The sequence below is a fragment of the Nicotiana sylvestris genome, chromosome 8, assembly GCF_000393655.2.
Source record: "Nicotiana sylvestris chromosome 8, ASM39365v2, whole genome shotgun sequence".
Lineage (NCBI taxonomy): Eukaryota > Viridiplantae > Streptophyta > Magnoliopsida > Solanales > Solanaceae > Nicotiana > Nicotiana sylvestris.
In genome coordinates, this window is record NC_091064.1 from 10448656 (window position 1) to 10520744 (window position 72089).

At 38.2% G+C, this 72089-nt stretch overlaps 3 protein-coding genes and 3 non-coding genes across 11 annotated transcripts; 1 reads left to right on the plus strand and 5 right to left on the minus strand.

The window, feature by feature from the left end:
- Window positions 1-5911: 5911 nt before the first annotated feature.
- On the minus strand, window positions 5912-5984 carry TRNAF-GAA (transfer RNA phenylalanine (anticodon GAA)). The gene has a single exon. It is a non-coding gene; the product is annotated as a tRNA-Phe (tRNA).
- Window positions 5985-5996: 12 nt separating this feature from the next.
- Window positions 5997-6067, minus strand: TRNAG-GCC (transfer RNA glycine (anticodon GCC)). The gene has a single exon. It is a non-coding gene; the product is annotated as a tRNA-Gly (tRNA).
- Window positions 6068-6391: 324 nt separating this feature from the next.
- On the minus strand, window positions 6392-13704 carry LOC104210065 (probable serine/threonine-protein kinase At1g09600). 5 transcript variants are annotated; one of them, XM_009758867.2, is made up of 10 exons: window positions 13204-13704; window positions 12355-12675; window positions 12137-12273; window positions 11047-11331; window positions 10603-10920; window positions 10225-10452; window positions 8801-8901; window positions 8412-8493; window positions 7446-7910; window positions 6392-6816 (listed from the first exon to the last, which is right to left on the minus strand). In XM_009758867.2, exons 2-10 carry the CDS (start codon window positions 12527-12529, stop codon window positions 6646-6648), a joined length of 1962 nt encoding a protein of 653 aa, XP_009757169.1. In that variant the 5' UTR covers window positions 12530-12675; window positions 13204-13704; the 3' UTR covers window positions 6392-6645. The 5 variants fall into 5 exon arrangements, with proteins under 5 accessions (XP_009757169.1, XP_009757167.1, XP_009757168.1 ...); XM_009758865.2 differs by having other exon boundaries at window positions 12137-12675; window positions 13426-13704; XM_009758866.2 differs by having other exon boundaries at window positions 7446-7907; window positions 12137-12675.
- Window positions 13705-16546: 2842 nt separating this feature from the next.
- On the minus strand, window positions 16547-16694 carry LOC138876707 (small nucleolar RNA snoR135). Its single transcript, XR_011402046.1, has one exon. It is a non-coding gene; the product is annotated as a small nucleolar RNA snoR135 (small nucleolar RNA).
- A 3186-nt stretch (window positions 16695-19880) lies between these two features.
- LOC104210067 (pentatricopeptide repeat-containing protein At1g11710, mitochondrial) lies at window positions 19881-24173 on the plus strand. Its single transcript, XM_009758869.2, has 3 exons — window positions 19881-22085; window positions 22183-22235; window positions 23740-24173. The coding sequence occupies exon 1, from the start codon at window positions 20036-20038 to the stop codon at window positions 22001-22003; it is 1968 nt and encodes a 655-aa protein (XP_009757171.1). The 5' UTR covers window positions 19881-20035; the 3' UTR covers window positions 22004-22085; window positions 22183-22235; window positions 23740-24173.
- Window positions 24174-24328: 155 nt separating this feature from the next.
- LOC104210068 (mannan endo-1,4-beta-mannosidase 2-like) lies at window positions 24329-29594 on the minus strand. 2 transcript variants are annotated; one of them, XM_009758872.2, is made up of 6 exons: window positions 29523-29594; window positions 28927-29339; window positions 27709-27906; window positions 25683-25805; window positions 25183-25394; window positions 24329-24922 (listed from the first exon to the last, which is right to left on the minus strand). In XM_009758872.2, exons 2-6 carry the CDS (start codon window positions 29317-29319, stop codon window positions 24514-24516), a joined length of 1335 nt encoding a protein of 444 aa, XP_009757174.1. In that variant the 5' UTR covers window positions 29320-29339; window positions 29523-29594; the 3' UTR covers window positions 24329-24513. The 2 variants fall into 2 exon arrangements, with proteins under 2 accessions (XP_009757174.1, XP_009757173.1); XM_009758871.2 differs by having other exon boundaries at window positions 29427-29575.
- Between the last annotated feature and the right edge of the window lie 42495 nt (window positions 29595-72089).

Genomic DNA, 72089 nt, shown 5'->3' on the forward strand with positions numbered 1-72089 from the left:
CTTTTTAGAGTTCTGAATCTCTCTTATAATGAATGAGAAAGGTACTATTTATAGGCATCCAAAATGCCATGTGCTTAGAAGGATAAGGGAATTATTCCATTCAACCACAAAAGGCATCTTTTAACAGAATTGGACAGCTGGTTGTCCCTCATTGGCTTCAGCATTTTGTGCAGGCCAAATAGGGCCAGCTGCCCCTATTCTAGAACCTTCTAACATGATCTTATCCTATTTCATATTTGCCCGTCCTTCAAACAACCCCCTTTAAGTTTTTCTTTTGTTCAATTGACCCCTAGAAGTTTTCACTAATTTACAAATTAGGGTAAACACAAACGAGCAGGCCAATGTAAATCAAACAACAAAACTAGACAATGTGATTGAATTTTGAACATCTGAACATTAAAAACAATAGACCTAAAATGAACTAATTTCATGGTGAATCTCTGATTTAAACAATCAGAAATCTAATTCAAACGGCTAATGACAAACTACTCAAATCACAACAAAAATATAAATCATATTGAATCTAAGGGACAAACAATGAAGGATGAACTGGCATGGAGCATTCAAATCAAACGGATAACAATAACACAAAATAACCTAAATAACCTAAAACATGCAACTAAATACCAAAGCGAGAAAGAACAAGAAGAACAAAAGCAAGAAAATAAAAACAACATACGGAATCTATCCTAAAAGTTACGATTTAATTAATGTTGTTGCTTAATTAACCAAAACAAGAGAAGACGGAGATGAATAAAACCCTAACAACACATTTTTTCATTTTCTTTTATTTTTATGGGCGTGAATCAGAACAAAACAAAAAAAATAAAATAAGATAAAAAAACAAAGAGAGGGTAGTACCTAATGACACAGAGAAGAACAAAATGGACCTCGTGTTTGGCTTCGATACAGCTTAGAACTACTTCATCAGTCACAAGATTTGTGACTGTGCAAGTCTTTGATAAGAATTCAACTTTGTTTCCTTTGTTGCAGATTTGAGTGACACTCAGTAGGCTGTATTTCAGACCATTCACATAGTACACATTCTCAATTGAGTAAGTGAGTGTCTTCCCAACTCTTCCAGCTCCCAGAATGTATCCCTTTTTTCCATTGTCAAAGGACACTCTCCCACCTTGCATGACTTTGAGTGAAAGAAAATCATCAGTGCTTCCAGTTATATGTTTAGAGCAGCCGTTATCCATATACCATCTTTGGCTGCTTCGTTTCACTACTCCCTGCACAAGGAAATAAGAGATTAGATCTAGGAACCCAAACAAGTTTGGGTCCATTGTAGTGAGGAAAAGGGCGAATTGAAATTTTTCTTATCCAAGCAGGCATTACACGTTTTTTATTGGAGAGACCAGGTTCCTTAGTAGTAGAAATTGATCTAGTATCAGAGGACCAGGTCCACTTTAGAAATTTATCTAGGTCATTTTTAACCATGCCTAGATCTTCCTGGAGTTGTCTATTTCTTTCAAGTTTAGCACACAGACTCAATTTCATCATTTTGAGCTTATTTCTGGTTTAAGATGTGCCTCACTTGCCACTTCCTCGCGTTTTAAAGTGTTTCCAGAACTGTTTTCTCTTTTTAACTTTTATTGTTTCTTTTAGATCTACAACTACTACCAACAAGTTATCTCTCTCATGCTCTACGCTTTCAATTTTCTCAGTTAGAGCATCATTTTCTTTCTTTAAATCCTCAATGTTTTTTTTGAATTAACCACTATGACTACAAATCATCTCTCTCGTGTTCTACCTCTCCTAGTTCCACAGTTAACACATTTTTATCATTGATAAAATTATGATATGCATCAATCAGAATATTAGCTAAGGATACAAGCTTCTTTTGAGAATAAGAAAATTTCTTTGAACGTCTAGAAAATTTACCTCATCTTCATCCTCGTCAGATTTTTCCATCAGGGCAAAGATGGAGTCATATTCAGCTGCTTCGTTTTCAATGGTCATCACAGAGGTGTCGCCTTGTTCATCATCTCCCTCAGTCACTAGAGGAATCTCCCCATGCACAAGAGCTTGTTTCACAACATTGTCAGCAGTATCTTTTCTCTTAAATTTTCTATCAAGAACCGGGTTTCTCTTGGCTGTTTTGTCTATGTTGTGCTTGTACTGGTCTTACTTGTGGAGAGAAATTTTTTTGATGAAATGTTCAGGCTTCCCGCATTTATGACACAAGTCATAGCCTTTTAATCTGCTGGAGCTGCCCTTTTTTGGAATGTTTCCATTTCTGCAAACCATTTTCTGAAATCTCTTTGTCAAATAGGCTATGTCAGCATCCTCACCATTTTAATCATTGTTGCTTTCTTTGAGGATCAGGTTCTTTTCCATTTTGGGTTCTTTTCTTTCATGGTCCTTCTTTTTCTTCATTTCATAGGTCTTCAGATTTCCAATGAGTTCGTCAATGGTCAGCTTTTGCAGATCGTTTGCCTCTGTGATAGTATTGACTTTACTTTCCCAAGAACAAGGAAATACACTTAGTATTTTGCTGACAAGTTTGTTCCTTATATTGATCTCTCCTAGAGAGTGGAGCTCATTGATGATGGAGGTGAATCGAGTATGCATGTCCTGAATGGACTTATCATCCTTTCTCCTGAAGAGTTCATACTCAGTAGAGAGCATGTCAATCTTTGACTTCTTGACTTGATTTATTCCTTCATGTGCAGTTTGGAGAGCCTCTCAGATCTCCTTTGGCAGATTGACAAGCAAAAATTCTATTATACTCGTCTGATCCGATACCACAGACGAGGATTTTCTTTTCTCAGAAGTTTTTCTCTATAGCTTTGCGGTCGGGATCGTTGTACTCATTTCTTGTCTTTGGAACTGTTACAGCTGGCTTGAAAATGGTCTTCATAGGGACGAAGGGTCCATCGCAGATGACATCCCAAAGCTCTGAATCTTCAGCCATGATAAAATCATGCATCCTTGTCTTTCACCATCTATAATATTGTCCATTGAATCTTGGTGGTTTGTAGGTTGATTGACCTTCTTCAAAGTTTGGTAAAGCATCCATGTGAATCCTTTCTAGGTATCCTTATAGAAAGAACATACTCTAATACCAATTGATGTAAACTTAGAGTTCACCAAATTGTATAGAGAATCTGGTTCTCTATTAGTTGCCACATAACACACACATCAGTAAGTAGATGACACATCAGTATTTTACGTGGAAAACTCTCAGCCCCGAATTAAAAATCACGACCTACACTCGTAGGATTTTAAATTCACTAATTGAGCAAACTTTAGATTACAACCTATTGTAATCTAGAAATTTACCTCTTAAACCCTCACCTACTTGCAATAACTCTATTGCAAGCTTCTTTGTAATATCTCTATTATAAAGCTCTTTTGACTAACTCTAGCCAAACACAAACACAAAGTTTATGGTTTTACAGACGATGTCCTACGGAATGCTTCTAACTAAGTTGAGTAGGAATTACAAGTAATAACACGATCAAAGATACAACAATACTAAGGACATATAGTAGACTCAGTGCTGGGATCCGGTACTTTGTTCTGTTGCTACTTTGTTCTTCAAGCTTTTGAGTCGATGAAGGCAGCAGCACACTTGAGAGGGACTTAATGATTTAGGGTTTGCAAGTGTATATTTTCCCTTGCCTCATGTTGGTAATATATAAGTGAAGTCATTGGAATGATATATGCAATTATCCGGTACAAAGGATGCTCCATAAAGTGACTGTTGCACAATTGAGTGTGCAGAGAAATAGTGCAGCAACTTTAACAGTTGTAGGGAGTTGACTTGTACTGTTATCGGAGGAACTGAGAGCCATCTGTTCCCTCTGCCGTTTCTTTGACTGATCAAGTTGGAACTTGTGCCAGACATGTGACTTGTTGTTCTTGAACACTTTGAGGATGTGTAACAGGTTCCTTATCTGGTCCTCATATGAAGTTTGTAAATCATCAAAATACAAAAGGCACATAACTTATCAATATATATTATCATTTCCGCTTATATGTACTATCCTTACCCTCTTCAATTGTTTAATTAATTCCTGCTTTTATTGCCATCGGTGATTTAATTCCAATTATTCGCAAAATAGTTTAAAATTGCTATTCTTTTTCTCGTAAAACAGGGAAAAGTTAAATAATTCCTATAGATATTCAAAGTAAAATTAATAGAGTCAAAGTGTTCTAAATCTGTGTGGTCAAGAGGAGATGTATCGGCAAATGACTTAACAATCTTACTTTGATTGTGAGAACGATTTTCTTTGTATTGTGGTTGAAAACTAGTTTCAAACCTAACCAAGCAGGGGAGAGTGCACGGTTAGCCACTAATAACACATATATTACTTTTAAGCTACTATTTAAAATGTCTTTAGTCTTTAGCCACTACTTTAATAAACTTTAACTGTCCGAATGAAAATACCCTTCTACTCATGTTCTTAATTTTTGAACTTAACTTCAGGACATCTAGACTATATGTCCTTAACTTTTGAACTTGTAACTCTAAGTTCAGAACATCAGGACTACATGTCCTTAACTTCAGGACTTTAAGACTACTTGTCCTTAACTTTTGAACTTGTAACTGTAAATTCAGGACCAAGTGTCTTTAACTTTTGAGCTTGTTAGTCTAAGTTCAAGATCTATTGTCCTTAACTTTTGGGCTTCTTAGCCTAAGTTCATGTGCTATTGTCCTTAACTTTTAAGCTTGTTACTCTAAGTTCAGGACTTCAGGACCTATTGTCCTTAACTTTTGAACTTGTAACTGTAAGTTCAGGGACCTATTGTCCTTAACTTTTGAGCTTGTACCAATAGATCCTTCTTATTTGATTGATTCACATTTTCATCATCATTGTTGTCATCCTCATCAAAAGTCTTTTCCTTGTGAAATATACAGCAAATCTTAGAGCTCTTCTTGTTGAGGAACCCATTACCCACTGTACCTGGCTTCCATGAAATGCTCTTCCTGTTCTGTTTCAGTTTCAGAGTTAGGGTGTTGTTATATGTTGCTGCTGCTGTTCGGACGACGATGAGGAGGAGGATTCCGATGAGTTGTTTAGGGTTAGGATTATTGTTGCTATTGTTGTTCCGGTGGTCGCCGGTAATGGTGATTGTCTTGCGCTTCTCGCCATTGTCGGGGCTCCAGTTCTATGGAAGAAAGGGTAAAAATGTCTTTTCATATTAATTTTAATAGAGTAATGACTATTTTTGCTCAACATTAGAATTGTTATATAAAAAATAAATATCATCTTAAATAGTGGTTATCCCACGCCATTTCTTCAACCAAGTATTGTACCAGTTTGTAATGCTTTTGTGGCTCTAAAAGCAATAAATAGGGTCAATTACTCAACTTCCTATTGTTTGTAATGCTTGTTCAAGTTGTCTTAAACAAGTCATGATATTTTCATGACTAGTAATGCATATTGTTACGGATAAAATTAAAAATTTACGGTTAAATATTTTTAACAAACTAAAGAAAGAAGAATAACACATAACCAGGGGCGGATGTATCGCTTAATTCACGGGGCAAATGAACCCATGGTCTCTTCGTCAAAGTAGGTAATTTATGTACATATTTTTTAAAATTGATTTAATATCATCTACTGGCACTCATGCTCCAAAGAGGCTAAATGATGCACTTGGTTGAATGTTAAGTTATTTACTAAAGGAGTAGCGATCAATTTCTATTTAATACTTTCGTTTTTCTCTTTTCTTTAATGGTGCACTCATGTTATAAAAATCCTAGATCCGCCTCTGCACATAACATGGGAGGGAATGCTATTTAATTCCACTTGCTTTATTACTCCAATAACCATGTTATTTCTCATTTACGAATTTAGAAAATATACAATACCATTTTCTATGAACGAAACAAATAGAAAAACTGAACCAGCATTCCTTTTCAATTAGTAATTAATAAAACAGGACGAAAAGTATATGCGGTGAGCGTGGATCGAACACGCGACCTTCAGATCTTCAGTCTGACGCTCTCCCAACTGAGCTATCCCCGCAAACAAATTAAGTGCACCAGCCGGGAATCGAACCCGGGTCTGTACCGTGGCAGGGTACTATTCTACCACTAGACCACTAGTGCTGCTTGTTTATCAACTAAATATTTAACTATTGGTTGTCACTGATATTTATTCTAACAATTGAAAGATGTTATTTTTTTCTTACAAGTTTATGATAAATATATGATTACACTATTGACGCATATAAAAGCAAGTCAAAAAGTAATAAAATAATTTCATTTTCTTACATTTTATTCAATATAAATGTGTAAATACACACCATCAACAACGACATACATAATGTGATCCCACAAGTGGGGTCAGGAAAGAATAGAGTGTATGCAAATCTTACCCTATGTGAGATAGAAAGGCTGTTTCCGATAGACCATCGGCTTAAGAAAAGCGTGAATGTGTAAAAACACATATTAACCGTAAAAGTTAATACAAAAAAGAACGGTATGTCCTGCATTTGTAGCTGCCAAATTGACTATGTTCATATTGAGCTGATGATCTCCTAATTCTATAAGAAAAATATAACAATTCCTCAAACAAACTGTACATATACCTACTTATGCTTTTACAAGAAAAAATCTCTCTACACTCTATATGCTTATCTATCTTGTTGCTAAACTAGAAATATATATAGAGAATTAAATGTTCTTCACATTCCTCGAGCCTGAGCTTGACCTGCTCTTGCCTTCTCCAGCCTCGCTCGTCGTGCAGCTTCCTGGATCTGACGATCATGGTCTTTAAGCATTTGATCTACTTTACTTGATTGAACTAGTAGTGAACCAGAAAAATAGATCTTGTTTCCCTCGTAATCATGGCCGTTCTACACAAAGAAACAAGAGCTAGATAAGTAATCGATCATACGAGATACCCATTCTCACTAACCACAGAAATGTAGCAAATTAAAACAGCAAGCATGCTATTACCGACTGCAGACAACATTTTGATTAGACGAGAGTTTACTGGCCTTCGAGTAAAAGTAGCAGTGATGATACGAGGGCATCAAGGTGCAGGGTTTGGAGAAGGGCCGCACCCTTGACCTAAGGGGTATAATGTTAGTAGCCTACCCTGATGCAAGCATCAGTGGCTGATCCCACGACTTGAACTCGTGACCTTTGGTCACACGGAGATAACTTTATCGTTGCTCCAAAGCTCCCCTTGGAGTGATGATATGAGGGAACAACAAAATAAGACATCTTTAGTCAATAGCTAAAGAAGTTCAATAAGACTGCTTAGTATTGCAATGAAATGGAATTAAATAGAAAAGAATTGACACAACGAATGAATATAACCGACCCCAACTTATTTGAAACTGAGGTGTGAATAATTGATTGATTGAGCTAAAGAAGTTTGCGTATTCTTGAGAGTTCGAAGTTTCAGTAGTGACTACACAGTACCTCAGTTCTTTCCGAGCACTCAAACTCTTAGATATATGTGGTTATGAGAACTTACCATATTTGCCTCCTTCAAACTGGTCCTTCCACTTTCAAATTGATGAGAACCCGTATAGTTCTGCGTGAGATACTTCCCGTCCTGCTTCCTCGAATGTTCATCTAGCAACCGCGCTCGCCTTTCTACTTGATGGGCTGCATCTCGAGCATCTCCAGACACAACGGACCTGGATGCTGCTAAGTTCGATATGTCGGCTCTATTCAGACCAATAGAAATATCATCATATTTCATCCCAGATTTTGCGCACCCAACCCCTAGAGCCAGAGGGACTGAATGAGAAAATGTCTCCGAGAGATCCTCGTTGGCTGAAAATCTCTCTGAAAGATTCTCGAGGTGATTGTTGACAGTTTCTTTCACTGCTTGTGATGCTTTAGGTGGATCATTTCGAAAGCCAGAAGCAGCTACCTTCTGGGGATTGAACCGATCACTTTGGCTCTTAGGATTGGAACTGGTCTGCTTCCCCTGCTATAAGGAGCAATTAACCAAACAAATCGAGAACTTACAGAAAAAACACAAGTGCAGATATATGGTATGGGTGCAGATTGAGTTATTTCTGAAGCAAAGGTCAGCAAGATACAAGGGTTATCAAATATAGACTACCTCACAATATTTAGTGGTTGAGATCTTTTTTTATTCATTTTGAGTTTTTACATTAAATTTAAACTTGCTCAAAGCTCAAAAGTCACAATAATATCTCAATTTTCTTCACATTATACTACACTAATGCTCCACCAGGAAGGAAAAAGAAAACAAATCATATGCTCGCCGATAGCTACCACAAGTTTCCAATCTTTCACGGAATACAACTAATTTATCAACAGTTATATTTTCAACACATTCCAATTTCCAAGAGGAAAATTTGAAGAATCATGATTGTCTAGCTTCCCGTATTCTCAGCCTCTGGCCTTAAAAAAAGGAAACTTGAATTAATTTGAACACAAAATATAAACACCCATAAAAAATTACCTGCATTGACCTTGCCAACTTGGCATTAGCATCATCTGCTGGAGCTGCCTGACGTTCTTTTGATCCATTTGCAGTGGGTTGCCTGCAGTAATTATTTCAGATGACTATTATGATATGGACATAGAATATTTGCAGTCCGAAAAACAAATTTTAGGTTGCAAATTTTTTATATTTAAGAAACGACAGAACTGTATAAGCCAAATACCGTCATTTAATGCAAACATCTATTTCGTTATGTTAGATCCATTTAAGTATTTAACCATATTCCAAGATAATGTTTATGTATAGAATCGAAAGCATGTTTTAAGATGATAAATACCATTTTTACAAAAAAGAGACATGCTTTCAGGTTACCCATACAAAAGATGGATTTTGTTAACAGCATTTACCTTTTAGCTTCCTCTTCCCGCAATTTTGCATCAATTTCCTTGCTGGGAGGATATGTCGGCAAAGTTAAAGGATCACAAGCAAATGGCTTTGTGGTGAAGAACTGTAAGAACAGGGAATACCTTATTGTTAACAAGGAAAACAGTTGTTGCTACTTTATAATGCGATAAATGATGGAAACACATTGAAGGAACAGTATAAAACCGGCTACTTGGAAATAGACTTAAAATTCAGATCTGAACAGTGGTTGATTGTGTTCTTCATTAAGCATTTCTTACACAAAATCAAGAATAAGATGAATAGTTTTAAAAAGAATGATGAATAGTTTTTCTAACGCCATTATGATAAGTTATTCAGTCTCATATATCAAAAAAGAGGGGAAAAAAACAACAGCAACAACAAGGTTAGTCAATGTCAATCTCATCTTCCTAATGTGTGAAACTGTCTCATATTAGGGCAGCCCGGTGCACAAGGCATCCCGCGTTCACGTAGGGTCCGGGGAAGGACTGCACCTCACGGGATGTGATGTAGACAGACTATCCTAATAAAAGCATTAGCGGCTGCTTCCACGGCTCGAACTCGTGACCTATAGATCATACAAGAACAACTTTACCGTTGCTCCAAGACTCCCCTTCGTGAAACTGTCGCATATTGCTTCTGAAATAAAGATTCACCTTTCCATGTCTGCTTCTTTCTTGTTGCCACTCACCCTGGCACTTATGTGGTTACTTTGCGAGAAAGCAGGACGACATTTGAAAAGGTGGAGCAAGACTTTGTACATCTCAGAGCATGTCTTATATTTGTGCTTAATTCTGCTGTGCCCATGAGATTATTGTTAGCGTAGATGACTGAGAGTTTCTTGTAAAGACTCATACATATGTTAGAACTCCCTTTATCCCAAAAAGCATAACCTACTTTGACTAGAGTGGATATTAAGCCTAAAGTTTGAATATATTGTTATACCATATTAAAAGATTTAACATAAATTTGAATCGTTGGAAGGAAATCTTAAAGGGACAAAAAGGAAAATAGTTCAAATACTAGTAAATGACAACAGCTACTAGGCTCCATTAACAACATGAAATATGTAACATAAAGTAAATAAGTTACAAAAAGTACAAATATTTCAGCATTGAAAGAAAGAAGTTGCTGAACTTGAATGACAAGGCTTCAAAGCACCAACTTTTGGACGGAAAAAAGGAGGGGTGGGGTTAAGGGGCAGAGCTAGAAGCCTGAATGCGGGTTCGGCCTAATCCAGTAGTTTTTGCTCAAATATTGTCTGTGTTAAGAAATTCATTAAATATGTAGAAATATTAAATTTAGAACTCAGTTAGTAGCTCTTAAATGATCGTTCTAAAAATCCAGAACCCATAAAGTTAAAATCCCGGTTCTGCCTATGGTGGGGTTGGAGGAGTTAGAAAAGTACCTCACTCTCAAGAGCACCAGCTGCTGTTCCTCTAAGTGAAGGATCGATAGAAAGTAGTGTCTCCAGTAATCCGACAGCAGATGGAGGAAGCTCCTTAAATCTTTCCCCAATACGCCGTTTGTAAGGCTGTACAGGTTTAAATACTGCTGAATAAGATAGTTTTGTTTTTTTCCAATAATCCGCAGTTGGCGAACCACAAAGCTTAAAGATTTTATGTAGTTGCTCCACCTACGATGACGGAAATTTAACTCATTCATGTTAAATCTCTGATAACTAATAATATCATAATTAAGGAGAAAAATACACTTGGGATTGAAACGTAGTTGATTGATAGGTCGAGTACTGTAGAGAGTCACAAAAAGTGTTAGAACTATATACCTCTGTCCTACCGGGCATTATAGGCTTGGCGACATATAATTCTCCAAGTATACAGCCAGTACTCCACAAGTCTACTGCAGCTCCATAATGACTTGCTCCAAGTAATAGCTCTGGCGGTCGATACCAAAGAGTCACAACACGGCTTGTTAATGGAACACTTTGCTGGTTATCGAAAAAGTTCGCCAACCCAAAATCTGCAATCTTTAAAGCGCCATTATTGTCAATTAGAAGATTAGAACCCTTGATATCCCGATGCAGAACACCTCGATTATGGCAATGATCAAGTCCACTTAAAAGCTGTCGCATGTAACATTTAACCTATAAAAAACAAAGAAAGATTAAAATCTAGTTATTAAAATTGAATCGTGCAGTGTGAATGGAGAAATTATCATATTTAAAAAAATAATAATAATAACGTCCAACAAACAGCCCATTGAGAAGTACCTGCGGCTCTGTAAATTTAATACCGGGAAGAGACGCCAATCCAGTAAGATCGTGTTCCATGTACTCGAAGACAAGGTACAGACTACAAGATGCTCTTGATACAACTAAACCTTCCAATTTGATGATATTTGGATGATCAAGCCTCCGCAGAATAACAATCTCCCTTGCCATAAATTTTATACTTTCGGAATCCATTTTATCAAACCTCACTCTTTTGAGCGCAACAACTTTATCATTAACCAGGTCACGTGCCTTGTATACGCTACTATAAGTTCCTTGGCCAATCTACAAGAATAAGATGCCATCACACAATCAAAAAACTCTTGATTAACAAACTATGAAGTATAATTATTAATTAACAACTTTCATGATAGTTATAGTAATAGGAACCTATGAACTACAGAACTAGTATGTTAAGAACTACAATACTAGTATGTTCTAGAGTCAATTTGATTGCAGACCATATAAACTATTCATTAGGAATTAAGTGTATGATTATTAGACAATTTAATGAGTTTATCCCATATAATATCTTTTAAAGAATAATGTTCAAATACATTACAGTGATTCGTTCTTATATGTTGTCATTTTAAACTCTAGACTTCTATGCATTTGTTGATCTTTAAGAGAAAAAATAGAAAGTAGATTTTAAAACTTTGCTAACGGCAGGGGGAATTTTGTCCCGATAGACATAGTATAATGGAGGTTAAATGTAGACAATATTCAAAAGTAGAGTAAATTTGACCCTTTTCCCTTAAGTAAATGATATTCTGTATTTTTGAAAACCGTTGTCGTCATGTCGTGCATCATGAAATCTTCAAGGTCAGTGTGTATTCCTCATAATTCAATTGTAAGAGGATATTACCAAGATTACTACTGGGATAGAGCATACATGGCATTTATCCAAAATGGAACTATTCAAGGAAAAATAATTTGATGGAATTAAGCAATGTCACTCATGAGGAAACTGATACCTTTTTTCATGTGCTTATATTGGTATTAGAATAGATAGCAAATGCACAAGATTTAGTTGTTGTGCAATGTAATTGACATAAAAAACTCGTCATAGAACGAGCAAACCGAATTATACCTTGTCTAATTTCTCAAAAGTATCAGCCTTGCGTGGAAGCCATCCGTTAATAGCTTCACCGGCCACAGAAGCAAGCGAAGAAGGCCATCCGGCAGCAATCAACTCCGCCTCCATGGCTTTCGGGACAACTCCATATCCTGCAAAACTATTCACAGAAACTTCAAGCTTTTGCTTTATTTTCACATAGTGATCGTCCCCGACCCTTTTAGATCCATTACCTTTCCTACCGAAAGAACCAACCTCAGCATCCCCATTTTCCAACTTCTCCTTCACCCTGAAACTTTCTCTTCTCTTTGACACCACAGTTGATGCACCTTTAGCTAATTCTCTCGTCTTTTGGCCATCTCGCCTATCTTTGACAGACGGAGAAGCTTTCCCACAAACACAACCCATAATCAACCTAATGACCTACTCAAATACCTCCCTTGAGTTGTCCCCAATCCTTAGATGTTGTAAGCTACGGCTCCACAAAAGGCCCAGGGTAGGATGTAGAGTTCAACCTACGGGTTCATCCGAACTCAGTAGCTTTGGTCCCAAGCCTACATATATGTTTAAAAATTTCACTAAATAAGCACAAAATAATTGTTCTCGAACCCATAAAGTTTAAAACATGTATCTGCCTCAAAACCAGGCTTAGAAAAAACCATCTTTTCCAAAAGAACCGTTGAACAATGCTTAAAAAATCTCAACACAAGCAATAAAATTTCAAACAGAATTGACTGAAACAACAACTCAAGATTCCAATTCAAAAGAGGGGCAGCCGGTGCACTAAGCTCCCGCTATGCGCAGGGTCCGGTCCCCGAGAAGGGTCGGACCACAAGGGTCTATTGTACGCAACTTTACCCTTCATTTTTTCAATAGGCTATTTTTACGGCTCGAACTTAGGCAACTTTACCAGTTACGTCAAGCTATTCCAATTCAAAGCTATCAAATATTAGAACTTAAAAGAAGAACTACTTATATGAAATACCCAAAATTCTGCATAGAGGAACTAGCTAGAACACCAAAAAGATCCCAACTTTTCACACAATACAATTATACAAGTGAAATCAAGATTCTATCCATACCTTGTTCAGACCTCAATAATAATAAACCCCAAAAATTTCAAAGGCTTGATCTTCACAATTCTTTCAACAGCTACTCAAAAAAAAAGGTATTTGATTTTGAGTGAAAGAATTTGCGTCGTTACTTTTTGACTGTTCAAACGCGTAACTAAATTGAAGATTCATATGAAAGCGTTCAAACTAAAATATACACAAAAGAAAAAGATAAAAAAAAAATTACTCAACAGATTAAGAAAAGAGAGAAATAGGAGCCGCCAGAAAGTTCAGTCAGACAAGATATGCTGAAAGCTCTCTCTCTCTCACACACACACACACAGAGTAAAAGAGTCATAAGGGGTGGTTGGTTTTGACAGTTTGGGATGGTACCACTGCTTTTGGTTTCTGACACATTATTTTACTATAAACAGTCCACAGTTTGAACCAAACACGACTTTAAAAAGTCCGTTTTGTACAGTCGACCAAACAAAAATGGGGAAGGCAAAATTGAGAATGAGAACTGTGCAGAGAGATTTGATGTTCATTTTCTTATTTCAAGGCAAAAATGGTTCACGTCAAATTAATCAAAAGAAAAATACAATTGTCACGGTCCAATATTAGGGTTGCTTTTCGCACAGATCGGACGGATAATTACACTTAACGATTTGGTTAATCGATTATCGATCTGTAAATATACTAATTCACTAGCCATCCGATAAGATATCGAGTTGATCGGCATCACGTTAGCGATTATCGGACAGTTATTGGACAGTTTATCGGCTAAATAAAATTAAAAAATGAGAATTACATAACTAAGCAAGATAGTAAACAATAAATAGACATCCAATCAAATTCACACTTCAGTAGGCCAATGAAGTTCTCATTGTTAATAGCAATTTCTTATTCTTCAATTCTTTTACAATAAGCAAGCTAAGATACAAATAAGGATCCTTACCCAGTAATAGAAGTTTACTTAACATAAATTCTGGATATAATTTTATTTTAGTTACCAAATTAAACGATTCATTTAAGCATAAAAGCCTCAAAAACTATCTAATTATGCCTAGTCTTACTCCCAAATAAGTTATGTGTTGAAGCTTAGGCCTGATTGGTGTCGATATTTCCTAAGAATTGTTGAGAGAAATAGAGAATGCTACTGAAATTTAGGGAAATAAGAAATTAGGGTTTTATACAGTGGAAGAGATATTTTATATACGTTGGGTAAAAATATAAATATAATAATTATTAACGGGTTAAAGCTTTATCCGATACAGAATTGAGTAATCCGCCCCGAACCGACAAATCGTTAATTATAAAATTTTAATCCGTTCACCAATCGTGAATCCACTAAAAGAGCCAATAATCTACTTTTGTAGTTTAGTTATTGATTACGGTTCGATTTTGAACAACCATGTCCAAAATAGATACTATAGTTTGACAAAATGAGGAGATATTAATGTTATGAAATAAACCTGAAGAAAAGTTCTTTGGAATTATCGATATTTTAATTGATATATGGAGTAAGATCTTTGACTATTTTTCTCCATACAGAAAATGTAAGTAACGTCTATTTATCTTCGTATATTTCAATATTAAAAGAATTATTATTTTGATTATTCAGAGTCTATCTTGAACGAAGTTTTCGGTTAATAAATATAAGAACGTTTGAAAGAATAAGGTACATAACACGTTAGAGTAGTTTAGGACAATTAAGTTGCTTCACTCCATTAAATTAAGGCACTAAGAGCCCATTTGGGCATAAGAATTTTTTTACTTTTTTTTTTTTAAATTAGTGTTTGGTCATATAAATTTTAATTTTCACTTGAAGATGAATTTTGGAATTTTTCGAAAATTTGAAAAACTCTAAAAACTGTTTTTCAAAATCACTCAGATCACTCACAAAACTTCAAAAACAACCCGAAATTATATTCATGTCCAAACACAACTCTAATTTTCATTTGAATTTTTTTTCACTTTTTTTTTAGAATTTTATAATTCTTGTGTCCAAACGCAGGGGCGGATCCACCTACGGGTTCATGTGAACCCAATAGATTTTGTCCAAACATGTTAAATGTGTTCGAAAAATTTATTAAATATCTATAAATGTTTGAATGTGAACCCAATTACTATTGAAAATTTATTCGAGATCGTTGCAAGAACTCATAAACATTAAATCCTGGATCTGTTTCTGTCTAAACGCTCACTAAAAATCGGTCACGATTTTGACCAAAAATCTGCCGATGACAGTGGACTAATTGGCCAAGAAGCTTATTTGAGCTTCCATTTATTCGGGGAATTTGTTTTTTTTTTTTTTCAACTGAACACGTATTAAATCTGATGTATCTTTAAAAGAAGAATTTTCCTGGATTAGGTAATCAGTAAGTACAATATTCATAGAGTGAAGAAATGGAGTAGTTAATTTGCAAATGGAAATATCAAAGAATAAGTCAATGGCTAGTGTATTTCTTGTTAATCTATTTTAAAAAGTCGTATAGAGAAATAGACACATACCAAGATAATAAAAGCAGTGACCAAACTAAAAATTCAAGTGGTATATATTTGACTGAAAATTTTAAATGAAACTGTTGAGTGTTGTCCATCAATTAAATCAAATTTCCAATTATTTTTTCAGCTAACGTTATCCCACTGTTGACGAAAAATCCAATATGACGTGATCAAACAATTTATTAATCATTAAAAATGTTTTTGTTCCTGGAATATGTAATTTCAAACTAGATTTGAAAGAGAAGGCCATTCAAGTGTTTATGTTGAAATCTAAAAATCTTTTATGTTGAAATTTTATTAGTGTACTTTTATAAGTGTCCCACATTATTTGGAGAAATGAGATATTTTTAAGGCAAAACACAAAATTAGTCGATCAGCTAATTACATTTGTTAGCCAAAACGTTTTGAAACAATACTACTTTAATTTCTAATGCTGTCACACACTATGCGTAGTTGAACAGCTGAAATCCTATCCTCCTTTTCAATTTATGTGTTTTAATGTATTACTCCACTACTTATTAGCTTGCTTAAAACAAATATTTTTTATTTTACCTTTTCATGCTGAGTGACACAGTATATTTAAGATCACGAGATTGAAAGGTTATTTATAATATGTTATGCACATCTTTTGTTAAAATATTCAAAAGTTTTTCTTATCTTTATACTGTGTCTAATCAAACTAAGACATAAAATAAAACGGGTATAATGTAACAATTAGTCGTAGGGGCACTAAACTCCTGTGTTATGTGCGGGGTCCGACGAAGAAGAGTCAGATCATAATGGTCTATTATAATTACCTTGTATTTTTGTAAGAGACTGTTTCCATTGCTCGAAACGGTGACCTACTGGTCAATTGATATAGCAATGATGTGGGGAAAATGATTGTTGAAATTTCCAAGTGAAATTGATGAAACACAACTGCCCATTTTCCTCAAAAATCAATATTGCAGAGAACTCTTTCGACAAAAGTGCATCAATCACAGCACAATGCCGATACACACAATCTCTGCTATTCTTTTCTTTTTAAAAACTTATCTAAGAACTATTTGAAGAAAATAAGGGGGAAAAAAGAAAATGAAAACAACCAAGATAAGACAAGGGTTTAGGGTTTTAACGCCATAACTCTGGTTATATAGGCGCAGCCTGCAGATAAAAAGGGAATGTGCACAAATAGCCGTTTTTTGTACCATTATTTAAAGAATAACCGAGATTTATAAAATTTTAAACTTTAACCACTTTACAAGTAACTTCATCGGGTCTGAAGTTGAGAATCAAGGGTCTAAAGTTTCAAACCTCAGACCTGATGGTTTGAAGTTGACTCGAAGGCAAGAAGAAGAAGACGAAAAAGCAACATCATGAGTCGTCCGAAATTTGTTAAAAACTGGTAAATTATTAAATAATTTTTTTAAAATTAAATAATGTTAAATTGCAGTGCTCATGTTGGTTTTTTAAAAGATGGGGCAGCAAAATATTAAAAGTGTTGATTGTCTTAATTTTTATTAAACATAGAGGGCTTTAAATAGCCAATTTGAGAACATAATATGTAAAAAAATCTGCATAACAAAAATTCAAAAAAATTAAAATATCTCAACAAACCTAAAAACCTAACTGAAATTTAAATTCAAAAAAGTAGGTTTATTCTAAAATTAAGCTAACTTATTATGCTAAAAAAATGCAATAGTAACTGAAGCAAATCATCAACACTCCTCATTTGCTTCATTTGCTCTAAAACAATTGTTCCTCCTCAATTACTGCTTCTGGTTTGTACTTGAGGATTGTGTTGAGCATCTTTAAACTTACACACTTTTGTAATATGGCTTGTTTGTTTGCAAATACCACATATTGCATTATGTTTCCACCAACAAATTTTTTCTAGGTGTGTTTTCTTTTTGCAGTGCAAAGAGGATAATTGATCTTTTCTTTTTTGTTTTGTGCATAAAAAACACCTTCAGTAATCATTTCTTGTCTAAATGTTCTTCTTTGCTCTTGTGCTTGAAGAGCACTTATTAATTCTACAACAGAGATGGTATAGAGATCTTTAGACTCTTCTAGAGAAGAAATTTTGGACTCGGATCTTTCTGGAACCGTCACAAGAATTTTTTCAACTATTCTGTCATCTTTGAAATTCTCGCCAAGCAACCTGGTTCTATTAACAACAGAGGAAATCCTATCAGAATACCTTGTGATAGTCTCGTCTTCTTGCATTCTAAGAAATTCAAAATTCCTTTTCAAATTTAAAATCTGCATTTATCTAACTCGATCACTTCCTTGGCACTTCTTTTTAAGCTTTTCCCAAGCTTCTTTTGATGTCTCACATTTATCTAACTCGATCACTTCCTTGGTAGTTTTGGCTTTGTATTTTTTTATTTTCTCTTCTGAATGATTTTTAATTTGGGAAAGAGTAGGATTTGCAGGGAGTGGTTGTAATGGTCTATCTTCCATTACAACTTCCCATAAATCATAGGCTTAAGATATGATTTTATTTTCACTGACCAAATATGATAGTTATCACTAGTGAAAGTTTGTAGGGCATTCAAAGAGAGACTGCTGCTTGTCATGCTTAAAATGTGTTTAAAAATTAATATTGGTTGAAAATGATTTGAAAATGGTACTTTGGAGGAACTCACAGATCCCGCAAGACCAATGAAACTCTTGATACCACTGTTGGTTTTTTAAAAGATGGGGCAGCAAAATATTAAAAGTGTTGATTGAAAAAGTCTCTTAATTTTTTATGTAAAAATTGCATGGAGCGCCCTATTTGGTCGCCCCCCATTTAACCTATACCTATTTTTTTTTTAAAGTTTTAACGTGTACCCATTTTTAAACAACTTCATCCCCTTTTCTCCTCCTCCTTCTCCCAGTGTTCTCCGTATCTCTCCGGAACTTAATATTGATGTAACAATATAATGGCTCGATTTATCATGTGTTTCATTGGTTTGATTTTTTTACTAGTCTGTTGTGCAAACAGTTATGAAGCAAGAAAAGTACTCTTGAACAACATGGAAAAGAAGAAGACTGATCCTAATCATCCTTCTCAAGAAAAAAAAAAGCAAAAAAGAATTCATGCTTTAAGTTATTACGTGGTACTGTATGAAATGCCTTTTGAACTTATGAGTGAATTAAGTGCTGATGTTTTCCTACTTCATTCTTGTATAAGAATCTTGTTCTTCTTCTCTAATTTTCATATGGAAAGTCAGTTAAAACTTCAACTCTAAGAAAGCTGAAGTTTGACAGTTACAAGAGTTGAAGTTCGTCAGTTACAAAACAAGAACTTCAGCTATCACCAGTTACAAAAACAAAAATTTCAGGTCTAGAGTTGAAGTTCGCTAGTTACAAAACAAAAACTTTAGCTCTAGAGCTGAAGTTCGCCAGTTACAAAAAAAAAAATTCAGCAATTACAAACAAAAACTTCAGCACACTTGGTTCATCACATTTGCTACTTCAGTCCCGTCTACTAGAATGCCGAAGTTTTTCGTGATTGTCTTTGCTACTTCAGCCCCCTATGCGGAAGTTATGCGAAAAAGTAAGTACGCTTGTAAAAAAAAATTTCAAAGCGGGCACAAGTTAAAACGTGACCCAAAAAGCGGCTATAGATACAAATGCCCCATTTTTTATTAAACATAGAGGGCTTTAAATAGCCAATTCGAGAACATAATATGCAGAAAAATCTGCATAACAAGAATTCAAAAAAGCTAAAATATCTCAACAAACCTAAAAAATCTAACCGAAATTTAAATTCAAAAAAGTAGATTTATATTAAAATTATGCTAACTTATTATGCCAAAAAATGCAATAGTAACTGAAGCAAATCATCAACAGCTCAAGCCAAAAAATTGCAGAAATATGATACTTTTTGGGCTGATTTTTAACTTTTGATTTTCCCTTACTTCATCGGCAGAATTTTAAGGTCAAAAATTAAAAATATTGCGTACCGGCAAACGAGGTAAAATACTTGTTAAACTAAAAGTAACCCACGGGTGCGTAGTGATAAAAATTTCATTCACTTTTAGGGCTATTTGTGTACTTCACCCACTCAAAGTGGTTAGATGATGTAATTTCTAGGAGTAAAAGGGTTTAGGGTTTTAGCCATTCCTATCTTTACAAAAATACCCTCTGCAGAAGACTCTGTTTCCCGGGCATATTAAGGTCTGTATAATTAATTGTATGCTACTTTTTTCTTTTTCAATTCTTCAAAATTTTCGAAAAATCAGACTTTTCCTGAAGTGGGTATTGTTCAATCAATGGTGTTAAGCTTCTTTACATTTCAAAGGTGAATTCTTGCACCTTAGTTCTTGATTTTTTCTTCAAAATTTAGTAAAACAAGGCTATTTTACAAGTGGGGGTTGGTCAGTCAATGGTATTAAGCTTGTTTAGGTTGCAAAGGAGGAATCTTTTTGTTAGAACTCTTCATTTAGGTCAGCAATTCACAACCCCAAAAACAGAAGACATCTTATTCAAAGCAGTTTGTGTGAATTTGAGGGAAAAGAAATGGAAATTCTTGGACCAAATGACTTCAACTCTCACAAACTCTGTTATTTATCGTGTTTTTCGCGAGTTTCGCAGCTCTCACCATGTAGTTTTAGAGCTTTACAAGAGAATTTCAGCTAGTAAAAGTATGTTGAATTCTTTGGAAAGTTGTTGCATTGTGATTCATTCATTGGTGAGTTGTAAAAATTATGATGATGCTTTGTTCTTGATAAAAGAGTTAATGATAAGTAGAGGGAATTCGCCTTTGGAAATTTTGGAAGTATTGTTGGATACTTATGATGTTAGTTTTACATGTAATGCAGTTTTTGATACGTTGGTTCGGGCTTGTACGGAGTTCGGGGCAAGTGATGGTGCATATAGTGTAATCAAGAAGTTGAGGATAGAGGGTTATTTTGTTTCAATTCATGCATGGAATAATTTTTTGAATCATCTAGTTAAAGTGGATGATGTATGTCATTTTTGGTTGATGTATAAAGAAATGGTTTCATATGGTTACTCTGAGAATGTGTATACCTTTAATTTGGTTATTTATGCCCTTTGTAAAGAATGTAAAATATTAGAAGCTATTTCGGTGTTATATAAGATGTTGCAGTGTGGGATAATGCCGAATGTTGTTACATTCAACATGCTCGTAGATGGTGCTTGTAGGATAGGTGAACTTGATATGGCATTGAAGCTAGTTAGGAACATAGGGATCATATCGTGGGGATGTGTGATTCCTAATACAGTTACGTGTAATTGTCTCATTAATGGATATTGCAAGTTAGGAAGTGTAGCAATGGGAATGCGATTTTTGGACGAAATGATTGAGATGGGTTTAGAACCAAATGTAAGAACTTATGCAACCTTGGTCGCTGGGTACTCAAGAAGTGGAATGCTGGAGGAGGCATTTAGGATATGTAATGCAATGGTTGAGAAAGGGTTGATGCCTAATTCAGTAGTTTACAACACCGTAATCCACCAGCTTTACGTTGAAGGAGATGTCAATGGAGCTTCTAGTTTACTGTCTGACATGATTGAAAAGTATATATCTCCAGACAAATTCACCCATTCAATTCTTGAGAAAGGACTATGTAGGAACGGTCGCATAACTGAAGCTCTTAGTTATCATAAGTGCGTAGTGGAAAAGAACCTCGTGGAAGACTCTTTTTCACACAATATTCTCATTGATTATCTTTGCAAAAGCCAGAATACATTAGGGGCACAGCAACTCGTGTGCAGCATGCTTGTTCGTGGTCTAATCCCGGACTTAATCACATATTGTACTATGATCGATGGATACTGCAAAGAAGGCAATATTAATAGAGCTTTTGAGGTATATGACGATATTATAAAGGTGCAGAAAACTCCCAACTTAGTGGTATACAATTCTATTTTGGATGGCTTATGCAAAGAAGTGTCGGTAGATGTAGCAGAATTGTTGGTAGAGGAACTAAAGGGAACATCTTTATATGATGTGATCACTTACAATACATTGTTGAATGGGTATTGCATCAGTGGGAAGATTGACAAAGCATTGCATTTATTCTTGAAAATGAGAAAAGAGAGTATATCCGTTAACGAAGTCACTTACAATATTTTGATTAATTTCATGTGCAAGTTGGGGCTGATTCAGCATGCAAAAGAACTGATGTGTCTCATGATCACACAAGGTATTTTGCCGGATTGCGTAACTTACACAACACTTCTCACGAGTATCAATAGGGAGAGAAGTGCAGAGGAGGTTGTTGAGCTCCACGACTATATGGTGCTTCGAGGTGTAATTCCTGATGGTGAAACTTATAGAACCATTGTCAATCCACGTATTAAACAAATAGGTCTCGGCTCTGATTGAGCTATGCTGTTACAACGAGTTATGCCATATTATATCAACCCACGTAACCATAGGTGTGGGAAACACGTGGAACCTTGTGCAGGTATTCTTACAATAGCTGATCAAATGAATCTCTCGTGGCTGAATATTATGCTTCGAATTGTCCTACAGTATACTAAACCTTGTTTTGTTTCTTGCAGATTCTGTAACTTCTATCTGGTCACAAACAGATGAGATGATATTTTCTGCTGAGGTGAAACTTCTTTTATATATATTCATCTCCCTAACGTTTTCCTTCTAAATTTCCTTTTCTCTTTTGCTTGGAATTGGATATCGGGATTGCAATGTGTTTACGTAGAATGCTCTACTTTCTTTTGTCCATTTGACTAATTTTCTTTCTTCCAAGCAATGTTTTGTAGTAGGAATTAAAAAGATCTACTAGTTAAGAATGTTTGTGCAATTTTATGCATATCACCTGTTGAGAGTGTGGTCAGTTCAAAGTAGTTATTAACTTTCTTTTCTTTAATCCGATATACCGCGGATTGCGGTTAGCTGCTGATAGAAATTTGTAAAATTACCAGTTGTGAGGAATGAGGTATCAGTTCGGATTCTTGTGGCTGTGGAATGCTTACTGGGGTGGGTATCACCTCTCCTGTTAAACAAAGTTTTCATTGACTAGTATTTAGGATTCAGCTGAATGTTTTCATGTATATGCCAGAAACTTAATTCTGCAAAATATGAAGTTTACAATTTACTGTGGTACCTTGTTGCACTTTGTGAATTTACATACAAGTGACATTGTGAAGATGTCTGCATTTCCTTATTTGCTTTGTTTGCCTGTAGTCGAATTGTTATCTATTGAAACCAATCGAAGTTTAAATGTGGTTTAAATTTCTTACTCATTTTAACTTAGCTGGAAGCCTAGGTGCCTTTTGGGGTAGAACTAATTTTTTCGAGTAAGTGATGTCCTACATCTCAAGTCCCTTATCTTTTATCACCTTTGCGTCTTCTGTTGATTGATTAGAATGGCTAACGGTTGTAATACCGTTATTAACATGAATAACAACTCTTGCAATTGATCATTGAAAAGATTTGTATGACTTCTAAATTTCTGCGAGGTTCTTATTATGGGACACTACATTACCATAAGGTTCTTATACTGGTTTATCTGAAGTCCGAACTGATGCCTTGAGATCTAAGCTTAGTTTTCTTGGCATAACAAACTTGATCTAATCCCTCTTCTTTTAATAGGTGGAAAGTATGTCAAATATTCATAGCTGTATAGTAGAGTCGTCGCACAATTTGTACTGTTTTTGGATCCACATTGTTCAGGCCATTAGCTAACAAGGCTGCGGAATTTGTTTGGTTGAGTCCCTCAACAGCCAGAGCAAATATTTGTTTGTCTCGTTATAATCAATAGGTAGGGTGATCGTTCCAATGAATGCTTTGCACTTTGAGCTATTTGGCTTGTACGTCCAAAACACCATGTTAAAGATTATCTACCTTCACTAGGTAGAGGTAAGGTCTGCGTATACACGGCGCTCCCCAGACCCCACCTGTGGGAATAGACGGGATTTTTTGTTGTTGTTGAATCCCATTGCATTTTCTTTCATTTAAATATTTGACAATGACTTATCTGATATGGTGTTGTATATTGGAAAATTTGTTAGAAATATTTCGTCATGCATCTCCACCTTTTAACATGGTGATTAGGCCCTATAACATTATTTTTCTCCTTCTCAATGTGTTGGTGTCAGGTACTAGTACATCGAATCTTTAGCCGCTGGACTCCAGACAAGCCGTTACAAAGCGCCATGAGCCTGGGTCAGGCGACCCGAAAGGACCAGACATAAGCCACGCGCTAAGAGCATGGTAAATAAGTCGATCATTGGTTTGAGAATAGAATGGTCTTGCACAAGAAAGGCCAGAAAAGCACCAACAACACAATGTATTGAAGACAACCTCACTTTTGCTCAACATCGATCCTTTCACATACTTCCTCAAGCAGCGATACACCTAATACCCAAGCAGTTATGCTCAGCACCAACATACCTTGTTTGAGTAGCAAGAAGAGTTAACTTTAGAATATCAAGCTTTTTGTAAAGAAAATTCAATTTCCTATACTTCCAATTTCAAGTCAGTGTATATGCCTTTTCCCCCCAATCTGGATGGGTTTTTTCACACTTTTGTATTTTCAATCTGATATTCTTACTGGCCCAAAGGAAAATGAAAATGTTAACAAGACCAAACATCAAGCTAAGGTATTCACCTGCTGGCAAAATCCCTCTTTAAAAAAAAATAATCCATTTGTTAAAATGTTCTGTAAGTTGTCACAAAAACAAAGAGTGGAAAATTAATCTGCTCTACTTTCATTTTTATGCAAACTATATAGTATACATCTGTAAACTGAGAAACACATGGTGTAAAACTATCCTGTATCTCCTCCTAAACAAATTTCAAACAAGAAAGAATACAACCAGATTCTTCATTATACGTATTGAATTTCTTTCTTATCCAAATGAATACATGGTTTATACACTCGTTCGTGTACAAAAATCCTTCAAATGTTCCGTTTGTGTAGGCAATACACCGTGTTCTCTAGCCAGCCTACACGACTGTTCAGTTATTAGCTGATACGTCGAAGGTCTCTCCCATGGAACAATTCCAAAATCATCATTATACAGTTCCATTCCTTCAACTAAAAACTGCCAGATAAACGAACCTGCCCCCGACCTGTTTCTTTTTGCAGACTTGTATATGATATCAAGAACCATTTTGTAGAATCTATCTCGTTGAACAGGTTCAAAGTCATCGTTCTCGTTTGACAAACCGAATTCAGTGAACATTATAGGTTTTCTTAGTTCCTTGTCACCGTCTTCGATGTGAGAAAGCATCCATTTGGCTGCAAATTTTAATTTTTCTTCGAATTTTTTGTGAAACCTACCAAAAAAGGATGTCAAAGAGGGAGACTGTTCTACAACAACAACAAAATCAATGTAATTCCACAACTGGGGTCTGGGGAGGGTAGTGTGTACGCAACTTTACCCCTACCTTGCGAAGGTAGAGAGGATGTTTTCGAAAATGTTCTGAGGGGCTAAATTTGATCAAGCACTTCCTCTTTCAAGTAATACCTTTTTCTTTCTCATTTCCTATTTGTATTTGTCACAAATTAATAAAGTTGAGTATGATAAAAAGCTTACCAATGGTCTGGGTATATATGTACAGAGGCGAAATCAATCGTCGAAAGCATGGAGTTGCGGATGAAATCTGATCCAAGATCCGCAGCCCAAAATTCTGGATTGCCAGTTGATCTTTTGGGACTTTTACGGCCGTAGAATCCTTCTAGGCCTACGGTGAGCAGATGTTTCCTATCAATTGATTTCACAAATGTCGACATCTCTTCTATCCAATCCTGCAAAATTTTGAAAATTCAACATGTAATGCTATAATACAAAGTTTAGGGCGGATTGCATGTAGATACCCTCTGGTGACTATTACCACAAATCAACATAATGCAAGCAAAAACATTTTGCCCAGGAGAGTTTCCGCTCTCTCAGTTGAAAACATTTACTAATATATGAAGTGACGTCCAAACTTCAGAGAACAACATAATAAAAATGAATAGCTACTCAACTGAAGGACTACCTTTCTGTCAAACACTATGATGATATTAACAATGAGGTGAGAGTCTAGAACTTACTTGGAGTGTGTCACCAGAAGGATCGGTCATGCAGCGAGGCTCGTTTATTAACTCCCATGCAAAGATAGTTGGATCGTCCCTGTACTCAATCCCAGTGTATACGTTTCTCCTTGTTAGCACCATCTGGAAGTAAGAAAAGAGAACAATTACATGGGTTAGAAGTTTATAGCAAGAATGTAACGTTAGTATTAGTACCAGGATGTGGCATGTGACTGCAGACAAACAACAACAACAACAAAAACTCCAGTATAATCCCATACGTGGGGTCCGGAGAGGGTAGTGTGTACGCAGACCTTACCCCTACCTTGAGGGTAGAGAGGCTGTTTCCGATAGACCCCGGCTCAAGGAGCAAAAAAGAGCTTCAATCATGAGTTATGACATTGCCTAATGCCAAAACTATTCTGTCCCTCCTTTAGCACAATGCAAGGGGCAATTTAATAAAGCAATTGAGTCATTCCGTAGGCACACAAAATTAGAAGAAGATAAGAACTGGAAAGCGCCAATATAACTCAGTTCATTCATAATGTACCTTTATGGAACAATAATGGCCATTCGGCCTAGGAATCCAGAAGTGAGAAGAGATCAAACTCTTCCTTATCCCCATTCGCTCTGCACCTTATAAAGGGCAGCCCAGTGCACTGAGCTCCCGCTATGCGCGAGGTCCGGGAAGGATCGGACCACAAGGGTCTGTTGTACGCAGCCTTACCCTCTCCACCTTATCTTCACCTCAATTCACCAGTATTCCAGAAATAGGTAAAAGTAAATAATGAGACTTTTTCACTCCTTTTTAATGTTTAAAATTATGTTGTGTCTACAAGTACTGTAATATGTCAATCTTCCTTTTCATATTCCTTCAACCTCCAACAAAGTAAAAGTATCTCCTTTCTATTTCATCTTCTTTAGTTTAAATTTCTTCCTTTAAATCGTATATTCTGCATTTTCAGTCTTTTCAGATATTGATCTCCTGATTTCATAGTCAGCAAAACTCCCAGAGTGCAGGCACTACTAAACAACTATACCTCAATCGCAAGCAAGAGAGCGGAAGCACTAATTTAGATAACTATCATGTGATTCATGGTCATTGATACTCTCAATTAATATACTTGTAAGTCGTCAATATTTTAAAGTAGCACCAATACTCGCTGCACTTCTTCTGCACTATTCGGCAACTTAAAATGAAAATATTATTGCACCTAGTATGACAGTAAAAATCACAGTGGCACTCTGGAATGAGCATTCCTCTCGAGCCGAGGGTCTTTCAGAAACAACTTCTCTACTTCTCCAGATAGGGGCAAGGTTTGTGTACACACTACCCTCCCCAAACCCTACTTGTGGGATTTCACTGGGTTTGAATGTTGTTGTTACTCTAGGAATGAGCAGGAACTTCAGTAAACTGTTGTTTCACTTTAAAGTACGATCTATATCAGTCATACTTAAAGATACTTCTCATCTTTTATAAACTTCATTAAGAGGAAGGTGTTAAAACAACCAAAGAGAAAATCAGGCGAGGTGGTCAAGGTAAGTGATCTTATCTGACATCTCAATGTGGAAAGTTTTGTACAGCTCAATTGAGATTTCTGAATTAAGAACTCCTAAAATATGGGCTTTTTGAAGTGAAGTTAAGACCTATGTTGCGCGGACTCTCCAAAACAGCTTCCGCACCTATGTCAGATCTTCCAAAAATACACTATTTTTGGAGGATCTGACTCGCACATTTTCGGAGAGTTCGAGCAACATAGGTTAAGACATAGCTTTTCCAATGAATTAATGTTTCAATTAGAACACTTAGGTCTAAGTAATTAAGTAAAGAACATTTTCCGGTTATTTAGATAGTGCCTCAATAAGGTAAACTTTTCAGCACTTCAAAAATAGTCTTGCAGCAGAACGAGCAATTTGACCAAGCGAACTACCAAACTTTATAGGATCCAATGCGCGTTCTCTTGCTCTCTGTCCGACAATTAGAACAATGCTATATAGCGCAACATACAAGTTTCTCCTGAAGAAATTTTTTCCCTAGGAAAATTACCTTGACATAATGTTTGAAATAACGACGAATGGTAGGATCATAGAAGAATGAATCATTGGAAGAACTTAAAGCAACACCTTCTTTCTCTGCCCATTTTACATACTGAGTCTTCCCACCAAATGCATTCAGATTGTTAACCAAGCTAAGCATTAGCCTAATACCATTCTTTCTCGCTTCTGCAATAACATGATCCAATGCCTGCAACAATACATTTCTGCATCAAGTGGAAAAAACTGCAGAGCCAAAATAAACGAATTTGTACACCATATAATAGCTAGTAACAGTACTTAATCAAGAAAATAACAAAAATCCATGCACCAGAGAAGAAAAAACTCATGATCAAATTAGTAATAATGAAAACTCATTAACTAGAATTTTGGGGGATTTTTTTAAAAATGAACTAAAAAAAGCTGGAAAATCAGAAAAAGATTAGACATAGTTTACATGTTGGTAATCTAAAAGACTATAGCTATCAACACTAGATTAGATGACTTCAAATTTATGTACTTGACAAAAATTTAGAAGTCCTAATATCTAAAGATCCTTCATACGAAGAGTTTAAGTTCTGACCAGTGGGAATCAAACCAGCAACCTAACAAAGATTTTGAACTCCCTGGCCACCGAGCTACACTTTTGGGTTAAGGGGATTCAAAATATAATATGTAGAGATGCAAACCGAATTTTGCTTTATATGTACAGTGTAATTTTTCGGTGAAGGAGGTTCGGAACCCTCTTATGCCCCCCTAAATCCGTCCCTGACTGACAGTATATAAACTTTTTATACTATCAAGTTAAGTTGACCTATAACAATAGGAAAATCTTCATATCGAGCTTGAAACATAGAATAATAACCTGCAATAGTCGATTATATCAAACTAATGGTGCAAAATGATGTACATTGTCAGTATATATAATTTAAATCCTTTTACAAATAGGGTACAATTCACTGTAATTGGCAGTATTGAATTAAAAAAAAGGATTGCCCGGTGCACTAAGCTCCCGCTATGCGCGGGGTCCGGAAAAGGGCCGGACCAGAAGGGTCTATTGTACACAGTCTTACCTGCATTTCTGCAAGAGACTATTTTCACGGCTCGAACTCGTGACCTCCCGTTGAATAAGACCAATAATTGTAGAAAGATTGCTCAAAAAGGGAAAACAACCAAAGCAAAAGACATACTAATAATTATAGAAATAATACTAAAAACAAGTTTTGCTTACTCTAAAAACTCTTTCATCAAATCTACCAGGAGAAATCTGCAGAGCATTATATCCACCATCATTAAAAGCCCAAGTTCTACATACAGTGAGACCCATCTTAGCACCAGCTTGTAAAATTCCCCTAATTCTTGATCTTTTACTATAATCCACAGCATGATCCATTAACCAATAAGAATTCCAACCATTTATATAAAAAACTTTACCATCAACAAAGAATTGAGTCCCATTTCTCTCCACAAAACTTAGCTCTATTTCTTTGTTGTAACTGAACCACAATAAATCTCCAAATGATAAATAAAGAAAAGTGACAAATAATGCTAAACCAATGACTGGATAAATTAGGCCACCATTTCTTGTGAGTTTTCTGCTCATTGGTGATTTAACCATTTGCATGAAATGGAAAATGCTGAAACCTATAAAACAAGATTGTAAATTTATGTTATAAATGTAAGAAATTTGAATAACATAAAACACCAAGATGTGTGTGTGTGTTTTAATACTTGGGATCTCCTTAGCAGCCCAATGTGTTGGACTTGTGATATTTCAAGAACAATGAGATCCCTTTTCTGAGAAAAAGTAGAAGTATAAGCAATTACTTCAAGCAGAGACAAAGTCGTCAATTTGGACAGTGAAGACTGAAGATACCCACATGAAACTGCATCACGTGTGTTGGGGTTTTGGGTTGGAGAGGGGGGGAATTGGGAGGAGGAGGAGGGGGTGGGGGGCTAAGTTTATTGTTTTCTGTTTCCTAATTTTTGACGTGTTTTATGTACGTGATTTATGGGTATAGTTACTAGGGCATCAGTGTATTTTAATTAAGAGTTTAACTTATATAATACTCCTTTCATCCATTTTTACTAGTTAAGTATCAATTTTATACTCCCGTTAAATAATTTTTTGGTACTAGTTTGTTTTACTAAATTATTCTTATTAATGATGATTAAAATCCTATTAACAATGTAATGATTGGAATGTCACTACTTAATGATAAGAGTGACACTTGAAGAAAATAATAATTTCTCTTAATTTGGTTTAATGGATAAATAAAAAGGAATAATTTTTAGTATACTGAACTGGTAAAAGAGAATAGAAAGAGTATATATAATATACTGACAGTACATATGAACATAAGTTAAATTATTTAATTAATGAGTTTAAGTTATATACACTACCGCACAAAGGGTATAAAAATCGCAATCAGATTACTTATTAGATAATTACAAATAAGTTTAATTAATAATACAATACAAATAATAATTTACCTGCTATCACAAGTTAAATTTATTCATGATATAAAGATAGAGTATTATATTATTAGTGTATATATAACTGATAATATTAACACGTACACTTACTGTTTATGTTGTATTTGCCACTGTTTATGGAAAAAAGTCAATGAGAAAATGAGATAGAATTAAGAACAAATGGGAATAGATGTAAGTAAGCATACCTAACATGTAATCAGAGGCGGATCCAGGATTTTAGGTTTATGGGTTTCTACAAAAATTTTGAGTTGATATACAATACTAACTGAATGAACGAACTGGATTCCAAGCTAAATATTCTTATACATTTTGATGAATTTTTCAATACAAATACAAGTTGTAGACAAAAGCTACTGGGTTCACGGGAACCATACCCCTCCATGTAATCCAACAAAAACTCTCAAAACATCATGAGAATTTATACTAAACATGAAGATGGGAGTGGGGTAGAGTGTTTGTGTAAAAAATGTTAGCTAATTAGATTTGAAATCTTGAATATAAAGATTGTCACGAGGAATAAGTTGCTCTTGGAAAGTTGTGGCTCACGAGAAATAATTCTATCGAGAAATCATAATAAAAATAATTTTCTCTATTGGTTTCTTAGTTAGCTGACCAGAAATTGAATTTATTTTTTGGTGTCTCATCGGGTGTTTGCTACACGCTTTGCAGCCAAATTAATTTGAGTTTGTACCGAAAAATCTTACTTTAAAGAATAAAACGCTATAATAAAGGTAATTTTATGCTAAAGGCTCAAATCCGAAGTTAAGGATGGATAAATACTTACCGGACACTCCACCACAACTTTGATGGTAGATATCATTACCAATAAAATGGTTAGATTACCTTATTTTAATCCTCATTATTTGTTCTATCATTCTATAATTGCCATGATTACTCCTATAAGAAGGGTTTGCCTTCGTTTCAATCTCTTTTGAGATTCGGCTTGAAAGAAAAACAAGAAAATAATCACAATATGACTTTCTCTATTTTTATTTTGGATTATCTTCGTTTTTTATTTTCTAATCTTTATCACGTAGTAAATTCGACATTTTCGTAGAGCTTAAAAAGAAAATATTTGGGAAAAGAAAAATTCAACCTTAGTAGTCGGCGAGTATCGACAAACTTCAATCATGCCCTATTATGGGCGGATTTTGTGGAACTCTTAAAGTCAGTTCAAGAAAATATTTTTAGGAAATCTACCTTGAATTAATAGCCGTCCTAAAAATAACAGCAGTTTTTTTTTTTTTTTTTTTTTGTATATTTACATATTAAGTATATATTTTCTGTACATTTAATTAGCAGTTGCAATTATTTTCACCCGAACAACCAAACATGTTAAAAGCCCTACTTTTTCCATAGAAGTAACAACGTTTTTGATTTATCCGCTTGGTGCTCCAATTGCACATAAAACTCATTAAATGAGGAAGCATTCTCCATTATAATATTTTTTATTTCAATGCTAATTTCTAATTAATGGTGGAGATATTATCCATCTAACCACGGTCTTTTGTGATACAAAAGAAAGATTCTTTTTTATAATTTCACATTCTATTTTGAGATAAGACGTAATTACATATAAATTTGTCTCAAGTTTAGAATTACGTACACGATTAATACTTTCTGGAATTTTATTACCACATGACCATTAAGTACTCTATTGAGTGATGTGTGCTCACTCTTTTGAAAGCGTGTGGGAGGAAAAGAATAATTTAAAAATTGACCAAAAATCCCCAAGTGTTTTTTTTTTTTTGAATTGGACATTTTATAAGGATTCACTTTTTAAAAAAATATCAAAGGTCCATCATCACGAGGGGTTAGGCAGATCTCAACATGTATATAGCAAAAATAATAAATACACGAAGGAGAACATATATCTTTGCCTCCCATATAAAGTGTAGATTGTATTCGAGCAATCTAATGAATAGTTGAACAATATGAGATAGTCTCACAGTAAGAATCACAACATTGTTGATATGGCACCTACCTTCGATCAAATACACTACACACAAGTTCATCAGCAGACTTCTAATATAACAAGTTCAAATGACGCCATAATCAATTATGAACTGATTTTTCTTTCGCTTGATCCTTAGGTAGGGTAGGCCAACTTGTTCTAACTTCAAAGAAGCTCTAACTTGTCTAGGAAGAGAAAAAACTTCATTGAAGATATGAAATGTCCTTGAATTTTTTCCAAAATTAGCTAATTGATCTACCACTATGGGTGTTAACCGGATGGGCTGGTCTGGGCTGGACACGAAAAAAAAATAGCTCGCTCGATTAGTGTTCCGGGCTGGATAGTGGATGGATAACCGGGTTGGTAACGGGTTGGAAAAATTCTGATTAATTAGGACCCGTTCGGGTTCGGCCTTAACGGGTCCACACCAGGCCGGGTTACTTATTTTTTTAGTATATTATGTTTTTCTTATTCAATGTTATTGATACTTAATTGTTTGCAAACTTTTAAGGCTTAGAATTAAACTTTAAAGTTTAAAGTTTTACATTTGAAATTTAAATTTTAAAATTTTCAAATTGAAAGTAAGTGGCTACAAAAAATTATTTAATAAGAGCAATATGTAAGGATCAAACTCCGAAAGCTTTCGTATAAAATTTTTATTTAATAATACTTCAAATTAATTTGCAAGTTCTATTTTGATTTTTTTATTTTTGAACTTGCAAATTAAAAATTTACAACAATTATAAAAAAATTAGAAAGAGTACATCACATGCTTTGCATCATTTTTGTAAGTTCATCCATGTCATTACGAGGTTCTTGGTTTCCGACATTGCTTGAATCAGAACCATAAACCATTATATCTCCAATTTCTTGGTCCTCTGTTTCATCGACCTCTTCACGCCCTTCATTTCGCCATTCTGATCTTATCCAATCTCTAAAGCACACTAGAATTTCCAAAGCGTTACTGCCCAATGAATGACAGGTATCTCCTAGTTGCTACCTTGTTTGGCTAAATGCGCTCTCTGATGCGACTGTTGAAATCAGTACATTTAGCACGTCTCGAGCCATGGCCGAAAGAACAGAAAATTGATTTGAGTTGCTCCTCCACCAACCCAGCAGTAGAAAATTCTTTGTACGGTCTATGGTGACTTTTGCAAGTAGAATTGGTGTTCATCAATATTCCTGCTACTGGTTTGTTGATACTCTCCTAGTGTAGACCAAATCAACTAATCTTCAGCACCATCATTATCCTCCAAAGCACCAGATGCAGATGTTGAAACTGAACTTGAAGAAATATTTGCATCTACAACAACAGAAACATCAACAATATTAACATAATAATTATATAAAGTTTGTAAATGTTTGTGTAGATCAGAAATATAAGTTTCAACATTAGAGGTTTCAGTTAGTCCAATATCCATATAATCATATAAAGTTGTGATTAATTGGCGACAAGTGACCATTTTGATAGAAGAGTTTAAAATAGCACCAATTAGGTAAATAGAGGGAATTGAGTAGAAATATTTCTTAAAGTTATCTAGCATAGATTTAACAACAGAAGTATATCCTTCTTTCTTCTTCAAATTATGGAGTAAAAAAGAAATTTCAGCAATATGAACTAAACTGTTTGCCATAGTAGGATAATAAGCTCCAGAAAACTCAAGTGTAGTTTTGTAAATTTTTTACAACATCTTCAATGACATCCCAAGTTCTAGATGTTAACAAACGGTTAGGATCGGTACAATGAGAATTAGCAACTTCAGCTATAGGCATTTTATATTATGACAACATCTTAAGAATAAATAAGTATAATTCCACCTAGTAATGATTTCTTCAGACATGAGTCTTGGTTTTAGTCCATATTGTACACATTTTTTGTCACGACCCAAACTACCATGTCATGATGACGCCTATCGTGCTACTAGGTGTCACACCTCCTTTTTCGCCCGCGCCACCTTAAAAGGGCGCGGAAGGGAGCTTTTTCCAATTAAAGGACAATCGAAACGAGATTTATTTATTTATTCAGAGTCGTCACTTGGAAGATTTAGGGTGTCCCAAGTCACCAATTTAATCCCGAATCGAGGAAAATATTCGACTTTCCAAATGAAGTCTGCGAACCAGAAATTCTAAGTAAGAAATTCTGTTGACTCGAGGGAAGGTGTTAGGCACCCCCGAATCCCGTGGTTCTAGCACGGTCGCTTAAACTGTTGTAATGGCTAAAATATCTGATTTTAATACATGTTCAAAAACTATAGTGCAATTTCAACTTTTAACCGCTTTATTGTTATTATTATTTTTATAGAGAATTGCAACATCGAGAAAATATATCTCGAACCACATCACATCAACGTACCCGTGGTTATCGACATATTTCGACTCTGTTGAGATTTTGATTTGGGTCACATAAATGTGCACCCGAGTTTTAAGAAAATTAAATTATTAAAGGCGCGCCTAAAGCGACTAGCGTATCATTTACTTTGGGTAGGACCGTGAAAGTTTGCTAAACGGTCCATTCCGAAGTTAAGCAATTTTTATAGTAAATATTTACCGAGGGCCCCACAATTTGTGATTTACTATGGCGAGGCACACCTCCATTTTATTTTAAAAGGATCGTCCTATAGTAACTATGTTTTTCTATTTCCGTCCGTCTCTAAAATAAAATAAGAAAAAGTACCTAATTTATTTACATGCTTGCGGGTTATTAGTTAAGATCCGTATACGATTTGTTAATTCTGAAAATGATGCAATAAGGGCGATCCGTTTGCCATTTATTGGGCCCAAGTCCAATGTATGTGAGGTAAAACTGGACCCGGGCCATCCTTAATCCAATAGGACTAGTTAATGGTTTCTACACATTCATAGCTTGTAAAAAATTGGTGTCATCTTATTAACAAGTTTCTTCAAATTTAAAGTGGCGTTCTACTGGAATGTAAGAACTTGGAAATCTAATTAATTTTTTTTATCCTAAACCATTTGCATGCATTAAATTAGCTACTGGTATCTAATTAAACAATGTTCCTATCAGTTTCCGAAACAGGCCATTTGTTCAATGAGATAACTATTGAATGTTTGATAATAATCTAAATGGCCTAACATGCTTTTGATATATGCTATTTAACAAATAATACTGAAGTAACAGAACAAGAGTTACTATATCATCAATCCTTTTAACTAAACATACATGGGCAGTTTTCTTACTAAACTATTGCAAAAGGCATGTCCAATTATACATAAATAAACACTTACATGATTCTAATGAAAAAGGTATTCTAATACGTATACAAATAAATAGACAACTATAATGAATTTAAAACTTCAACTCTTCACTTCTTTGTATTCATGCTTCAAGTTTTAACCTACAAGAACCAGTGTATCAATTTGTGTACCTGGTATTTGAAAAGCAAAGAGAAGAAGAGGAGGATCAGTGCAAAAAGCAGCAGTAGCATACACAACAACACAGCAGTACAACAACAACCAGTAAATCCAGGAAATACTAAAACTGAAAACCAGTAGTACCAAAATGAAACACAGATAGATGCAAGGACACAGACTCCTGATTTGTTAAACACTCAAGAAAAGCAGCCTGAAACGCTTAATGTAAAAGTTCAGCCTTAACACCCTAACTCTTAATGTAAAAGTTCTGATTTTTACTTTATGAATTTTTCCTCTCTTTTCCAGTATTTTTCAGATTTTTCTCTCTTTCAGTCTGCCCCTTTTTCTGTCCAGACCTTCCCCTCTCTTTATACAAGTATCCTCTTTTCTCCTAGGTGCTGCCTGACCCCTCTCTTCTTTGATAAATCAGAAATTTTCCACTATCTGCCACTAAGACTGCCTTTTCCACTTAAACAGCCCCCCATTACCTTTTGTTCCCCATTAATGTATTAGTTAATACCCCCATTAACAAAGCACTAATACTAAAATATAAACTTAACTGTTTCAATCCCAAATTGCCCCTGAAAACCCTTAATATTACTGCCCTCCTAACACAAACACTACTGCATTACAACTTTTCTAAATCTGAAATATGTTTTCAACTTTAACAAAGATTTGAAAATTAAACCTGACTTTCAACTGTACCCAAACTTATTTCTGATTACTGAAGGACCAAGGTTAGAAATTAATTGGAACAAATGAACTTGGAATTAAATCAATCTAGACTTAACACAACATAGAACTTAACACAATCCTTAAAACTGAAACTGAAATATTTAATCAATATGCACATGAATGCAAACATAAAGAATGCAAGTTCATTGTCATCCTAATGACAATGCCCTGAAACCAAATGGCCACGGATCAAATATACACAACAACGTTTGACAGACTTTCTGTTTTAACAAATAAGAGTGAATTAATTGACGAGAACTAATTTAACTGACTACCTAAAACAAACGATAACAGTCAATCAAAAATAAATAAACATGCTGTTTCAATCAACATTAACAGGAATATGGATTTATAATAAAATAACTAATCGACGAACTTAATTAAATCGATTACACACATTGTAACTCATAGCAATTATAACAAACAGAAACAATGCTAGAATTTGATAAAATAAACGGGTCTAGTGGATATGAGACAGAATTAAGTAAAAGAAAAATAGGAAAATTATATAGATTATTACAACAGGTAAGATGTACATAGAATACAAAAGAAATTCAGGAAAAATACCTCTAAATCTTCACCCCAAAATACGTCCTAATCTTGAACTGGATTTGACCTTTCTTGAGGTCGAACGGACTTTAATCGAAACATTCTCAATTGAGAATACCTCGATTAAAGTCTATTAGACCCCAACCCTTCCTTTAATTTTAGACAGATTCCATGATTAGGGTTCTTGAGGGTCTGATTTGGGGTTTGAACCTTTCTGGTCAGATTCGAACCAAACCAAGTTTGGTTTGGTTACGAGTGAGGTCAGGAGAGTGACTGGTGTGATTTTGGGGTACCAGGAAGATTCGACCTAAACTACTACCGGATCCATAACGAGGATGGTCAGGAGAAACCATGGTGTTGATTTGGAAGCCATCGGAAAAGGTTGGGTTTTCAGACCAAGCTTTGATCGAAGATTCGAGACATTGGGGCCTGATTCGAAGGAAACTAACATCAAATCTGGAAAGAGGATGTCGTGGGGAAGCTATGGTGTTAAGATGTGGTCATTTGGACCACCGGAATCGCCGTGAGGCGATTTTCGGTGGGCGGTGCACGGTGGTTGACGGTGGGGATATGTTTGGTCTCTGAAAGTCAGAGACGAAGGTGGGAAAGGGGGGGTATGGCTTTGGGTGGGGGGTGGGGTAAGGATTTAGGCTTATATAGTGGGATGAGGATTGGATATAGGCCGTTGGATCAATGGAAATTAATGGCCAGGATCAGTTCATTTAAAGGAGACGGTGTTGTTTTGAGGTAGTGCTGGGGCGGTCCGGGTATTGGGGTGATGGGTCGGGCCAAGGAATGGGTAAAGGTTGAATTATCTGGACCATTTGATCAAGTGAGATCAACGACCCAGATTGAGAGTGATGAAACAACGTCGTTTGGATTAGTTGCAGGTGGACTGGATTTGGGGCGGGTATGGGCTGGTTTAAGGTATATTTTGTTTGGGCCTTGAAGCTTTTGGCCCAAATCCGGATATTCTAATTTTTGAACTCTTTTCCTTTTCCTTCTTTAATTCCTAATTTTAACACAATTCCTAATTAAATTGTAAAATCAAAATACAACTAACCAAATATTAATTAACACTTGACAATAAATATCACACAAGTTAAACATTTAATTAAAAATAAAATCACACAATGGCATATTTAAATGACAAAGTTACAATAATTACATATTTTTTTGTGATTTTCCCTCTTTTAAAACCAAATTATGGTTTAATTAATTCCTAAATATATTTTTATTTTATTTTATTCTTTTATATAAACCAATGATTAATTAATTATGAAAATTGCAAAATTAATTCCTAAATGCACATGTACCTATATTACTATTTTTTCTGTATTTTTCTTTAATTAGAATAAAATAAACATGCACAGATAAAATGCCACGAAAATTCCAAATCGTATACAAAGAAAAATTATTTAGGATTTCTTTTGGAGTAGTTCTTGTGAGACAAAAATCACGTGCTCACAGCTGCCCCTCTTTGTCCGAAAACATGAAGAGTTTTCGTACAATGATAAAGTGAACGGATACGAGCGATTTTTGCCCGTTGGAATACTCCGTGTGAAGCTCTTTTTTTTTTTGGAAAAGATTTAACCGAACCTTTGCTTCAAAGGTTTCCTACATATCTCTGGCTAGAAGGGAATCGGGTTAATGTAGTTCGGGAAGTTTTGGTAGCTGGGACTACCATGGAACTGCGATTTTGCCGTTACTGTTGTTGCATGCTGTTGCTACTGCTTTTTGATCTCCTTATTGCACCGTGCCAAAAGAAAACAAGAAGTTAGACTAAACCAGTAATTACAAAATCTTTATCTATCTTCCACTTGCTCTAGTTGTCTTGCTTTCTTGTCGGCTTGTGTTTCCTCTGGTGTTTTTCTTTCAAAAACTGCTGGGGATGACACTGGCCTCTTGCTTTTCTGAACACAAGTTTTATTATTCCGCTCTGTCTGCTGGGGACACTGCTTCCTAAATTAAAGCTTGTTATGCTGGGGATTTATGTTGGACTCCTCCTCATTACTGACTTCTGTTTGATCTTGAAATGTACTCCTCTGTTTTGTAGGAGGGCTCCTGACTTCAACAACTTCTTAAATTTTAACACCTCCATTTTCCAGGCGGGCTCCTGACTTCTTCAACTTCTTAAATTTTAACACCTCCATTCTCCAGGCGGGCTCCTGACTTCAGCAACTTCTTAAATTTTAACACCTCCATTCAATAAGCGGGCTCCTGACTTCTTCAACTTCTCAAATTTTAACACCTCCATTCTCCAGGCGGGCTCCTGACTTCAGCAACTTCTTAAATTTTAACACCTCCATTCTCCAGGCGGGCTCCTGACTTCTTCAACTTCTCAAATTTTAACACCTCCATTCTCCAGGCGGGCTCCTGACTTCAACAACTTCTCAAATTTTAACACCTCCATTCTCCAGGCGGGCTCCTGACTTCAACAACTTCTTAAATTTTAACACCTCCATTCTCCAGGCGGGCTCCTGACTTCTTCAGCTTCTCAAATTTTAACACCTCCATTCTCCAGGCGGGCTCCTGACTTCTTCAACTTCTTCCTTCAAAATTGGTGTTTTATTCCTCTGAAAATTGCTGGGGATAACACTGATATTTTATTTCATCAATGTGTCATTTTCCTTCTTCAAAGACTATTTCCTTTAAAGCTGGTGCTTTCACTTCCCTGAAACCTGCTGGGAATAACACTGCTGGGGAATTATCTTTCTCCTTTTAACAATGGTGGGGATGATACTGATTCAAAGGTCATTGCTTTTACAACTTTGGGTTATCTTGCTTCTTCCAAGATTGCTTTTCTCTTAAAACTTGTATCTCCTTTCTCGTATACTATTGGGGATTTTTCTTCTTTCAAAACTTGTGTTATCTTCTCTCTTTCCCAAATGACTATCTGATTTTAAGAAAATTTTCGTAATGAGAGAAAATTTTCTGCCCCAGTTTGATAATCTTCTTTGTGACCCTGTCTTCCTGCGGTCAATAATATTTCCTTTCCCTGTTTCAAATCAAAGAAAAATTTGTTAGTCTAAAATGGGGTGAGTGGTCGTGCCACTTCTGCTGGGGATGGTTTTTCCCTTTTCTTTTCCCTGCTTTGCTATAAAACTTGCTGGGGAGAATATTGATTGCTGGGGCTGATATTCCTGCTGGGGATGGTTTTCGTTTTTCTTCCTTCCCCGCTCCGTGTTGTCCGACCATTGTGGAGCTTGGTCGAGAATCTGTCGGAGTTGTTCCTGTATCTCGCAAATCTGCTGGGGATCATCTTGAAATTTGATCCATAACTTCCCTTGGAAATTTGGGCCTCTTAGGATCTAAACCCATTCATCATTTGGTCTTGCGACAAACTTCTTTTCGCTTTGTCGCCTTATCTTTGGATTGTCCTATTCGCTTTTTGCTTTGCACCATTTTGGCAACTGGTAGTAAGCTCTGAAAATCCTTTTCAACAATAAAATGCTGGGCAAGTAAAGTCTTTTAAACCAAGAAATGAAAAAGTGATAATTTTAAGAGATAGAAAAAGAAGAAGTTTTTCTGAACAAATACTGGGAAAAAGGAAAGAAAAGAACTTATCTGAATGATATAACCAATCCCAATGATCATGTAATGCATTCCGGATTGATCAACCCAGTCTATTCGTACCAATCAATCTTTCGTATGGCCTCATCTCGCTGGGGATAAATAAATACTCAACTTTTGCCAAATGTGGATCCTTTCCGCCAATCTTGTCTTGTCGCCTCATAGTGCCCTTCGAGGGGTTTTCACTAATAAGACTCTCTCATTTCTCTCAACTCCCGTCGCCTCATGGTGCCTGTGAAGGTTTTCACCGATAATACTCTCTCATTTTATTTTATTTTTTTAGCTGGGGATTGGAGTGTTGTCGATATGACTCTCTTTTCTAGGGATTCTTTCGGCTATTCATTCATTTCCAGTTTATGATCCTCTTCTCTGTTGGGGATCAAAGTGTTGTTCCCGACTGCCGTTTGCATGAACTTGGCACTTCTCGGATACTGATCGGGAGGACTTTATTTTTTTTTGTATTTGTATTTTTTTTTGTTTTTTTTGTATGGCTAAAAGGAAAAGGGGTATCAAAAGTTTAAAATAATTTGGAGGGGTGACACAGTACAACTCTTGGAATCAAACCTTCTTTTCCCAACTTCTGCCCCAGTTCTTCTTGCTTGGGGATTTTTTTATTTTTTGTTACACTATGACCGAGCCGTGAGGTGCCTACGTATCCTTCTTTGAGGAATCAGGTCAAACGTTGTTCCCAATTCCTTTGTTTTTCTTGTGATTTTTCTTTTGTCTTTATTATTGTTTTTCTTTCTTTTTATCTTTTATTTTAATTACTGACTCCAAAAGAGGGATATGAAAGAATAAATAAGGCTCAAAAGGGTAAGCAAAGGTTAAAGTGTTTGGATAGAAGAAAAAATTGCCTCCGTCATTTCATTCTCCGATAAATGCCAACCGCAAACAAATGACAATTACAATCAAAAGAAATCATACATAATATCTCTTGCGTCGGAATTGATAGCCATGTCGACGCATTTTCCTTCGACATCTGTTAAACATAAAGCACCATTGGACAACACTCTGGTTACAATGAATGGTCCTTGCCAATTCGGGGCGAACTTGCCCTTTGCTTCTGCTTGGTGTGGCAGGATTCATTTCAACACTTGTTGCCCCACTTCAAATTTTTCGGGGCGCACCCTCTTGTTGTAGGCTCTTGCCATTCTCCTTTGATATAACTGGTCATGACACACAACTGCCAATCTTTTTTCATCAATCAAGTTCAACTGCTCCAAACGGGTTTTGACCCATTCGTCATCATCAATCTCAGCCTCAGCGACAATCCGAAGGGATGGAATTTCAATTTCCGCCGGTATTACTGCTTTAGTTCCATATACCAACAAATAAGGGGTTGCACCTACTGAAGTCCGGACGGTAGTACGATAACCCAACAATGCAAATGGTAATTTTTCATGCAATTGCCTGGATCCTTCTACTATCTTCCGCAGTATCTTCTTGATGTTCTTGTTGGCTGCTTCAACAGCTCCATTCGCCTTGGGACGATAGGGTGTGGAGTTACGGTGTGCAATCTTAAACTGTTCACATATTTCTCTCATCAAATTGCTGTTAAGATTAGCACCATTGTCCGTGATTATCACTTTCGGGATCCCAAATCTACAGATGATATGGGAATGAACAAAATCTACCACTGCGTTCTTGGTTACTGACTTGAAAGTTTTGGCTTCAACCCACTTGGTAAAATAATCGATGGTTACCAGAATGAACCTATGACCGTTCGAAGCTGCCGGCTCAATAGGCCCAATGACATCCATGCCCCATGCCACAAATGGCCATGGTGCTGACATTGTATGCAATTTCGTTGGTGGAGAATGAATCAGATCTCCGTGTATCTGACATTGATGGCATTTACGCATGAAATTGATACAATCATGCTCCATAGTGAGCCAATAATACCCTGCTCGAAGAATCTTCTTCGCCAATACATATCCGCTCATATGTGGCCCACAAACTCCAGCATGTACCTCTGTCATAACTGTCGTGGCTTGACTGACATCTATACATCTCAGCAATCCCAAATCTGGGGTTCTTTTGTACAACATTCCCCCACTGAGGAAGAAACCATTTGACAATCACCGAATGGCTCTTTTTTGATCTCCGGTGGCCTGCTCTGGGTATATCCCCATCTTGAGGTACTCTTTGACGTCATAAAACCATGGCTCGCCATCCACTTCTTCCTCTATCATGTTGCAATAGGCATGCTGATTATGAACCTGGATGTGCAACGGGTCAACATGAATTTTGTCTGGGTGGTGCATCATTGATGTTAAAGTGTTCAATGCATCAGCAACCTCATTGTGAGCTCTAGGGATGTGTCTGAACTCCACTGATCGAAATAAATTGCTCAGATCGTGCAAACATTGTCGATATGGTATGAGCTTCAAATCCCGTGTTTCCCATTCACCCTGAATTTGATGCACCAGGAGGTCCGAGTCCCCCAAGACCAAGACGTCCTGGACATCCATGTCTGCAGCTAATCACAAACCCAAGATGCATGCCTCATACTCAACCATGTTGTTGGTACAATAGAAACGCAGTTGAGCTGTAACAGGATAATGATGTCCTGTTTCAGAAATAAGCACCGCTCCGATTCCAACTCCATTCGTATTTGCAGCTCCATCAAAGAAAAGCTTCCAACCTGGTTCCTCAGGTAATTCCAACTCCTCTACATGCATTACTTCCTCGTCAGGAAAATACGTCCTCAACGGCTCGTATTCTTCACCAACATGATTCTCAGCCAAGTGATCTGCCAATGCTTGGGCCTTCATGGCTGTCCTCGTCACATAGACGATGTCAAACTCCATGAGTAATATTTGCCATTTTGCTAACCTTCCTATGGGCATAGGCTTCTGGAAAATATACTTTAGCGGATCCAAGCGGGAAATGAGATAAGTAGTATATGAGGATAAATAATGCTTCAATTTCTGGGCCACCCAAGTTAGGGCGCAACATGTCTTCTCGAGTTGAGTGTACTTAACCTCATGTACTATAAACTTCTTGTTGAGATAATAGATGGCTTGCTCTTTTCTTCCTGTAATGTTATGTTTCCCCAACACGCAACCAAACGAATTCTCCAAGACCGTTAGATAAAGAATTAATGGTCTTCCTGGCTTAGGGGGAACTAATACAGGTGGATTTGATAAATATTCTTTGATCTAGTCGAATGCCTCCTGGCATTCCGCTGTCCATCCTACCGCAACATCCTTCTTCAACAGCCGAAAAATGGGTTCACAGGTTGCTGTGAGTTGAGCAATAAATCTGCTGATGTAATTCAACCTTCCCAACAGACTCATTACTTCTGTGTTGTTCTTCGGCGGTGGCAAATCTTGGATATATTTGATCTTTGACGGATCCAGTTCAATACCTCGCCGACTGACGAAGAATCCCAAAAGCTTCCCAGATGGAACACCAAATGCACATTTGGCCGGGTTGAGCTTAATATCATACCTTCGAAGTCTTTGAAAGAACTTCCTTAGGTCTGCTACGTGGTCTTCCTGATGCTTGGACTTTATGATCACATCATCTACGTATACCTCAATTTCTTTGTGGATCATGTCATTAAACACAGTGGTCATTGCTCTCATGTACGTCGCCCCAGCATTCTTCAAACCAAATGGCATTACCCGGTAGCAATAAGTTCCCCACGGCGTAATGAAGGATGTCTTTTCCGCATCTTCCTCATCCATCAGAATCTGATGATACCCAGCATAACAATCCACAAAAGATCCGATCTCACGTCCGGCACAATTGTCGATCAAGATATGGATGTTGGGTAAAGGAAAGTTGTCTTTAGAGCTTGCCCTATTCAAGTTGCGGTAATCGACACACACCCTGATCTTTCCATCTTTCTTTGGTACCGACACCACATTAGCCAACCAATCAGGATATCGAGTGACACGAATAACCTTTGCTTGCAGCTGCTTGGTTACTTCCTCTTTAATCTTCACACTCATATCCGTTTTGAACTTTCTTAATTTCTGCTTGACGGGATGGCATGTCGGGTCAGTGGGCAATTTATGAACCACTAAATCTGTGCTTAACCCCGGCATGTCATCATACGACCATGCAAAAACATCTTTGAACTCAATAAGTGTTTTGATCAATTCCTCCCTGATATTTGGTGCAATGTGGATGCTTATTTTAGTTTCTCTGATATCGCCGACATTCCCTAAATTGATGGCTTCTGTGTCATTTAAGTTGGGTTTGCATTTTTCTTCAAACTGGCTTAACTCCCTATTTATCTCCTCGAATGCTTCATCCTCATCGTATTCCGATTCATTATCATAATCAACCTCTTGTATGGTTAGCTCGGAATTATATTGATCTTTTAGACTAGGTTGAAGATCCATTGTGCATGCCATGTCATTAGAACCAGTATGAAAAGAACTGTTCAGAAAAAGAAACGAAAGAAACAAAATTAAAAATAATAAAATAAAGAAGAAACTTTTTGTTTTATTGAATTATGGGATAACAAGGTTTCACACTTTATTGAACACAATAAAAAAAATCTGGATTACAACCCTGGAATAATCCAAAAAACAGAAAAGGAAAATCAGAGCCAACTACCAGGACTCCCTCCAAGTAGGAAGAGGAGTAGCCATCCAATTGTTGAACTTGACTTTAGGACCCACAAACTGTATGTCTGCCTTACTGGAACCCTCTCCAGCTTCTATCATGTTGACGTTGGCAAACTCTCTTCCAAAGATTTCATTCAAATCTCCGTCTGGCTCTATCAGAGGTCCGAGAACTTTCGGGACCGGCAACTTTCTGCACCCTGCTTTGACAAATGATCTGGACAGGCGTGGGACTGGCTTAGGAAGTACCCAGACTCTTTTCTTCAATTTGTGGGCCGGCTTCACATCCGCTGCAGTAGGCTTGAATCCCAACCCAAAAGTTTCCAGGTTCTTGGGCAAAGAAACTAGCTGGATCATTCCCTGCAGATCAACCCCCAGACCTTTCCCTGGTATAAACCCATTATTCAACATTTCTGAGGCTATCATGAAGGTTGCAGTTGCGATTCTGGGAAGTGGAAGGCCCCCGCCCTCAGGAATTTTATCTACTGAGATTGCGTCGAAAATCTGATAAACCCATGGGCCCTTATCATCGTCGGTTTCTATGAAAGGCACAATAGCATCACTAACGACATGTGTCCCATCATCCCCATGTACCACAATCTCTTGTCTATCCCATTCAAACTTGACCATTTGATGCAGTGTAGAAGGCACTGCTTTGTCTGCATGGATCCAGGGTCGTCCCAACAAAAGATTGTACGACACCGCCACATCTATTACTTGAAATTCCATGGTGAACTCGACCGGACCAATGGTTAATTCCAGTATGATATCACCCACTGTGTCAGTGCCGCCCCCATCAAAACCTCGGACGCAGACACTGTTTTTGTGAATCCTATCATCAGCAACCTTTAGCTTGTTTAGAGTGGCCAAAGGATAGATATTGGCACTTGACCCATTATCAATTAGTGCTCGAGTGACCACCGATTCTTCACATTTTACCGTCAGGTAGAGTGCTCTGTTGTGTTCAGTACCCTCTACTGGTAACTCATCGTCAGAGAATGCCACTCAGTTTACTTCGAAGATTTTGTGTGGTATTTTCTCCAAATGGTTCACTGAGAGCTTGTCTGGGACATAGGCTTCGTTCAGAATCTTCATTAAGGCCTGACAATGATCGCTTGAATGGATCAGCAAAGATAGCAACGAAATCTAGGCTGGGGTCTTTCTCAATTGCTATATAATTGAGTAATCCTGCACCTTCATCTTCTTCAAAAATTCCTCTGCTTCTTCCTCCGTCACTGGCTTTTTTATTGTTTCAGGATTGACCCTTCTCAATTCTGCGGGAGCGAAACACCTTCCCGATCGAGTTAACCCCTATGTCTTGCATACGTCTTCCACAACCTCCTTCCCCTTATGCGTCACTATCACTTGACTGTAGCTCCACAACATAGCTTTCTCACTTGTTATCGGCAACTGTATGACCGGCTTGATAACAACTGGTTCCACGTGGACCCCTTTTACTACCAACATTGGTTTGCTTGCTACTCCCTGCAACACTGCTCTGACTGATTCTGGCTTCTTCGCAGCAAGAGACGATCATTTCCCTACTACCACAAATGGTTTGTCATATACCTTTCCCGACTGTACCACTGCCTTTCCACTAGTCGACTCTTCATTAGAACTGGCGCGAATCATCATTACCGTTTGTGAGGGTGTTTTTGGTTTCCCTCCTTTGTGCACTAGTTCGATCATATGGGCTTCATGGTGCACCGGTAACGGATTTTCATTGATGTTGGGTGCCTCTGGTGCCTGAACCTCGATCCTATTTGTGTCAATAAGATCTTGTATGGCAGTCTTCAACTTCCAACATTTCTCAGTATCATGCCCGGGAGCACCCGAACAATATTCGCAACTTACTGAATGGTCCAGATTTCTGAGAAGGGGATTTGGCCATTTAGTTTCAACAGGACTTAGTAGGCCTATCTGCTTCAACTTGTGAAACAGAGTAGTATAGGTTTCTCCCAACGGAGTGAATGTTCTTGGCTTCTGCATCCTTTCGTTCCTGAAAGCCTGATTTCCGCGGAAGCTTGGCCCTGAAGGATTCCTGTAGGCCCTCGGTGCTGGATATGTGTTTCGTGGAGGTGGATATGTATGTTGGGGAGCCGGTGCACGCCATTGAGGACGAGCCGGAGACTGGGTGTAAGCTTGGCCGTGATGGACGGAGAAATGAGGCTCTTGTGGTGGATAATATGGTTGTGGAGGGTTGTATGGATTGTGTGGATAGTTAGGGTAATGGGGTCTAGTTTGGTAGCGAGGGGCTGGACCTCTTGATCTGGACCAAGTACCTGCTTCGACTGTTGCGACCTCCTCTCTCTTCTTTTTGCCGAGCGCACCTCCCGTGCCGCTTTGGATAGCCTGAGTTGTGGCCTTGATCGCCGAATAACTCATTATTTTGTTGGACCTGAGTCCCTCTTCAACCATGCCGCCCATTTTTACTACTTCATTAAAAGATTTACCAACCAACGTCACCAAGTGACCAAAATAGGTTGGCTCCAACGTTTGTAAGAAGTAGTCCACCATTTCACCTTCCCTCATTGGCGGATCGACTCTTGCTGCTTGTTCTCTCCAGCGGAATCCGAATTCCTTGAAGCTTTCTCCGGGCTTTTTCTCAAGTTTTAACAGTGTGAGACGGTCGAGGATGATCTCAAGGTTATACTGGAAATGACCTACAAATTCTTGTGCTAGATCATCCCAGGTATACCACCTGCTAGGATCCTGCCTCGTGTACCATTCTAATGCGGACCCGCTTAAACTTTGACCAAAATAGGCAATCAGCAACTCATCCTTTCCACCTGCCCCTCTCATCTTACTGCAGAAACCTCGTAGATGTGCCATGGGATCACCATGTCCCTCATATAAGTCGAACTTTGGCATCTTAAAACCTGCCGACAATTGAACATCGGGGAAGGGACACAGATATTTGTAGGCCACACTAACTTGGCTGCCCAATCCATGCATATTCCTGAAGGATTGCTCCAGACTTTTCACTTTACGGAGCGCTTCATCCTGCTCCGGTTTTTTAGCTGGTCTCTCAGTTTCTGTAGGGAACTGAAGGTGAGGGGTGTAAGTGTATGGCTCGGGTGGTTTGAAGGTGAGTTCAGGAGGATAGTATTGATTGTCTTGAACCTGAAAAACTGGTTCATCAGGGGATTTTTGCAAGGTGGCGGGTGGAGGTGCCACGAAAATAGGAACAGTTGGTGGAGGAGGGTTTTGTTTAGGTGGTGAAGCTTGGGGATTATAGGAAGTTTCCCCTTGATAGTATTGGGTGATGGGGAAGCTCGCTGATGGGCCAGTAGATGGGTGTTCTGGAGTCCGAGCTGGTGAAAGGGTAGGAGTAGGGGGAAGTATTGGTAGTGTTTGTCCCTTAGCCCAGGCTAAGTGCATCCCAGCAATCTCCTGTCTCAACCTGTCCATTTCCTCCTTCATCATTTGCATTTCTGTCTTTTCCTCATCAACACTTTTGTCCGAACCAGACATATTTTCCGGAATGGGCCCTTTTGATCTTGTGTGGTAATGGTAATCTGCCAGAACATTCTAACGAGCTAACTATTTTGAAATCTCTTTCTCTGATATTGAACAACAAACTTGTTAGCGTTAGAATTTATCACATAGTGCAATGCAATGTTCCTAGACAGTTTAACCATTTCTAACATGTCTTGGCTTCGAGTACATGCGTCATTCTGGCTTATGTCCTTTATTTATTCACTTTGCCCTTTCTTTTTATCTTTGTGGTGGCGGTCGAATCTTATGTAGATTGCCTACGTATCATGTTCCCGCATGAATCAGACCGGGCGTAGTTCTGTCATAAGTAAAATAAAGACCCAATTTTACTTTTTATTACCCAAATATGCTATTACAAGCTATTATTTGAAAGAAAAACAAACGAAATACAGACTCCATACTATTAAGAATGTTTGAAGAGAACATAAGGGTAGACAACAGACTCTGAAAAACAAACAAGTGCAAGATTGAACTAGGGATACATTAAAGCCTTGAATTTTGGTGCCCGCGAGGCATCGTTCGGCCTTTCCGCGGGCTTTGGTGTTAGGCCTTTTTGCAAGCTTTTTAATTCCTCCATGATCTGGTGGACATAACGCATGACTGAGGCAAAAAGGATATCACGGGGCATTTCTTCACATGTTAGGCACTTCGTGGTGATGTAGCGCCCAATCTCATTGATCCTACCCCTGATTCTATCCCTTTCTATGCACAACTGTTCTATTCATTGATTCTTTAGTCCCAATATTCGAGTATTGTCAATGAGCTGATCTTGGAACCTCTCTATTTGTTCTTCCATTCGGGCTATTGAATCATAGGAGCGTTCCCTGTCTGTTCTAGCATCCTGGGCTTGTTTAAGGACCCGATCACTGAGAGTGGAATTTATTTCTCTCAATGTTGTAACACTCATTTCGTAATCCCTTTTCACTTGCCATAGGTAGTTTTTCCGTGCTACTGTAACTTTTGCCCACCTGGCACGTATTCTTGCTATGCTAGCCTTGGATCTTTCCAAGTCTTTTCGGCCTCCAGCAACCTAATTCCTTAACCCTGCTATCAACCTTTTATCAGCCCGGCTTCTCAGTTGGTTGTCGGCATCCATTTTCATCTTCTGGATCTGAGCTTTGAGGATCTCGCTTTCTCTGGCTAATCTGTTCTTTTCTCCTTTGTCGGCAGCAACCTGCACTTTGTTCTCAAATTTCAGATCCTTAATCTGTTGTTTCAGTTTGCCTATTTCCGCAAAATATTCCCGCTCTTTGGCCAAACAGTCCCAATGCTCTTGTGAGGACTTGGCAAATTCTTGAAGGTGAGGTTTTTTAGCCGGCCTTCCAGATGACATTTCCCCTTTGTACCAAGCCTGATATCCAGGTGAAACTTCCCCTCTTGCTTGATTCAGCACACAAGTATTCGCCTCTAAGTATTGACATTGGCTCCAAATCTGGCGGACCCTTGCTTCAGGAAACTGACCATCGGAACTGATCTCAATCACCTGGGTGCTTAGATCCTCATCTTTGGGCACTATCTGACACCTCCCAAGTTGCCTCAAAACCCGATACAGTGCATAAGGTTGAATGCTTTTAAGTCCCATCAAGAGAAAATGGGGCCTAACTGCTGGCATGTATATGACTTCGTTGATCGGTAACCATCCCAGTGTCCACTGTATTTGACTGGCATCGAGGGTCCAGAAATATGAGGTCCATGCCGAGACTCCTTCAGGTAGGCGGACCTCATTAATTCTGGTGTAGAACTCCTCTATGCAGGTCTTTTCAGAAGATCCATGGCTCAGGAACTGGGCTCGGTGACATAGGTGTTCGGTCATCCACATTTGTAATAACAAGTTACAACCTTCGAAAAAGTTTCCTCCGGCTTTGCAGGCCGTGAGAGCTCGGAACATATCAGATACAATCATGGGTACCAGCGTGCTATCTTTTTGAGTGAGCAAAGTACTGACGACCCCAACTATCTTTATGTCAATATTCCCGTCTTTCTTAGGAACACTAAGAGCCCTAAGAAGGTTATCATGAAAGCAACCCGTCTATGTTCATCCCATTTTCGACGGTTACTTTTGCTGCACAACTTATTTTCTGGCTTGTCGAATCCTCCTATGTGACCATATCTTTGGTATATGAAACTCATAGTGCAAAAACCTTTTGCCAAGTCAGGGTTATGGATTGTTCTGACTATCTTTAATGAGTCCAAAAACCGGTGCACCGCTACGGCTCTTGGAGCGACCAGGTATTTATGCCTTAATGGAATTTCAGCACTGCTGACGTATCCTGCTATTTCCTCTAAAGTTGGGGTGAGTTCGAAGTCCGAGAAATGGAAGACATTGTGCGCAGGGTCCCAGTACGGGATCAATGCCCTTATAATATCTCCTCGAGGCCTGATATCCAACAAACTCGTGAGACCTTTCAGATGTTTCTTGATTTCGTCATGCCCTTCTTTGCCTAAATCATCCCACCATAGCCGCAACTGGAGGGGAATTTTATTCATGATTGAAAAAGATTCATTTTGAGTCGTGCTCATTCTGCACATTTATTAATAAGACTAAACAGGCGAAAATTTATTTGACTAAAAAAAAATGATTTGATCATTTTTCCTTAAAAAAACCCAGATCTTCCGAACACGACCTTTCAGCACTTCAGGGACGAAGATTTTAAGGTTGTACGAGTTAACCTATAAAACTAAGAAGTGGTCGTTTATACAAAGGCAGCCTTCCGGCGTTCCTTTTGGGAACATTCGACTATTTTTTATAAAAACGGCATCACCCGACTCTATGACAGAAAAATTAAAATTTTGACATTTTTATTTATTTATTATTTTTTACAAAAAATGGGAGGTTGGACCCGACGAGGGTTGCCTACGTATCTCATGTCCTGTGAGAATCAAACCGGCATAGTTCGCCCAACATATACTAAACTTGTAAACAAGACTCCCTTTTTTTTCAAATAAATCAAACTAAAAATAATTATTTTTTTCATTTTTCAAAATTTTGGCAGGGTTTTGATACTACTTGGACATTGGTTTTATTTTTCTAAAAAGTAGTTATCTCCCTACACTGCTATATTTTTTATTTTTTATTTTTTGCAATTTTTCAAAAATTCTTGATTACAGAAACCGGTCAGCATGTAGATCTGAAGCAAATAAATGTGCAAAACAAACAGAATGCAACAGGATGGTCTTTTCCATTTCAGGTTGCTAGTCCCAGACGGACCCAACCCATGTGTTGAGTCCCCTAAGCCAGATGCAACATGATGCAAATAAACATTCCTACTAGGGATCCAGCATAAAGTCAAGTTATTCTAGGTTCAACCTGGGTATATGTTCTAGACAGTGTACCCGAGCGGACAACTCAAGTTGAGGAAGGAGCTCCTTTCCGGGAACCAAAAGGCCAGCCGACTTAGAAACTTTCCGAGCCTCTTTTAATTAGGGTAGGACACTAACAGAATAGGGAGTCTTAACCACTAAGCACATCCCCGGAGGTGAGAAGAGAAGGTTTCAGCACAGTTTATACATACAGTTCAAATAATATCAAAGCAGTAAAAATCATCATTTTGCATATTAAGCACAGATCATATGAGAATATAAGATAATAAAGCCAAAACACAACAATTTATTAAGCTCGAATTTCTAACCCTGAACCGGTGGTTCTGGGTTACAGTCCCCAGCAGAGTCGTCAGAGCTGTCATACCTCCTTTTTCGCCCGTGCCACCTTAAAAGGGCGCGGAAAGGAGTTTTTCCAATTAAAGGACAATCAAAACAGGATTTATTTATTTATTCAGAGTCGCCACTTGGAAGATTTAGGGTGTCCCAAGTCACCAATTTAATCCCGAATCGAGGAAAATATTCGACTTTCCAAATTAAGTCTGCGAACCAGAAATTCTAAGTAAGGAATTCTGTTGACCCGAGGGAAGGTGTTAGGCACCCCCGAATCCCGTGGTTCTAACACGGTCGTTTAAACTGTTGTAATGGCTAAAATATCTGATTTTAATACATGTTCAAAAACTATAGTGCAATTTCAACTTTTAACCGCTTTATTGTTATTATTATTTTTATAGAGAATTGCAACATCGTGAAAATATATCTCGAACCACGTCACATCAACGTACTCGTGGTTATCGATATATTTCGACTCTGTTGAGATTTTGATTTGGGTCACATAAATGTGCACCCGAGTTTTAAGAAAATTAAATTATTAAAGGCGCGCCTAAAGCGACTAGCGTATCATTTACTTTGGGTAGGACCGTGAAAGTTTGCTAAACTGTCCATTCCGAAGTCTAAGCAATTTTTATAGTAAATATTTACCGAGGGCCCCACAATTTGTGATTTACTATGGCGAGGCACACCTCCATTTTATTTTAAAAGGATCGTCCTATAGTAACTATGTTTTTCTATTTTCGTCCGTCTCTAAAATAAAATAAGAAAAAGTACCTAATTTATTTACATGCTTGCGGGTTATTAGTTAAGATCCGTATACGATTTGTTAATTCTGAAAATGATGCAATAAGGGCGATCCGTTTGCCATTTATTGGGCCCAAGTCCAATGTATGTGAGGTAAAACTGGACCCGGACCATCCTTAATCCAATAGGGCTAGTTAATGGTTTCTACACATTCATAGCTTGTAAAAAATTGGTGTCATCTTATTAACAAGTTTCTTCAAATTTAAAGTGGCGTTCTACTGGAATGTAAGAACTTGGCAATCTAATTATTTTTTTTATCCTAAACCATTTGCATGCATTAAATTAACTACTGGTATCTAATTAAACAATGTTCCTATCAGTTTCCGAAACAGGCCATTTGTTCAATGCGATAACTATTGAATGTTTGATAATAATCTAAATGGCCTAACATGCTTTTGATATATGCTATTTGACAAATAATACTGAAGTAACAGAACAAGAGTTACTATATCATCAATCCTTTTAACTAAACATACATGGGCAGTTTTCTTACTAAACTATTGCAAAAGGCATGTCCAATTATACATAAATAAATACTTACATGATTCTAATGAAAAAGGTATTCTAATACGTATACAAATAAATAGACAACTATAATGAATTTAAAACTTCAACTCTTCACTTCTTTGTATTCATGCTTCAAGTTTTAACCTACAAGAACCAGTGTATCAATTTGTGTACCTGGTATTTGGAAAGCAAAGAGAAGAAGAGGAGGATCAGTGCAGAAAGCAGCAGTAGCATACACAGCAACACAGCAGTACAACAATAACCAGTAAATCCAGGAAATACTAAAACTGAAAACCAGCAGTACCAAAATGAAACACAAACAGATGCAAGGACACAGACTCCTAATTTGTTAAACACTCTGTCACGCCTCCTTTTTCACCTACACCCGCAAGGGCGTAAATGAGTTTTTCCAATTAAAGGACAATCGGAACGAGATTTAATTATTAATTATTCAGAGTCGCCACTTGAGAGATTAATGGTGTCCCAAGTCACCGGTTGAATCCCGAACCGAGGAAATTTATGACTCTGTTAACAGTCCGCGAACTAGAAATCCTAGTAAGGAATTCTGTTAACCCGGGAGAAGGTGTTAGGCATTCCCGGGTTCCGTGGTTCTAGCACGGTCGCTTAACTGTTGTATTTGATTTTATCTGATTTTAATACATGTTAACTTATGTGCCTTTTATTCGTAAACTGCTTTTATTGTTATTTATTTTAAAAGAATTGCGACGTTGTGAAAATGCGTTTCGATCCACGTTGCAATCAATGCACCCGTGGTTGTCCACACGTTTCAACTGCGTCGAGATTTGGATTTGGGTCGCATCAATGCGCACCCGAGTTTAAGAAGGTACTTTAATTAAAATCGCGCCTAAAGATTCTAACGCAATATTATTTTGGGGAAGACCGTGGAGTTTGCTAAATGGCCATCCCAAATTCTAATCATTTTTTAATAACCACATTGAGGACAGCCCGTAGACGTGATTTGCGTTGGGCGAAGTCCACTTCCAACATTTAAAAAAAAACCATTTGAGATTAACTTACAATCTTTAATTATCAAATATCCCTAACAAATAGAACTTAATTATATGTAAACTAAATAAAGTTCAGTGGCCCAACTTCTACAATGGACTGGACCACTGATGGGCCTCAGAAATGGCCCAAAATTTGGGTCATGCAAACGAAAGGGAGGCCCAGGCGACAGACTTCAACACCTGGGATCGAATCCCTTGAGAAGCCCAAACTCATGAAGGTTGTTCGCATAACAGCCTGAGATGGCTTATCGTTAAGCCCAGCGAGGCTTTGATTTGCTTAGCCAAACAACCCTTTGAAATTATCTCTAAGCTATTGCAAGTATTCAATAATCAGCCAAGGGGAAATAGTGCACATCTACTTAACTTAGAAGGAAATTAATCAATTGAATTCCAACTTCATATACAGGCTACTTCATCTAATGACATTCTGGTGAGTTTCTTAGACATCATCAAGGTAAAACCAAGCTATAAACACAATCTCAATAACATGAAGCAAACGAGCTATTTCTGAATCAATTCATGCCAACATTGCTATCAATCTATCATGTAATCAACTAACACTGGTGTTCACTTCATAGTACTCACGTGACTCTAAAATATAACATTTCATATAGTCTATTTAGCACTAAAGCAAGCAAAATTTAAACAATATCCATGAATTGAACACTGGATACTTAGATCTGAAAGTTAGCTAAATAAGAACTCAGTTCTGCATGTACATTCATTCTTCAAATAATTCATTTCTGCCCATTTGAGCTCACATTCATCAGGGGTACAATTGTGTACCTGGATAAATGAAAATATGAGAAGGAAAGGAGTCAGCTACTTTGAACAGCAACATCAACAAACTCAACAATATATACCACAGAACAAGCCAGGAACTGCTTTTGAAAACCAGAAATACAAGCAGCCTCCACAGATCAATTCAACACACACTTCAAATGCACTCCTAGCCCTCACAGCTGAACCCAAACACCTCTGCAATACTGCTAAACCCAAAACCCAACTGAAATCCAAAACTAATAATGAAACTGTAAGATTGTTTTTGATTTCTTCATTTTTGATGTTTTTATTTTTTTGAATGCTGGAATGGAGATACTAGCTGGAATAGAGAGCAGGGAGGAGAGCCATTTGTGGGGATTTTCGAGCTTAGAGCTGAAGGAAGAAACAAAACCTCCTTTCCCAAGGCATTTCATGCCCTTATATAGGCAACAAGAGAGAATAGATCATATTTTTTATTTTCTTTTTTAGTCCCTCCCTTATTTCAGTTTAGTCCCTCTATTCTTGACTTGCTAAACAAGTAAACACCCCTATTGTGCTGAAATGTGCACTAAAATCCTATTCTAGAAGGCCCTAGGGTATTCTTCTACCCATACAATACCTATACTGCCCTTTCATATGCTTTGAAATTACTATTCCTATCAGAACTACCCTTTTCCATACCCAGACTACCCCTGAAGGCTTCTCTAAGTTACTGATCCTACCCTCATCCTTAACAGCTATAACCAATCCCCTTAATTTAATCTAAAACTAACTAAAATTAATTAATTAGCACTCAGAAATCAACTAATTAAACTAACCAATCCCAATTGCTCAAATACACCCACTTAATCAAACTAAGACAAACCAGAAACTAGGATCAATCAAAGCAGGGCTTAAGCTAACATGATCAACGTTAAATGAAATTAAACTAATTCTTAACCAATAAACTCACAATCGACCATTCAAATATCAAACTCAGAACTAACAGTAATTGACAGAACTATACTAATACAAATAAATCATAAAATTAACAGAACAATTAATGAAACAAAAACTGGAGTAAAAAGAAATAGGAAAAACTCACAGAAGCACGAGGAACTCCGGCCAGTCACTAACGTCTGAATCCTTTCAGATTTTTGACGCGTAACATCCCTAACCATGTGTTCTTACAAGAGAACACATGGTTAAGGATACTACGGTTCGAAATCACAAAGATTTTGGTTTAGGGTTTTGGCCAGAAATTCTTAGATCTAGGATTTGAGCCGTTTCACAGTGATTTGAAGGAAAATAAACATGGATAAGTGTTGAGGGAAGGCCGGGGATTGTGTGGTGTGATTTTGGGTTTGTTGGATAAACCTTCGATTTGACCGGAAACATCAATCGAAGATTCGACAAGCTCCGACAATATTCGAGAAAAACTAATAACGGGAGTGGAAAGAGGGATTCATGGGGGATCTGTGGTGTTAATCTGGGTTTGAACGGGGTAGGTGGCGTTCACCGCCGGCGAAGGATTTAGGGGCGGCGCGGATTTAGGGTTTGAGAGGATAGGTGGGGTGAGGAAGATAAGGCAAATGGGGTAGGTGGGGAAATTTCGGACATTTATATACCAAACATCCTAGTTAGATCCGGACCGTTGGATTGATGAGATCCAACGGTCGTGGTTAAATGCTGGGGAAACGACGTCGTTTGGACTTACCAGGGACCGGACCGGGTTGGAGGTTTGGGCTGGACTGGTCTGCAACGGGTTTAAGGCATTTGGGCCTGAAAATTTCTTTTGATTTGGCCCAAAATTGGCCAGCCCTTTTGCTTCTCATTTCAATTTCCTTCCTTGTTTTTTTTATTTCATTTTATTTATTTGTTTTCCACTTTGTAATTTTGTAATTATTTTTTCTGATTTTATAGAATTGCAACAATTAAAATAAAGTCCTAATATACTTCAAAACTAAAACTGACTAATGCCTAAAATTGTTTAAAAACTATTTCATGACAAATTCATAATAAAAATCATTAAAATGCGAAAGTGAACTAATTTTTGTGATTTTCATGTTTTGTTTTAAAACAAATTAACCCTTAATTGATACTAAAACCTAAATGCAAAAATGCATATTTTTGTACTTTATAAGAATTAACATGCGCAAATAGAATGCAACAATTATCAGAAAATGACACCAAAATGCACAAAAATTGTAAAAAAATAAAGAAAAATTATTTTGTTTGGGATTTTGGGAATAATCATATTTAGGGCAAAAATCACGTGCTCACAGCTGCCCCTCTTTGCTCGGAAACACGAAAGGTTTTCGGGCAAAGATAAGTGAGCAAATACGAGTGATTTTTGCCTGTTTGAAAATTCCGTGTGAAGCATTTTTGAAAAGTTTGACCGCGTCCTACTTCAGAGGTTACCTACATATCCTGGGCTAAACAGGAATCAGGTCAGTGTAGTTCGAGAATGTCTGGTAGCTGGGACTACCAGGAACTGTGATTGCACTGCGCTTGCTGTTGTTACTGCTGCTGTTACTGCTTGCTGACCTCCCTTATTACACCATGTCAAAGATAAAAGAAGCTAAACTAACTATGCTCTATGAATTGCAAAAATCTTATCTAAATTCTTCAAACTTGCTCTTGTACTTCCTTGCTGCCTTGTTGTCTTGTGTCTCCTTGTTGCCTCATTGTCTTGTTCTTTCTCGATAAAATTCCCTGTTGCTATTCCCCTGGTGACTTGAGATGTTATTCCTTCTCTCCAAACTGCTGAACTCGAACTCGAATGTATTCCTCTATTATCTGGGCGGACTCCCAACTTCTGAAACTTGAACTGTATGTATTCCTCTGTTATCCAGGCGGGCTCCTGACTTCACAACACAAATACAACAACGAAAGCTTTCTGCCCCAGTTTGAAAACTGAGCACATGTTACTGGTTGTGATTTTGAAAACTAAAACTTGAATTATAATACCTCTATTCTCCAGGCGGGCTCCAGACTTCAAACTTGAAATGTATTCCTCTGTTATCCAGGCGGGCCCCTGACTCTAACATGGACAAAGAGATTGATTGAAAACTGAATTGTATCACCTCTGTTCTCCAGGCGGGCTCCTGATTTCGACTGCTTAAAATATTTAACACCTCCATTTTCCAGGCGGGCTCCTGACTGCTAAAATTAAACCGTATGTCTCTATTCTCCAGGCGGACTCCTGATTGCTAAAATTAAATTGTATGTCTCTATTCTCCAGGAGGACTCTGGATTGCTAAAATTAAATTGTATGTCTCTATTCTTCAGGCGGACTCCTGATTGCTAAAATTAAATTGTATGTCTCTATTCTCCAGGCGGACTCCTGATTGCTAAAATTAAATTGTATGTCTCTATTCTCCAGGCGGACTCCTGATTGCTAAAATTAAATTGTATGTCTCTATTCTCCAAGCGGACTCCTGATTTCAAAATAAACAAAGAAATTGATGGGAAGCTAAAAACTTGAATTGTATCACCTCCGTTCTCCAGGCGGGCTCCTGATTGCTTAAAATCTGAATGGTATGTCTCTGTTCTCCAGGCGGACTCCTGATTTCTGAATTTGAAATTGAACGTATTCCTCTGTTATCCAGGCGGGCTCCTGACTGCTCCAAACAATTATGAACCTAAGGTGTTACTTCTCACCGCACCAAGGTATCTTACCCAGGTATATGAATTACGTCCTATTATCCAGGAAGGTCCTGACAACCTGCATTTATTCTAATCATGCAAACTTTGCAACCAAATTACATTCCCCTTATGCTATTCAGGATTATGTTGTATTTAATCAAACTGCACTTTGCGATCAAACCTGATTACTGTTTGTTTTTCCTTCTTGGAGAATACCTTCTCAACGGATAAGTTTCTACCTCTGTTACAATCAAAGAAAATTTCGTCAGTTTAAAACGGTGGTTAGTTGATGGCCTTCTTGCTGAAAAATCCTTCCACTACCTTGATTTGTGTTGACTGCCTTCCATGCACTGACCCTGAACCGCTTGACTTTCTGACCAACTTTTAAATTTCCCAACATCCAGCGACTCAAATGTTTTACACTCACGCTGTTATTTCATTTTTCTGGCCTTTTGTTTAAGCTTTTGCCTTTCCCCATGACATTCCCCAATCATTTCACCGATGAAACTTCCGTTAATTCCCTGTATTCCACTTGACATCAAATTGTTTTTGACATGCTCTGACCACGTTGTGCTTTACAATTTCGGAAGCTGGTAGTGAGCTTTGAAGTCCTTTCTGCTTGTATTGAACAAAACTGGCATTGAAACATCTCAGCTAGATAAAACCCTCAAAAGAAAATGAAATGAAATGATTTTTGAGTTAAGGATAAGAAGAATCCAAAACCAGATGACTGTTTGAAAAGAGAAAGAAAAGAAACTTATCTGGGCGAGACAGTTGGTACCAATGTTCATGACATGCATTTTGGATTAATCGGCCCAATCTATCCAACCAAACAACTCTCAATTGCCATACCTCATTGCCCAGAACTTCCATCCCTTGTTTGATTTACCCAGACCTTAACCTTGTTTCCCTGCGGTACCACAAAATGGTTTCCATCAACCGACCTTTCTCAGTTTGCCATTTCTTACCTCACCTTCGCCTTAAGGTGCCCGTAAAGGTTTTTACCAACAAGACTCTCTCATTTATTTTTCTCTCAACTCCCGTCGCCTTACGGTGCCCGTGAGGGTTTTCACCCATAAGACTCTCTCATTTCTATCTTTTATTCTTCTTGCTCGAACCAGAGTATTGCCCCTATCATGGGTTATTCCTATCTGTTCATCTTGGCATTTCTCAAAACTGATCAGAAGGTCTTTCTTTGGACCGTAATGTAGGCTTTTGGATTGGGTTAGAAAGAAAGGTATAAAAGGCTCAAAACAATTCAAATGGGTTCAAATTACAACTTCGGAATCCAATTTCCACCACAATCACAACTTCTGCCCCAACTTCTTGCTTGGGGATTTTTGGATTTCTATTTTCGTATGACTGAACCTCGGAGTAAGGTTGCCTACGTACCCTTTCGGGATCAAGTCAAAAGTAGTTCACTATATCGTAATTAACTTTTGTTGTTGTGTTTTTCTTTCTTTCCTTTTCTTTCCCTTTCTTTTCTTTTCCTTTTCTTTCTTTTCCTTTTCCTTTGTTTTTCTCTTCTTTCTTTTTTTTTTCCTTTGTTTTTCTCTTCTTTCTTTTCTTTTGCTTTCCTTTCTCTTTCTTTTCCTTTGTTTTTCTCTTATTTCTTTTCCTTTTGTTTTTCTTTCTTTTTCTTTTCTTTTGTTTTTCTCTTCCTTCTTTTATGTTCGGCACCTGTGTTCCCTGATAGTGTCGTTGATTCCGAAAGAGGGATATGAAAAATAAGTAAGGCTCAAAAGAAGATAACAAGGGATAAGAGTGTTTGGATAGCAGGACAAAACGCCTTCCTCATTTCAATCTTTAAGATATGCCAAATACAAACAGATACATTCAGAAAATAAAGAAATCATACATAATATCTCTTGACCGCATCGGAATTGATGGCCATTTCTATACATTTTCCTTCCACATCTGTCAAATACAATGCTCCGTTAGACAACACTCTGGTTATTACAAATGGTCCCTGCCAGTTTGGGACGAACTTTCCTTTTGCTTCAGCCCAATGAGGCAAAATTCGCCTCAGTACTAATTGTCCGACTTCGAATTTCCTTGGACGTACTTTCTTGTTGTATGCTCTTGCCATTCTTCGTTGGTACAGTTGGCCATGACACACTGATGCCAATCTCTTCTCGTCAATCAAACTCAACTGCTCAAGACGACTTTTCACCCATTCATCATCATCGATCTCAGCCTCTGCAACGATTCGTAGAGACGGGATTTCCACCTCTGCGGGTATTACTGCCTCGGTGCCATATACTAATGAATAAGGAGTTGCCCCCACCGAGGTATGAACGGTGGTGCGATATCCTAACAATGCAAAAGGTAATTTCTCATGCCACTGTCTAGATCCTTCAACCATCTTCCGGAGTATTTTCTTTATATTCTTATTGGCTGCTTCAACCGCACCATTTGCCTTGGGACGGTATGGAGTAGAATGCCTATGAGTAATCTTAAACTGCTCACATGTCTCCTTCATCAAATGACTATTAAGATTAGCCCCATTATTTGTGATGATTACCTTTGGAATCCCAAACCGACAGATGATATTTGAGTGCACGAAGTTGACTACAACTTTCTTAGTCACAGACTTGAACGTCTTAGCTTCCACCCATTTGGTAAAATAATCTATAGCTACCAAAATAAACCTGTGCCCATTTGACGCCACTGGATCAATCGGCCCAATAACATCCATGCCCCACGCAACAAAAGGCCATGGTGCGGACATCGTATGTAATTCTGATGGTGGAGAATGAATCAAATCTCCATGCACTTGGCATTGATGACACTTACGCACAAAACTGATATAATCCCGCTCCATCGTGAACCAATAATAACATGCTCGGAGAATCTTTTTTGCTAAAACGTACCCACTCATATGCGGTCCACAAACTCCGGAATGTACCTCAGTCATGATAGTTGTGGCCTGTCTCGCGTCAATGCATCTTAACAACCCAAGATCCGGAGTTCGTTTGTACAACACTCCTCCACTAAAGAAAAACCCGCTTGCCAATCGCCGAATCGTTCTTTTCTGATCACCGGTGGCCTGCATCAGATATACTCCCGCTCTAATGTACTCTTTGTTATCATGGAACCACGACTCACCATCAATTTCCTCTTCTATCACATTACAGTAAGCATGCTGATCACGGACCTGAATCTGTAATGGATCAACATAAGCCTTATCTGGATGGTGCAACATTGACGCCAAAGTAGCCAAAGCGTCGACAACCTCATTATGAATCCTTGGAATGTACCTGAATTCTATGGACTGAAAACGTTGACAAAGCTCATGCAGACACTGCCGGTACAGTATAAGCTTCAGATCCCGTGTTTCCCATTCTCCTTGAATCTGGTGTACCAGTAGGTCCGAGTCACCCATGACCAAGACTTCCTGTACACCCATATCCACAGATAATCTCAATCCCAATATACATGCTTCATATTCTGCCATGTTGTTCGTACAGTAGAAACGAAGCCGAGCTGTAACAGGGTAATGCTGACCTGTTTTAGAAATAAGTACTGCTCCTATTCCCAAGCCTTTCATATTCGCAGCCCCGTCAAAGAAAAGTTTCCATCCCGACTTCTCAGCTTGTTCCAATTCATCAATGTGCATCACCTCTTCATCAGAGAAATAAGTTTTTAAAGGTTCATAATCTTCATCGACGGGGTTCTCAACCAAATGATCGGCTAATGCCTGTGCTTTCATCGCAGTCCGTGTCACATAGATAATGTCGAACTCTGTGAGCAAGATCTGCCACTTTGCAAGCCTCCCTGTGGGCATGGGCTTCTGAAAAATATACTTCAATGGGTCTAAGCGGGATATGAGGTAAGTAGTGTAGGATGACAAATAATGTTTCAACTTCTGTGCCACCCAAGTCAGGGCACAACATGTCCTTTCCAGATGAGTATACTTAACTTCGTAAGATGCGAACTTCTTGCTGAGATAGTAGATGGCTTATTCCTTTCTACCCGTAACATCGTGTTGCCCCAGTACACAACCGAATGAACTATCCACAACTGTCAGATGTAGAATCAAAGGCCTCCCTAGTTCTGGCGGAAACAACACGGGTGGGTTCGACAAATACCCCTTTATCTTATTAAAAGCCTCCTGGCATTCATCAGTCCATTTGACCGCGACATCTTTCTTCAACAACTTGAAAATTGGTTCACAAGTTGCCGTGAGCTGAGCAATGAACCTGCTGATATAGTTCAATCTTCCCAACAAACTCATCACCTCGGTTTTGTTTCTGGGAGGTGGCAACTCTTGAATGGCTTTGATCTTCGACGGGTCTAATTCAATACCCCGCCGGCTGACTATAAACCCCAACAACTTCCCAGATGGCACCCCGAAAGCACACTTTGCAGGATTGAGCTTAAGATTGTACCTGCGAAGCCTTTGAAAGAACTTTCTCAAATCTCTGACATGGTCGGATTGCTGTCTAGACTTCACGATCACATCATCCACGTATACCTCGATTTCCTTATGTATCATATCATGGAAGATGGTTGTCATGGCCCTCATATAAATTGCCCCAGCGTTTTTCAAACCAAACAGCATGACTCGATAATAATATGTTCCCCACGGCATGATGAATGCCGTCTTTTCTGCATCTCCCTCGTCCATTAGAATCTGATGATAACCCGCGTAACAATACACAAAAGAGCCAATATCACGTTGGGCACAATTGTCAATCAGTATATGGATGTTGGGCAGTGGGAAATTATCTTTTGGACTTGTCTTGTTAAGGTCTCGATAATCGACGCACACCCTGGTCTTGCCATCTTTCTTCAGCACAGGCACGACATTAGCTAACCAAGTGGGGTACCGTGTAACCTGAATGACCTTTGCCTCAAATTTCTTGGTAATCTCTTCTTTGATCTTCACACTTATGTCCGTTTTGAACTTTCTCAGCTTCTGCTTGACGGGGGGAAGTACCGGATCAGTGGGTAATTTATGAACCACCAAATCGGTGCTTAGACCTGGCATATCGTCATATGACCATGCAAAAACATCTTTGTACTCATGCAATACTTTAATTATTTCCTCCTTGAGTTGTGGCTCCAGATGAACACTTACTTTAGTTTCCCGCACATTGTCTTGGTCCCCTAGATTAACTGCTTCTGTGTCATTTAGGTTAGGTTTGGGTTTTTCTTCAAAATGACTTAATTCTTTACTAATTTCCTCATAAGCTTCATCATTGTTACAATCCACCCCATCATCACACTCGATTTCTTGTATTATTACTTCCGAGCTAGATTGACTTTTAAAACTGGGCCGAAGATTCCTCATGCATGTCATATCATTGATATCAGCATAAAAAGAACTGTACAAAAAGAAAAGAAAATAAAATGGAAAGAAAATTAGGAACGAAGAAAATTGCATTTCATTGAATGTAAAGATAACAAGGTTTTAACTCATCCAAACGGACGGAACATAGCAACTGGATTACAAACCCTGGAATAATCCAGGTGACAAAAGGAAAACAAAACCCACTACCACGACTCCCTCCGAATTGGAAGAGGAGTAGCTTCCCAATTGTTGATGTTAGCATGTGGTCCGATGTACTGTATATCTACTCCGCTTGACCCTTCCCCGACCTCAACCATGTTTACTTCAGCAAATACTCTCTCGAACACCTTATCCAAATTCCCCTCTGCCCCAATCAACGAACCTGACATCTTTGCCAATGACTGATTCTTGCTACCCGGCCTGACGAAGGACCTGGACAAACGTGGAATAGGTTTAGGAAGAACCCAAGCTTTCTTTTTCAATTTACGGGCCCTTCTAACATTTGTCGCTGTTGGTTTGAAACCTAATCCTAAGGTGTCCAGATTTTTGGGCAGGGACACAGGTTGAATAATGCCCTGAAGTTCAGCCCCCAGACCTTTCCCTAGCACGAACCCGTTATTCAGCATTTCTGATACTACCATGACGGTCGCGGCTGCCACCTTGGGACATGGCATGCTTTTACCTTCGGGCACTGTGCTCACTGGGACCGTGTCGAAGACCTGATAAACCCATGGTCCCTTATCATCTTCAGTTTCTATAAAGGGCACAATGGCATCATTCATGGCGCATGTGGGATCTTCCCCATGTAACACAATTTCTTGTCTGTCCCACTCGAATTTGACCATTTGGTGCAGCGTGGAAGGCACGGCTTTGGCCGCGTGAATCCATGGTTGACCCAACAAAATATTATAGGATACTACAGCATCCAACACCTGAAATTCCATAGTGAACTCGACTGGGCCAATAGTCAATTCGAGTACAATATCCCCTACTGTGTTTGTTCCTCCTCCGTCAAACCCTCAAACACAAATGCTATTTTTTGCGGATTCTATCCTCATCGATCCTCAACTTGTTCAATGTGGACAACGTGCAAATATTAGCACTCGACCCGTTATCGATCAGGACCCGAGTAACCATTGAACCTTCACATTTGACCGTCAAATAGAGAGCCTTGTTGTGTTCTGTGCCTTCCACAGGCAATTCATCATCAGAAAATGCTACCCTGTTCACTTCAAAGATCTTGTTGGCAATTGTCTCCAGATGGTTCACTGAAATTTTGTCGGGCACATGAGCCTCATTCAATATCTTCATCAAAGCTCGGCAATGCTCGTCAGAGTGAATCAGTAACGACAACAACGAGATTTGGGCCGGTGTTTTTCTCAGTTGTTCAACAATGGAATAATCTTGCACTTTCATCTTTTTCAGAAACTATTCTGCCTCTTCTTCCGTCACAGCTTTTTTGACTGGCATTGTATTGTCTTTAGCGCCCTTAGCCTTTCTCAACTCTTCAGGAGCAAAACAACGTCCCGACCGAGTTAGTCCTTGTGCTTCACAACTCTCTTCCTCAATTTCCTTTCCTTTGTATGTCACCACTACCTTGTCATATCTCCACGGTACGGCTTTGCTATCAACCATGGGTAACTGGACTACCAATTTTATGACAATCGGTTCTAAGTAGGCCCCTTTCACAACCATCACGGGTGCAGATGATGACCCTGGTACTACTATCTTGACTGGCTCCGGCTTTTTTGCAGCCACAAATGGTCCCTTTCCCATTACCAATACTGGCTTGTCTTTTATTGCTTTTAACAGAACCACTAGCCTTGCACTCACTGTCTTTTATTTGGTTTCCGTGGAACGAATCGTCATAACCACCTGCGAAGGTTTTTTAGGCTCTGCCCTCTTATGTATCAGTTCGATCATGTTGGCCTCATAATGTGCTGGTAACGGATTTTGATTGATGTTCGGGGCCTCTGGAGCCTGTACTTCAATACGGCGATTATCAATGAGCTCTTGTATCGTATTTTTCAACTTCCAACATTTTTCAGTATCATGCCCCGGCATCCCTGAGCAATACTCGCAGCTAACAGAATGGTCCAGGTTTCTGGGGAGGGGGTTTGGTGTTTGGATTCAATCGGGGTCAACATTCCCAACTGTTTCAATCTATGGAAGAGAGCAGTGTAAGATTCTCCCAGTGGAGTAAATGTTTTTCTGTTTGGGGCCTTCTCACTTCTAAAAGCTTGGTTTGGGCGGAAGTTGGTTCCTGGTCTGTTTGCCCTGAGAGGGGGATAGGTGTTTTGTGGGGGTGGATATGTGTTTTGGGGATTCGGGGCAGGCCATTGCGAGTGCACCGGGGGCTGAGTGTAGGTCTGTGCGTGATGGATAGAAAAGTGTGGTTCCGGTGGTGGATAGTAGTGTTGTGGTGGGCCATATGGGGTATATTGGTAGTTTGGATGGTGGTGTCTGGGTTGATTGTAGTAGAGTGGAGGGTTATTGGGCCTGGACCAAGCACTAGCTTCAACTGTAGCAACTTCTTCTTTCTTCTTCTTTCCAAGCACACCACCAGTACCGCTCTGGATGGCCTGGGTGGTTGCTTTCAATGGCGAGTAGCTCAAGATCTTGTTAGATTTCAATCCTTCTTCAATCATGGCCCCCATATTTACCACCTCATTAAACGATTTTCCGACGGACGTCACCAGATGACCAAAATAAGTAGGCTCCAATGTTTGCAAGAAGTAATCTACCATCTCACTCTCCCTCATCGGAGGATCAACCCTCGCTGCTTGTTCCCTCCAGCGGAAACCAAACTCTCTAAAACTTTCCCCCGGCTTCTTTTCCAGCTTCAACAATGACAGACGGTCGGGGACTATCTCAAGGTTATATTGAAAATAGCCAATGAATGCTTGTGCCAAATCATCCCATGTATACCATCGGCCGGGGTCCTGTCTCGTGTACCATTCTAACGCTGACCCGCTCAGACTTTGACCGAAATATGCTATCAACAATTCATCCTTTCCCCCAGCACCTCTCATTTTGCTACAAAAACCACACAGATGGGCTACTGGGTCACCGTGCCCCTCATACAAGTCAAACTTCGGCATTTTAAACCCCGCAGGCAACTGAACATCAGGAAAAGGGCACAAATCTTTGTATGCGATGCTTACTTGGTTACCTAAACCATGCATGTTCCTGAAGGATTGCTCCAGGCTTTTGACTTTACGAATCACTTCCTCCTGTTCTGTATTCTCAACCGGTTTCTCAATCTCTCCCGGGATTTCAAAATGGGGAGAATAGGTATATGGCTCAGGCACTTTGAAAGTGGGTTCGGGAGGGTAATATTGGGTGTCATGAGCTTGGAATAGCGGCTCACTAGACGATCTATGTAGTGGGGCTGGGGGAGGTGCCACAAAGACGGGAACCATGGGTGGTGGAGGGTTCTGTTTAGGGGGTGGAGCTGGGGGAGCGTATGAAGTGGTACCATAACCCTAGGCGTGATAGGGGAAGGCTGAAGATGCGTGGGGAGTGGTAGGCTCCTGAGCTTGAGCCAGGGGTGGGATGTAAGATGGATTAGCAGGATACAGTGGTGCCGGATGTCCCTGAGACCATGCCCGATGCATTTCAGCCATTTGTGCTTTTAATTTCCTCATCTTTTCTTTCATAGCACCCACATATGTTACCTCAACTTCATTTGAAGGGTCTACGATGCTGATTTCCGAATCCTGTCCTGTCATTTTTACTTGATATTTCGACCGAGTGTTGTATGGGTGAGTTGCCAGAATTGCCAATCAACTAACCACCTGCCTGGACTCACACATTTAGACAACCACTTTGTTTGCGATTAAGTCTTAAGATTTAACAACCGCACGTTGGCATGAATGTACTTATACAGTTAATCATTTCTATTATGCGTTTTCTCGATTGCATGCGTCATCCCGGCACTTCGTTCCTAGTTTCTTTTTACCCTTCTTTCAAATTCCATCACCTCGTCCTTTTCTTGTGCTTTTTCTTTCTCTTTTTGTTTTTCCGCTCTTTTCTTTCTTTCTCTCTTTCTCGGTTTTCCTTCTATTTTCTTCTTTTTTTCTTTCTATTTTTCTTACGATTATGGTCGAATCCTATGGAGATTGCCTACGTATCGTGACCCCGCACGAATCAGACCAAGCGTAGTTCGTGAAAATAAATGCGACAATACAGGGTGAAATTTTTTGGAATTTTCAATTTTCATTACTAAAACAAACTATTACAAACTAACACTTTTCGGAACGAAACTAACAGACGCAAATTAAAAGCAAATACAGACTCTAAGACTGCAGACATACTTGACCTGGAAAGATAACGGACATACGAAAGACTGACTCAAAAATGGTAGAAAATTACAGACACGGACTATGTATATTCTAGTGCTTCAAACTTAGGTATCCGCGGGGCGTCATTCGGCCTCGCCGCGGGCCTAGGATCCAAATCCCTTTCAAGCTGCTCTAATTCATTCATGGTTCACTTCACATAGATCATCACTGCTGAGACTAAAGTAGTATGGGTCATGTCTTCACAAACCCGGCATCTCCTGAAAATAGCATGAGCAATGGCTCTAATCCTGTCTTTTGTTTGCTTCTTTTCTATGAGCAAGCGTCTTATCTGATCGCTGCACGTCTTTAAAGCTCGAGAGTCCTGCAGGTGTTGGTCTTGCAGCCGCTTCACTTCTACCTCCATTTGGGCCAACAAGTCGTAACAATGTGCACTTTCAATTTCAAAATCTCTAGCCTGCCTACCCGCTTTACCCTCAAGGGCAACCACTTTTCTCTTTAAATTGGCAACAATTTTGTCATGGTCCCTTTTCAACTGATTCAAGTACTGGCGACGCTCCTCTGTTCTCGTAGCCCACTGCGCTTTAAGCTCTGCCATGACATTCTCAGATTTTTCTAATTCATCCCGCCATTCCCTGACTTCGTTTTCCAATCTTTTTATCAATTGCTCATCGGATCGGCTCCTCGGTTGCTTATCGACGGTTATCTTTAATTGCCGGATTTGGGCCTTAAGTGCTTCATTTTCTTGAGCCAGTCTATTCTTTTCCCCTTGATCCTCGGCAACCTGTACACTGTTCTCGAATTTCAGTCTCTCAACTTGCTGCTTCAGTTTACCGATCTCAACTCGATAACCTTCTTCCTTTGCTAACCAATCCCACTGTTCTTGGGACGACTTGGCGAAATCTTCGAGATGAGGTCTTTTAGCCGGTCTACCACATGCCACGTCACCTATGAACCAATCATGATACCCTGGGGCAACTTCCCCTTTAATCCTATCAGACACACAAGTGTTCGCCATCAAATGTTGACACTCACTCCAAATTTGGCGAACTTCTTCCTCGGGGAATCGATCGTCAGGACTAATTTCGACCACTTGGGTACTCAGATCTTCATCTCTCGGTACTACTTGATACCTCCCGAGTTACCTCAGAACCCGATATGGTGCATAGGGCTGGATGCTTTTGAGTCCCATTAACAAAAAATGCGGCCGGGCTGCTGGCATATATATGACTTCTTCGACAGGCAACCATCCAAGCACCCACTATATCTCGCTGGCATTGAGGTTCCGAAATAATAATGTCCAGGCCGTGACTCCTTCAGGTAGACTAGCCCCTTTGATTCTTGTGTAAAATTCACCTATACAAGTTTTCTCAACCGAACCATAACTCAATAACTGAGAGCGAGGGCACAAATGCTCAGTCATCCACATTTGTAACAGCAAGTTACATCCCTCAAAAAATTTGCCCCCAGCTTTGCACGCAGTGAGAGCTCGGAAGATATCAGCCACGATCATAGGTGCTAAAGTGCTTTTCCCCATGATTTGCAAGGTACTGAAGACCCCTGGTACTTTCAAATCAATATTACTATCTTTCCTTGGGAATATTATGAGGCCCAAGAAGGCTATCATAAAAGCAACCCGTCTGTGTTCCTCCCATTTTTGTCGGTTACTTCTACTGCATAGCTTAAAGTCTGGATTGTTGAACCCGCCCACGTGGCCATACCTATCATATATGAAGCGGAAACTGCAGAAACCCTTTGCAAAATATGGATGATGAACTGTTCGGGGTATTTTTACGGAATCCAAGAATCGGTGTATGGTAATGGCCCTAGGAGCAATCAAGTACTTGAACCTCAATGGAGCTTGATCACTTCCGATATACCCCGCTATTTCTTCTAATGTTGGGGTGAGCTCACAGTTTGAGAAATGAAATACATTATGTGCCGAATCCCAATGGGCGACCAATGCCCTGATAATATCCCCCCGAGGCTGAATGTTTAATAAATCCGGATGGTCTTTCAAATATTTTTTCACTTCGTCTTGCCCCTCTTTGCCTAAATCATTCCACCATAATTGCAGCTCAAAAGGGATTTTGGTCATTATTGAAAATGGCTCACTTATCATCGTGCTCATCCTGCACATTTATTAAAGCGTTTAAGCAAAAAGAAAACTTTTATTTGACTAAAAAAAAAACTATCTATATTTTGACTCAAAATTACCGATATATTTTCAAGCGAAGCACTTAACTCTCAAACATGGTCCTTCAACATTTTGGGAATAAAGATTTTAAGGCTATTTATGACAAGACGGCTCTACTTAGCTTATTCACAATTCTTACTTCTTTTTTTTAAAATTTAAGATAAAAAATACCCAGTATTGCAACACGACCTTTCAACGCCTCGAGGACGAAAACTTAAGGCTGTGTGGATTGAAAAAAAAAACATGACCACAGGTGGCTATCTATGCAAGGTCAGCCTTCCGGCGTTCAGTTTGGGAACATTTGGCTATTTTTGACAAAACGGCATTACCTGGTTTATTTATGACAGAATTAAAATTTTGATATTTTCTGTTATTTTTTGCAAAGGGGAGGTTGGACCCGATGAGGGTTGCCTACGTATCTCACACCCTGTGAGAATCAAACCATGCGTAGTTCGGGCAAATTAACCGAACTATTTTAAAACATGATTTTTTTTTTCATTTTCATTTTTGGCATTTCATAAGCGAATAAAAACTAATTTTAGAAACAAGACTCTCTTTTTCTCTTTTTCTTTTCAACAAATAAAACAGCCTATTTTTCCAAGCTAAAAATAACAGAATCTTTTTTTCTTTTTCATTTTTCACAGACAATAAAACAACCTATTTTCCAAACTAAAAATAAAAGACTCTTTTTTTCCTTTCTTTTTTTTTCAACAAATAATGAAACAACTTATGTTTTTCAAACTAAAACAAAGACTCTTTTTATCCTTTTCTTTTTCAACAACCGACTTTCCAAAATAAAAGACTCTTTTTCTATTATTCTTTGCTTTTTTTAGTAAAACAAAATAAAACATTTTTTTTATTTTCTCAGAATTTCGGCAGAGTTTCGCCAGTAATTGGTCATTGATTTTTATTTCTAAAATAATCAATTAACTCCCTAACTGATATTTCTTTTTTTCTCTTTTCTCTTTTTTTCAATTTTCCAACATTCCCGAAATTCAGAAACCGGTCAACATGCAGGTTCGAAACAAATATATGTACAGAGCAAGTAGGATGCATCAGGACGGTCTTTTCATTTCAGGTTGCTAGTCCTAGACGGACCCAACCCCTGTGTTGAGTCCCCTAAGTCAAATGCAACGTGATGCAAATAAGCGTTCCTACTAGGGATCCGGCATGAAGTCACGGTTATTCTATGTTCAAAACCTGGGTCAGTGTTCTAGACTGTGTACCCGAGCGGACAACTCAAGTCGAGGAGGGGGCAACTTACCGGGAACCAAAAGGCCATCCGGCTTCGTAACTTGTCCGGCCTCTTTCTTATTTCAAGGTATGACACTAACAGAATAGGGAGTCTCAACCAGTAAGCACATCCCCGGAGGTGAAGAGAGAAGGGTGTCGGCACAGTTTATATACAATTCAGATAATATTAAAGCGGTAACATGTAGCACATTCAGCACAAAACATGTAGGA

Coding starts and splice junctions, on each gene's coding strand:
- LOC104210065 (XM_009758865.2), bottom strand. CDS start 12,529: ATGGGTTGTGTTTGTGGGAAAGCTTCTCCGTCTGTCAAAGATAGGCGA. Junction 11,332..12,136: donor CTTTTGAGAAATTAGACAAG/GTATAATTCGGT, acceptor TTATTCTTGTAG/ATTGGCCAAGGAACTTATAG. Junction 10,453..10,602: donor TAATGCCCGGTAGGACAGAG/GTATATAGTTCT, acceptor CCGTCATCGTAG/GTGGAGCAACTACATAAAAT.
- LOC104210067 (XM_009758869.2), top strand. CDS start 20,036: ATGGTATTAAGCTTGTTTAGGTTGCAAAGGAGGAATCTTTTTGTTAGA.
- LOC104210068 (XM_009758872.2), bottom strand. CDS start 29,319: ATGCAAATGGTTAAATCACCAATGAGCAGAAAACTCACAAGAAATGGT. Junction 25,806..27,708: donor ATTTCAAACATTATGTCAAG/GTAATTTTCCTA, acceptor TCTTACTTCCAG/ATGGTGCTAACAAGGAGAAA. Junction 25,395..25,682: donor CTTCTGGTGACACACTCCAA/GTAAGTTCTAGA, acceptor AAAATTTTGCAG/GATTGGATAGAAGAGATGTC.